This window comes from Ambystoma mexicanum, chromosome 8, assembly GCF_040938575.1.
Source record: "Ambystoma mexicanum isolate Mex_15411 chromosome 8, UKY_AmexF1_1, whole genome shotgun sequence".
NCBI lineage: Eukaryota > Metazoa > Chordata > Amphibia > Caudata > Ambystomatidae > Ambystoma > Ambystoma mexicanum.
The window spans coordinates 529,580,321-529,652,409 of NC_090929.1; positions in this window are offsets into that span (position 1 = coordinate 529,580,321).

A 72,089-nucleotide genomic window follows, 5' to 3' on the forward strand; every position below is an offset into this window, starting at 1 on the left:
CTCGGCTTGCCTCAGTACACTTCTGTTCAACTGCATCTCTCTGTCACTCCTCCTGTCTATCATATATTACCTCTATGCTTTTATGTTGAGTGTTGCCTTTTGCCAATGCTATTCAACTTTTGTGGCTCTTAACTTGCTGTCAGCTGTTTCCGGCTATCTTGCTTTCTCTGTGCCTTTCCAGACTTGTGCTGTCTCTGCCTTTCTTAGTTCACACTATCAAGGATTTATTGTGTTTCAGCTCAACCATCCAGTTGTGCCAGCCTTCTTGGTTATTTTCTTTTTGTTTTATTTTTAGATCGATGCACATGAACAGAAACGCATTCTGCTCGTGTCATAAACAACTTACAACAGATATAGAGAGTGCGCTTCAGAACTAGTTAACCAATCTCGCAATGCCGTGTTATTAAGGCAAATGCCAAGGACCTTCTAGTCGCCAGGAAGTTTCATTTGGACATGTAGAAGCTTAAAACATTTGAGCGTCTTCCAGCACGCTACTATTTATGAATTGGCTGATAACAAGGGGGACATAGAAACCCGGTTTTCCATACTTATTTAAGAATTTGTAACTGGCAAAGCAGAATGTCTCACAGTCAAGGTTAGGAATATTTTAACCCAGCATTTAGCCTATATAACGTTCAACTTAAAAACAACAAGCTGAACCATTAGTTTAAGAAAAGTGGTCCTTTCATGAAAATAAACATCTATATTTTCCGTATTCACATATATATATATTTTTCCAAACAGCTTGGGATTCAACCCGTCACTTGACACATAAGACAGAGATAGAGACGTGGACAAGTAACATTGGGTAAGCTCCCATACCTCAATACCAAACGTACCAAGTATCTCTAAGATGATAAGGGAAACAACAAGAAATTAATTTATGAGATTAATGTTTACAATGTTGAGATGTTTTAACTAATGCAATTTTGCATTTTTCTTCATTTTATTATTTTCTTTTCATGTTTTTTCTACCAATCCCTACCACTCCTACCCATTGTCCCTCCTTTATTGGCCAATATTTCTTTTATGTTCATTTTTTGAGTGGGGGTTTACTTTAATTACTGTGTGAAACTATATAAAATGCGCATGGGTGTTCATTGATTATCTTGCACATGTTAACGCGTGCTACAACTGTATTCACCATGAAATGTAAATGGCTCAACATGTTCTTTATGATTTTGTCAATTTGTAAAACAATTAGCCCTGCTGTGAAAAAGACGAGTAAGTGTCGAAACACGTGTTATCACATAGGGCACTTGCAAACAAGTACAAATCTGAAATATAAATGCACTTTGGAAAACTGAGGAAAGGGGTCACGAGTCTTTCTTTCTTTCTCAGAAAAGCGTGGGCGCATGGGTTACTTGATAAAGTAACTGTAAAGTTTCTCTTTTTGATTAAACGGAGTTGAGGAACCAAGTACTCCGTAGTTACTATTCCATGCGACCAGTAATAAGGAAATCCATACACCAAAAGAATACAAAAAAATATATTTAAAGGGCGCTGAGGTCCCCACAAAGGAATACCCACCCTAAAAAGGTTCCTCACCCTTTGCAAGTTTGGTTATTTTCTACTCAAGTTCAAGCTCTACCTGTCATGGTACAGAACCTGGGGTTGTGTGGGAGGAGGTCAGATGTAGGTCTTAGACATGGCCCAGTAACAAGCAGCATGAAGACACACACACACAAAACTTTCCAGCCTTAATACAGCCTTTTATGCCCATAGTGCAGGATAAGGAGCCTTCAGACTACCTTTCCAAGCAGACACCGGGCCAAGAACTACTAAAACCTTGCCACGTTGGGTGGGGCACACGTGCGCATGCGCGCGCAAGCAGAAGAACGGGGCTTGTGCTCAGACGTCCGACAGAAGGAGACGTCTTTCCAGGATCTCCTAGCAAGGTGAGCAGCATGAGGGGCCACGCCCCAGCCGACCTTCCTTCAGGCCCCTCACACATGCAAGCTAAGTAGCGCCAGTGCTGGGGAGCTTGGCCAGGCGTTGGGGAAAATGTGCACAGTACAGCTAAGCCACGCTGAGGACCAAATGCCAAGAAGCTTTCCAAGTTGTCAGGGGCACACGCAGGGGCCGTCGCCAATATCCTCGAGTCCACCCTGCTCCATAGAAGCCAAGTTATTAGCACAGTAGCGTTCCTAGCCAAAAACTAATACAGCGCAAGGGCACACATCGACGCACAAACTCGAGTGCAGTGCATATCATTAGCATATGCAAATTTCCACATGCGCTACCTATAGAAATCTGCGGCTGGCAGAACGAGACTTGTACTGAAGTCGCACCTCGCCACAAGTGTCTAGCAGCTCACCCAAGGACCATTCTATCCTGTGTTATACTTAACACATGGTCTTCCATTTAATTTACCGCAGGGCAACGTGCGGCTGCCTTACCACATTAACAGTGTATGAACCATCACAGGGGCAAGCAGAAGTATATGAACAAAGCAGCAGACAAGAGTGCTTTTTTTGGGGAGGAGTCACTAAGTCTGAGGGGGCTGAACCCTATTTACATGCAAGGTAGAACAAGGAAACCAAGGGGTAGGGGGATCCTGAAGCCAGGTTTACTAGAAGGAAGAAGGAAATCGACCCCAGACACAGTTCTTCTGAAGGTCATGGTGATTAGTAAATGAGGGAGGGCCTTTTGTTGTCGGATAGTACGCTTGGGCTACAGTGTTTGGGCACTCTCTGACATTCTCATTGTGGGGTAGTATGTACATGATGGGTTCTGCTGGTCAATGGCTGTTCCTGTGTTGGGTTTACTTTTCAGGTGTCTGGGTATTGTTGTGGTTTGACTTACTGGGGTGTACACATGGGCAATGATCACATGTGATGTGTACAGGACACTGAGGTTCTCTAGATTTCACATATGTATTGAGTGCATGTCCCTACTGACACACACACTTACACAATGCCCCACCACACATGACACACATACAACCACCCTTCCATGCCCACACGTGCACACAGATTGCCTTCTCTGGCATGCTTTGTCTCTGCAGCGCATGATCACTTACCGTTTGGGCATCGTGTACATACATCAATAGGTAATTTGTGTTGCTTGTCCTTTTTATTTGATGCTCAAGGTGTATCCCCAACACAATTGCAGCTCACTGTGCTGTGTTCTGAGCAGTGTGTTGCAGGAGACACACAGCACACAGGTTAGGGATTTGCGGATTTGGCTTGGCCAATGTGCATGCCAACAGGCATTCTGTCTTTTGTTGATGGTACCACTGGTGGCATGCATTTCTGTATGACTTGGTATGTGTGGGAGGTTGTTGGTCAGTCATTTAATCTGATTCCATTTCAAGTGTGATTGTCGCAGGCCTCTTTCCATTTATCATGTGTCACTTCGTATCTCATTGGTCATGAGTTGTGCTTTTGGTTTGCTCTTTTGCTGTTGCATGCCATGTAATGGTGTGGCAGACAAGGGTAATGTGGGTTGGGAGGGTTTGGGTGACATACCAATGATTGTCATGGCCTGTTTTGCACGGGGGTGGTGTGATATACAACTTGCATGTGCTCCTTTTGGTCACAGAGGATTGGTTATGTTTAAGTAGCTAGGGAATCACACAATGTAGAACTTCCATGGCAACATTCTCAGGGTGGTAAGGTTGTGACAGTTCACTGTCTCTTTGTCATCATCGATTGTCACCTGGTATGTGCCAGGCCTGTGTGCACTCCGCAGGGGTGGGAGTTTAGATGAAAAATGTGGCCACAAGCTGGGTCCGGGCTGCCTCGCCACTTGCCCTTTCCCCTCCCATGGGCAGCACCTGTGCCTGTGGTTGGGAATGGGGGGGCACCACCATGTCCACCGGAACGCCCTGCCGTGTTGCAACATTGTGCAGGACACATGCTGCCACAATGATCCTGCACACTACTGGGGGTGCATGTAGTAGCTGCCCGCCAGAGCGGTCAAGGGAGCGGAAGCGTGACTGAGCTCTCCGAATGTGCACTCCACTATGCCCCTGGTTGCAATATGGGCTGTGTTGTATCTTACCTGGGGTGCTCTGGTGGGGTTCCGTATTGGCATCATCATGTGGTTGCTCAGAGGGTAGGCACTGTCCCCTGGGCCGGTGAGGACGGTTGTCATTAGTTGGGTATGTGTATTTGTCTATCTGTGACATGCAGGCATATGCACACTCATTTGTACTTACCAATGAGCCATGTGTTGCCATGCTTCCCAGCTTCCAGGTCCCGGCTCAGTTCGGACATTCTGTATATGAAACTGTCATGGGTAGACCCAGGATAGTTTGCATAGACAGAGGTGATGATTCCATGGGCATCGCATACAGACTGTGCGTTGATGGAATGCCAGTGCTTGCGGTTTCGATAGATGTACTCTGTGGCCCTAGGTGGACGTAGGGCCACATGGGTGCAATCTATGGCACTGAGCACTTTGGCGAGGTGTGCCACCCTGTAAAAGTCCTGGACCATGATCTCACTTTCTGTGGGTGTTCTGGGCATGTGTATGTGCCTGTGGACTGAGGGGCGCACAGTCATGATTGTCAACACCTGGTGTAGGCAGCGTGACTGCGTGGCCTGTGGGAGACCCCCAACTATGGCAGTTGTCCGCTGAATGACCCAGTGGGCAAAAAATGCAAGACATTGAGCACCTTTTCCAAGGGATTGATTGCTTGGGAGCACAAGGTGGGTGATGTGAGATCATCCTCTCACTCAGTGACCAGGTCTAGGATGATACAAGGTGGAAATCTATACCTGCCATAGACCTGGTCATCAGGCATCCCAAAACGGCTGGTCCTGGCAATAAAATGCGGGGCCTGGCTATTCTCCTCCTCCTGCTGTGTCCCACGATCAGTGCTGCGAGAAATGTGACATTCATCGTAGCTGTGTATATGTGTTTCTTGTTTGCGCGCACTTTTATACTGTGCGGGGATGCTCATGCCTGCCTTCTTGTGACAGACGTGTTTAAGCATGTGCGTGTCTTTTGGCGTGCGCGGGTTTCCCGTATTCGATTCCATGAATACGTGTTGTTCGCGCGGATGTTGGCGTTCAGTGTATTTCCCAGCAGTACTTCCCCAGTTACGCCTTTATTTTCATTTGTTGTTCACCATTCCACAAATTTCGGCACACATTTGTTCCATGAATCGGCCCCAATAACAATACTTTTAAGTTGCTGTTCTTTATTTTAATATAACAAGTTAGCGTATAACTCACAACTGTTCCAAATCTAATCATAAGCACAACACAACCAATATTTAACACACACATGAAAACAAGGTGTACTATTTCAGACTACGAGTTGCATACAATTTGAGCGCTGTAAATAAGGTATAGTTCAGAATGGGATGGAGAACCACATGGAGAAAACGAAGAACAATCATAGCAATCATTCAGCTTGAACACTGGAGAGATGTAATTGTAATGAAGTGTGCAAGATTACTGTTCAAAAACCGAGCACAGTGCACACAGACAACGTTTACCCCACCGTCAAGTAATTATTATGCATACATCACTCTATCCTACTCATTTTTAATCCCAATAAAAATGTTATGTAAACTTCAATTTACATAATTTCTGGAAATTCCATGGTTACAATGTCTCCACAGGCAACTGCTCTGTACGACGTATCACACACTTTCACACTAACTTGGCGGTACATGTCCAGTCTGAATATAGTTAAAGTTATCTTTTCTTTTTTTCTATTTCCCACAATGTATGTCCTTTGAGCAATTGATGCGTAGCGTTGAACATCAAATTACAATAAGCACTTGCCCTATTCAAAGGCAGAGACGTTTAGGTTTTGATTTCGGGAAAGAATGCGGGAAAAAAAGGCATTGAGCCGGGACACTGTTAGGGTATTATTATGTGTTTTGCAAGATAACTAGTACAGTTAGATAGACCTTAGCATTAGCTACATGGAGAGATGACCCTACCTTACACACAGTTCAATGAATAGATGGATGAGCAAAAAAAACACAATTGTATAATTACGCCCTCTATGTAACACTGTTATGTACAGTGTCTTACTAATCAACAGTGCATGTTTAGACACTGTGTGTGACAGACTGTGTGTGTCAGAGGGCTGAGCATACCTGTTTGGCAGGGCCATCTTAAGCACTTTTGGGGCCGTGTGCACGGACATCTTTGGGGCCCACCTCCACCAAACCAAAGGCATTACTTTAAAACTTTAAAAAAGATTATAAGTGGGACATGGTTTTCAAATAGTGTTTCTATTAGATATCAAAAGCAGAAGTTTAAAAATGTAATGAGTAGAACAGACTGTAACATATGCTTGCCCGAGTCTTGCACCATCTGGTCCAGTCCATTCTGTCTCCCACCCGTTCCACTCAAATGGCCTACATAAGAACAAAGATCAAGTAATGGGCTAAACGATGCCAATGGCATGCAAGGAGGCAAATCTTACAGAAGACAGTACAGATATGTACGAGATATGGATGCATTCTGTGTTTGGGTTGTGTCCACTTGGCAGATTATTCGGTAGCTTACTGTATTATGATATATTGGTTGCAGGCAGTTATTTGAGCCTTGGCTGCAGAGACCATGCATCAAAGAGTTTGTCCATTGGCTGGAAGTACTGCAATACCGTTTGAACTGAAGTGGTTAGGGGCTCTTGTGGCTGTGTTATGTTTGTGGTTTATGGTAAGTGGGTAGATGTTTTCATGCATGGCTGTATTTTGCTTTGGTGGATGTGGACCGGGTCTAGAGTATTGAGTGCATGGCTGCAGCCTGTAGACTGTAGGCTATGCACTCAAGAGTGCAGGCCCTGGGTACAAGCACCACAGTATAATATACCTATGCATTTAATATTGTGATAATGGTATATGGATTGCAATGTGTACAGATTGCAATTTGGAGATTTTAAAGAAGTATGACACTGATAATGTTATACTTACTGTTTGTATTATTGAGGGCCTATGCAGTTTATGTGCATGGTGTGTTGAAATGTAGGGGTAATCGTTGTTTCATTCTCTATGATAAAAGAATACATAACATGTTGGTACTTCGTGATATTGTAGTTTATTGCAGTGCAGACATTTGTCTACTTTGTGGACCCTCATAATTAGTACTTCATAAGTACCATGCTTTAAACTAGGGTACTGTGCAATGTGCGCAGTTCCTGTGTTTCTTCGCATAATCATGTGGTCTGTGGGAGAAAAAAATCCATGCCGGAATAAAAAAACCTCCACGTTCATTTGTTGTTATGTTGCACAGTCCATTTCAGTGACGTGTGCACTAGTTACAGCAAAGTTTAAGGTGCTCTGTTGCAGTAGGAGGAATGTAAATGGTGTATGATTTGTCTTTTGGAAGTGGTGGTACTATGGTTGCAGTTAGATACCTGTTGACGTCAGTGGTCGAAGTGTATCATAAGAAGTAGTGGAACTATGTTCCTTGCTGGCCTGACCCGCTCCCCACAAACCCCAATGTTGTGCCCCCTCCTACGCACAATACAAAGCCCCAAGCAAATGTGCCTACTGTTTAGGGGAATGTTTAGGGCAGTGCACTGAAGTGCAAGTTTCAACTGCACCCGAAACTATTATTTTAAAACAAAACCATTCCGGAATGGTTTCTTTTTAAAATAAAAGTATAGGAACAGTAAAACTTAATTTAAAAAAGTAGAGGAGCACCGCTCCCAACCGCTCCCGCCCACTTCGACCACTGGTTGGCGTATTGAAACTGTTTATCCGTTTCCTCTTTTTAGCAGTATTTCTTTATGTGTTTGGTTGTTGTTTGTGTTTTGTAAGTAGTGTGGCATCGCACAGTAATATTGCAGGATTGTGGGGGGAGTTAGATACCTGTTGGCGTATTCTAACTGTTGATAGTTTGGAAGTTGTTGAGGGTAAGTTTTATAGCACTGTGGTTGCTGAAGGTTGAGTTTGGCAGTTTGAATGCTGTAAGTAATATTGATGTATTATGGTTGCAGTTAGATACCAGTTGGCATATTCTAACTGTTTACTGATGATCATTTTTGCAGGTTATGTTTTAAAGAACGTGCGTTCTTGTTGGTACATTTACATTTTTCAATATTGTGAAGTGACTTTGCAGCACTATGGGTGTACTTAATAATATTTGCGTATTTCTTGCATTGGTTTGGCCATTGTTAGACAGCTGTTGCTTTATTCTACTAGTTGGTAGTTTCAGAGGTTACTGAGGACAGTTTGTAAAACCTCATACTCAGTACTCTTTTTAAGTACTATGTAGGAAACATTATTAGTGTGTCTTTTCTACACTGATTGTTTTTGTGACTGTAATCATTGGATTATTGGGGAAAACATTGTATAGCAGCGAAACGGGTGTATTTGTTGGAAAATTGTTGTATGCTAAGTTGTTCTAGTCCCACAGAGTAGAAGGTAAATATTTGTTTGCAATGATATATGTACTGTTGGGTGTTGGGAAGTAGATTATTCCAATTTTGTAGATCAGTAAGTACATTTTGGTTTCAACAATATTAAGTAGGCATTAGCAAGATTTACTGGTAATCTCTGCTTTAGAGTAATGGAAGGGTCATTGCATTCAAACCATCCAGATTGCTTTTTAATGTATGCAGAATAGTGACCTGCACTGGTTGTGGCGCCTCTGTGATGGAATATGGTAACTGTTGTGAAGGCTTTCTTGCCAAATGATACTTGCTCCCGTGTGAAGCTAGTAAGCTTGCACTTGATTTGCGTTCCATCTGCATTGTATCTTAAAAATGTTACTATTATGTATTGGCTATGTGATTGTATGTGTAATTTGGAATGATTATCAGAATTGCAAGTAGTACATAATATGGTATGGTTTGCATTTTGTTTGAGTTGCTGAAATGGAATGGATTCACAGTTAGGTATAGATACATAGACAAAGCACTTGTTAGGGACTTCTTCCTGCATCACATGGTTGCAGAGAGTGCATATGTTTTTTCACATGTATAAAATATGGAAGATTTAATTTATAGGTATGCTGTTGCTTTCCAGTACTTGTAGTAAGTACATTAGAAAAACATTACACATTCCTGTGGATCTTCATGTGTGTTTATAGTGAATCTCACCATTTCAGCACAGTAGTCCAATTCCTGCCTTATTCCTGAGACACTGTAAGTGTTCTCAGGATTGTTTGTTGTATTTCTGTGAAGGAGTAGTATTTGTAAACAGAACTGGTCCGAGCCGTTTCAGTAAATGTTTTCAACAATTGAGGGCAATTGGAATTGAACATTGATTACTACATTTTCATAGAAATTTACACCATTTGTATTGAAAAATTTGAAGAGACCAGATAGTTCTGTGTCTGAGTCATTTGATGGAAGTCCACATGGTTTGTTTGAAGAAGTAGTTCTCTTTGTTTGTGCAGTTGGGTATGTATTTTCCTTTTCAGTACATTTTTCTTTGGGTTTGGTAATTGATGGTGTATTAGCTGATTTCATTTTCTTTGGTGCTACTGTTGGGAGATCATGTATAAGTTTTGATTGCATTAGTTCTGTTTTACAAAGTGTGTGTTTTTGAGGAACAAGGTTCATTTTGAGATGGGGTGTGTAGAGTGTACGTAGTCTATTGCACTCTACGATGCAAGGAATGTCAGTGTTGACTTTACTTGCATCAAAATTGACCAGAAATAGTCCTTCAAGTGTACGTAGGTGTGACAGTGCTACGTGACTCATGTTTTCTTTAAGAACTGTGCTGCCAATATCAATCAATGCTTGATTTAAGGTTAGACCTTGCAATTTATGAATATTGACTGTGTATGCTAGAGATAGAGAAAACTGTTCTTTGCGTACATACATGTCTTTGAAAAGAAGGAATTGGGCTGTTGAGCATCCTATCCTTTTTAACGTCTGTAGTTTGTCAAATTGGATGTTGACAAACTGAATGTTGCTGTCACATGGGTACGTCTGGAAGGCAACAACTGTACCAAGTGCTCAATTAACTAAAACTTGCTCCACGTCACACTTATGCAGTTTAAACACACTGTTAATATTTTCTCCAAACCAGCTGTGTTTGAGATAGAGTATTCTAAGCTTTTTAGTCGTGTTATGGCGTGTTCACACATAGGTATTGTCATACTGTGTACATCCAGTTTGTCTGTAGAGTAAATTTGCACTATTAGTTGCATTTCTTTTTTCAGGATTGTTGCACTGAATTGTGCACAGTGTGCTAGAGTTGGCATTAAGGACATAAAGTTGACATTTTTGTTTGCTAATTGTTCCATGACATCAGTAGCATGTGTGTTATGCCCGTATAGATCATGGATGTGGCTGGTATTAAGGATAGACCGAGCTTCTTTAGATAGTACACCGATCCAAATGCTTTTCAAAATATCGGCATGGGTGAGGTCTGCAGACTGACACATGTTTTCAGTTAGTTCTCTGTAAAGGACATGTTGCCAGCGACTTACATTCCCTAAGCTGCCAAGTGTTCTACAGCACAGTTTGTGTCCTAAGGTTTTAAAAATATGTTCACCTTTCACTGGTGTTAATTGAAGGAGATCTCCAAAAACAATAACATGTTTTCCTCCAAAGTGTTCTTCGTAGTCTGTTTTGAGGACCTCTTGCAATCTAAGGTTAATCAAAACCAACAGTAGGTTGGAGACCATGCTCACCTCATGTATTAGGAACATTTTCATTTGTTTCAAAACTCTGTGTTGCTCCATAGCAGCTTCTGTTGAAAGTTTGTAGTAGTCTAACTTGTTTTGGTGTTCTACTGGAAGGAGTAGCAATCAGTGTAAAGTGACTCCACGTATGTTGTAGGCAGCTAAACCTGTGGAGGCGGTTAGAACAGCTGAAAGCTTGTTGTTTGTTAATTGTTGGAGGAATTTACTGATGATTTTTATTAAGAATGTTTTGCCTGGACCAGCTTGACCAGCTGCATCGTTTTGTGCTGCATACCATGTTCAATTTCTTTACTTACTTCTAGGAAAATGGTACACTGTGCATTGTTTAGTTGTGATTTCAGTAGAGCAAAGTCTTATGCAGTTTGCTCATACTGACACATGGGGCCTCATTACGACCATGGCACTCCCGTAATGAAGGGTGCTGGTAGGGGACCGGCACCCTTCATTACAGGAGCGCCGATTACGAGGTTGCCTTTGCGGGACCCGGAACAGACATCTGGTAAAACCAGATGTCATTTCCGGGTCCCGCGAGGGGAAGAGGGAGCTAATAACGGCCCATTTGTAATGTGCCCGTTATTACCTCCCTCCCCAATCCCATTTGAGCTTATGGGGGCTAAAATGGGATTGGGGAATGGTTCCTTCAAGGAGGAATTACCGGGTCCTCCAATGTTGGAATGACCCGGTAATTCCCCATTGAAGGAACCCAGTATTGGAGCCCGGTTTGGAGGCAGCCATGGTGCTAACAGCACCATGGCTGTCTCCAACTTTGTAATGAGGCCCATGGTGTTCTCTACTTTTGTCATGGATAATTCTGCCGCATTTGCTATGAGTGGCTGTCCCAGTGGTTCTTGTCTTCCTGTCAGAGAAGGTTGACTTCTCTCAGGAGTGTCTATATTAAGTTGTGCTTGAAGTTCTTCTTCTTGTTGGTGTTCATTGTCCAACATGTTTTTGTACTGCGTAAAGTTTATATCTGTTACGGTGCTTTCACTTGCATTGAAAACCTCTTCATAGGAGGCATGGTGTCTAATAAATCTTCTTTTCTCCATGGTTTAAAAAGTTGCTGTAGGGCCATGTAGTACAGTTCTTTGTGTTGTGTTTTTAATGACAGCTTCATATGATTAATCAGGCTGCATTTGGAAAGTTTAACCAGGCTGCCCTCACAACTTTCAACTATGTATTTACCTTTCTTTCTCATCTGGTTTGATGTTTTTGTATGAGAAGTGGTAGGCTATGTGGTATAGGCACAAGGTTTCTAAAGCAGTATCCTGTTTGGGTAGTATGTGTTCAATACGTTGTTTTTCAAAATGTCCTTGCTGCTGGGATCGGTTCTGGCTATTGTTTCTATGTCTTGGTACGATTTGAGAACTCTTTTTCTGGATGCAGCAGGACCAAGGCTTAGCCAGACTATGTTTTCAGATTTCCTAATAAGGTGGTGCCGGTTAAATGTTCTGCGGATTCGTAGCAGCCACATTCTCTATGGCAGAAAATTCTTATGCCAAAGCTGTACAATTTCTGTGACAGTGTTTGTCTGATGGTATGTCATTCCAGGGGTCTTTCTGCTCCTTTCTCTCTGCTTTGGTCAAGTAGGCTGTGACATATCGTGCAACTGCAGTGGAATTGTCTGCAAGGTACTGCACATCTATATTTGCATTCCACAGGAGGGCAATGATTGCATTGTAATCATTGATGAGTGTTGATGCTTCGGTTCTTTTTATACATTATGTGTTCTTAGCAGATTTACCTTTCACACTGTGTCTAACCGAAGACATGAAGCTGGTTACCTGTCCTGTTGCTGAAACTGGTCTAGGGAAACCAAAGCGACATTTGGTGTAGTATTTGTCTTTGTTTTTATATTTGCACCGACAATACTTGCCACAAAATGTGTGCATGTAGGTTGCTAGGTGTACTTTCTGAATGGATTTTGCAAGTGAAATATTTGTGAATGAACTGCAAAACAAATGCATCATTGTCCTGACCACATTTAGGAGCATGTTTAATCCACAAAAGCATGTGGATGTGAGGTGCTCCTCTGGCTTGATATCATTTTCTCCAAAAGAAGTGTTCCACTTCTCTGAGGGGAGGAAGTGTTTTATTACAAATGAAGTGCAGCATGGCAATAGAGTGATGATGGAAGTACCTTGAAACATTTACAGGATCAAGAGAGCAGAGTTCTCTTTGTGTTTTCATGTCTATACCTGCTTTGATTTTGTTTGCTATGCGTGGGAAAGTGTGCAAGTCTTCCCATGCATACTATGCACAACTTAAAGTGACAAACCATGTGGGCGGATCAAGGTTGCGTAGCATACACCGTACATCTATGTGCCATCGGAACCAGTATTCTTTTATACCATGCATATTTGTCAAGAGATTTGTAATACTTGATTGTAAAACTTTGTCTTTCTCATGCACCTTTTGAAGTATCTGCGTAGCAGACATGTTTTGAAAATTGTAACCTGTTTTTAATGTGTGTGCAACTCCATAACATTGAGTTGCTAGTTCACTTTCAAAGAGGAGGTGGAAAATGTATTCCACGTTTTTTCTGAATCTGGGGTCTTCAGAATACATTCGTAAAGAGCGGCATTCTGATGCTGTCATTTGTGTTCATCTTTCATTGTACCTTCCACCTTTTCCAGTTGGAGAAAGTAGAGGAAAGGCTTGTGCTTTTACACTTTCCCCATATACTGATTGGTGATCCTTTGGCTTGCCGCATTTGATATGTTTCCAGTGCATCATCTATGATGTCTTTGGAGTGCAGTTGGTGAATTGTATAGTGGTCTAAAATATTGGAGTTTGCAGTAGGATCTAGAAGTTCAAATTGGCCAGTTGCTGAGGAGTCCTGAATTATTTTGGTTGTTTCTCTCAAGTTTTCTTCAATGCTTATTTCTTTGTCGTATTCATTGTTGTCTTTAAGATATTGCAGAGCTTCTCTAACTTTGTTTAAGTCCACTAGTTGCTGCCAAATTGTTTTGTCTTTTGTAGGTACACCATTCACCAGGATAATCAAAAATTGTTCTGTTGGCTGTTGCACTCCTAGAGTGTCTACATTTTCTTTGAGATCTAGTGGCAAATAAACTACTTTGGCACAAATGCATTTCAGTAATTCAGTGGGAGGAAACTTTGCTGTTTTTGGTTGTAGTCATAATATTGCTTGCAATGGGTGTACTGTTTGGATTATAATGGTCTCATACAAATTAAGCTGTTGGAGTGGTTTTGGCAGTGGGAATATTCCCAAATGATTACTGATAGCCCGTGAAGGCACTTGGTCATTGTTACATTTTGCAGTGCATTATGTGCACAGTATTGAGGAGTTAGTAATTTCATATTTTTTTTCTGCTATAACGTAGAAAGCTAATTGGAACCATTGGTATTCCTCATTGTCTTCTATTTTGTACATTACATCTATAGTTTTCATGCTCTTTGTATAAAAAGTTCTGTGACAACACACACATACTTGGTTCGGTACTTCAGCAGATGTGCTTTTAAACTTTGCTATTTCTTTTTTGTATGTGTGTAATAGAAAGTTGACATCTGCAAGGTTGTCGCTACTGTTTTCTAAAGTTACTCGATAAGTGCTGTTCAGTTCCAAAATATTTGCCTTGGATGTGGCCTATTTGTTCGAGTAGTTGTTTGGCTGTACCATGTAGGACAATGTCATTTAAACGCTCCAGTGCTAAAACAGGACTTTTTGCATAGTACAGTTTTTTAACAAGATTTCTTACCGCAGAATTGTGTGTTGCTAACGTTGTGATGTGGTGGAAGGTCCAGAAATGTAGGCTAATGAATGTCCTCATAGTCCTGTGTATTTGCACACTGGACAGGAGTCCATAGTTTGTAGTATTTTAATTTGTGCTTTGTCGTTGGCTTTCACATAGTGATTGAGGAACTGCTGCAAAGATTTCATAGACATTTGGTGTACATTACAAATGCATGTGCATGGCCATTTGTTGATGGGGCGTATTGGTTCGGTGGAATGGATAGCTGATGCTAAGTTTGATGGGGATATTTTTGAAAGCAGTGTTTCTTCTTCCATTCTGGTCTTAGCTAACTTTTCATACCCTTGTCCACTGCTATGTATGGCAATTTGGTTTGTTTTCTCTTGTTTGCATGATTCTTCATTGAAATATGGCTCTGTGCTGGTGGTGTGACTTCACTCACCTGTACATATGTTTCTTAAGGTATCTATGCTGATATTGTGTTTGTTGCGAAGTACTGTTTGTAGTTTACTAATTAATTTTGTTAGTGGTTTCATTGTGTTTAAAATGATTATAACAAATTTCCTTTTGAGGAGCATGGCACTGTCTACAAGAGCTTCCAGGATGAGTTTCCTGTGGTATGTTTTAAGGGTTGAGTTTGATTTTTTCCCTATATTTAAAAGGTCCTGAAGTATTCTGTGGTGCACCATTTTTAGTAAAATGTATATTTTGGAATGCTTACTTGTGGCTACATTATCATTTGTATGTGCTCTGTTAGCACTAGTGATAGTTGCAATCTTTTTTTATTTTTACATTTTGAAAGAGGAGTTAAAGTTGGTTTCCTGTTAGGTGCTTCCAATGTTTTAGCTGTTTTGCTTGAACTTTCTGTACACATTCTGCTAGAGGCAGATGGCTATTTTGTATGCTTTTAGGTTGATCTGCTCTATTTCTGCGTTGTTTTATATGGAGTTGTTTTTTGTAGGCATTCTGTAGTATCAGTTGGAGAAAAATGGAAAGTGCGGGTATGGAGGTTGTGCAATGTATATGTGTGCACTGTGCATGAGTGTTTGAATATGAGTGTAGGCATAGATATGGAGGTGTGCGATTGTGTAATGGGCTGTTACTTTAGTTTGGGAAGGCTGTATTGGTATCTGTGTGTTACTATAATGGCGGTCAGATGACGTTAGGGAGTGGGCACCTGTTGAGGTGCAATGAGTAAGAGTGAAGCAAATATTCTTGGCTTGATGGATTTGTGCATCTTATAATGCAAGAACACTGCACTGTCTGAGTAAGAGACAGAACACTACGATAGTATTGCAGTTACTTTGTTGGATGTTGAGAGTAGATTTCTTATAGGTTGTATTTTCCACTTGAGACACCACTGGCTTTGAGGTGAGAGGTATTAACTGCAACTGCGGAAGAAGGAAGTAAGAACATATGTTTGTTAATGGCATAGTGATTGCATTTGGAGAATACAAAGAGTTGGTGTGTGTGTGAAATTGGATAGCTTTGTATATGAATGGGGACTTGGGAGCATCAGCATTTTTGGTAAGGGGGACAGTGGTTTGTTTATAAGTGTGCCATTTGAGATGCACTTTAGCAAGTTTGTGTGTTGCTGAAGGACTATTTAGTTTGGAAATGGATTAGTGCAAGTTGTAGTAGGGTGAGAAAAAGGTTTGGAAAGATGTACAGATTGGAAAGGAGAATGTTTTCCTGTGTGGAGTTCCATTAACATTTCTGCAGATAGATGCTTTCTACATGAGTGGAGCAATCATTTCAGTTGTTTGATTTATTTATCCACATTTATAAATGGCAATGTTCTTAATGCACACATACTTTTTTTTGCTTTTTTAGTAATGTTGCATTCTGTGAACTGTGCAAGATAAGTGGCAGGCACCCTGTTGAGATGCATGCAATCTATGTGCATTCTATGGTTTGGTAAAATAAATTCAGTTTTCCTTTTCTGTGTGCATTTTAGGAATTTTATAGGAGGTGTGTTAGTGGGGGAAGTGGTTGTAAAAATTACAGAAGGAAAGAATAGAGTAACAGTTGCACATTACAATGGGTGATATGGGTAAATGAAAACTTTAAAAGCGCATAGCATCGTAAGTGCCACTTGATGATAGGTGATGGGACAAATGACAGTATGCTTTTTGAGTAGGTTATTAATGGGAAAGTGGCAGGTACACTGTTCACAGGCATTTATAACAGAGTTGCAAATGTACTGTACAAAAAATATTCATACCTGTAGTTTGTGTTGATGGATGGAGATGTGGATTAATCTGGAAGCAGACATCTTGAATAGTTTTATAGCACTTTTTGCTGGAGGTGCTTTGCAATCACAGTAGACCTGTCCTCTGAGTGTTTAACAGTGAATCTGAGAGTTGAACAGAGATGATAGAGTTAGATGTAGAGGTCTTGGTAGTGATTGGTGGATGGTTGTGTGACTGCTTACCAGTAGCCAATGAGATAGTGCTGTAAAGTGTAAAGTGGAAAGGGAAGAAGGGCTGCCCCAGTCTTACGAGATCCCTGGACACTGCAGTAGTACGGGGATCACACAGGCTGCATCCGGGGCTTGTTAGCATGATTGGCATGGAAATGGGAGTGTACAGGGGATTATCAATCAGGTTTTTAGGGTGGGCTTAACAGGAATGGATTCTAATACTTTGTTTCATTGCTGTGTTGGTTGTGTAGTGAAGATGGCTGGAGTTAGTGTATGGATAGTGGGAGATTAATGTGTATGTGATTTGGAGAACTATGCAAAGGCAAGAGGGTTTTCTGCAGATCTTAATTTCCAGGTGTGGAGCCTTTATGGTGCAGTGTGTCTGGACGCAATTTGCAGGCACTGCTTGCTGTTTGTAGAAACATGGCTACTTGTGGTGCACTGTGGAGGTGAGCATTTGGGCTACATCAGTGCCCCAAGTTTGGTTCCTATACTGAAGCTGTTCTTGGAAGACCTAATTATGCTATTCCCTAATTCAAAGGTGTTTTTTTCTCAAATAATACAAAGAGCACAATGGAACAATCCCAATGTCTTCAATCCCCAGCAACATGTTGCAAGGTGCCTTGTTAATAGTGGCATGAATGTGGTTTTGGGAAGGGCTGATATGTCTGTTTTCTCCAATGAGAACATTGATTCCCTTAGTGTGAACTATTTTACTGGAGATGGCTGTCTCGTTGTGGGAATACATGTTTTTTTTGGCGAATCTAAGGGATGCTTTGCAGAGTGTGATGTAAGGCAGTAAGGAGGAAAAGAAGAGAAAAAAACAGGCAATAATAGAAAACCAAAGGAGTTTATTCAGTAGCAACTAAAAAAAAAGAAAAACAAACTTTTCAGAGTGACCACAATAGAACAAATCTCCTACCCTGGGCACAATTTCTCTCCCCACCCCCTAGCATTGGCCGATTTATCCGCGAACTCGATGGTAGGTCGCAGATAGCACCTTCCACATTCAGGACTTTTGAGGATGGCAGGTGTGGAAATGGGACTGTGGAGGTCTGGGGATTAGTCAATAAGGTTTCCTGGGTGTGGTGTGCAATGAGAGACTGTGGCAGAAGGTCTGTTTGCTGAGAGGAGCGCAGATGGCTGTGGATATGGCTTTGTCATTCAGGTGGCAGAATGTATGTATTTTGGGGAACTCCTGGATACATTGGTTGGAAGTGCATGCAGAGCAATGTGGAGTGACTGAACATCTTGGATTCCATCATGTGGATGTCCACTGGAATGGAGTGCATGGAATGAAGTGGCTGAATTTGGTTCCTCTTTGTGCCACTTTGGTGATGCCCCATCATCTAGATAATATTATCATTCATTGTGGAGGGAACGGTTTAGGACAAGTTACTGGAATCTTTCTGCAGATTGCGATGAAGGTGGCATTTGGGCAAGTCATGGATATGTTTCCAAACTCCAGAGTAATTCTTTATCGCATTGCCCAGAGACAGATCCACTTCATTTGGTCCGCAAATATAGAAAGTGAGACACAATCTCAAGAAGGCTGTTTGTGCCTTTTTGAGAGATGTTGGCATGTCCTCCTTCCACAATGAAAATATTACGTTCCGTAGCACGAACATTTTTCAGAGAGATGGAGTCTATCTTACTGATGATGGCAATCATCTTTTTCTGGGAAATATCTAAAATGCATTGCATTCCTTTTTGAAAGTATAGGGTGCATTTGTTCCAGTAGGTGTTGGCCACTTCAACCCTTCCAAAAACAAACACCCCAAAAAGGTTCTTTTCAGAGCCACCACTTTCTCCTGGAAAAGAGGGCAATGTTTTTGATGGTGCCACCCCTTATTTTTTTTAGATGTCCGCAGACTACCACACTGTCCATGGACCTTACGGGCTGCGCAGGGGCCCTCATCATTTCATTGGCAATTCTATTTTTGGATTGTGAAAGGTGGCTTTGAAAAAAGCCTTTTTATTTTGTTGTTTTGCATTTTTTTTGTTTTTTTACACACTATACACAAGGAAAGGAAGGGAAGTGAGGGTAGGGAAGTGGCACCAACCAGAGGGATAAGAAAGGGAGATGGAGAGAGGAAGATCTTGCAAGGCCCTCAATTATGTAGGTGAAAGTTTTCTCATGCTCCCGGACCGTAGCCTTGAAAGCAGTGCAAAATTCCTCCCCCCTGCAGAGTACAAGGTCGCAGTACATGCACAATACAGTGACCCTTGAAAGGTAAGGGTCTGCTTCCGTGCGTATGGCCTGCGTTGCTGGTTCAGGTATCCGCTGCCCCACAGGAGTGTCCCTTGTGGTGGCAGGAGCAGATATGGAGGATGCTGCAGAGGGAGGGGACAACCCTCTGAACTGCTGCCTTGTGGTTTGACCTCAGGTGTCGCTGCATGGAGGTTGTGCCGTAGCTGTAAAAACCTGGTTTGCTGCGGCTGAGCACCATGTCACACTTAGTGTATTGCACCTTGTTTGCATGAGCTTTGTGCAAGTCTCCAATGGTGGTAAATAGCCTCCACACCCAAGACTCACACTGGCTGCAGGCATTGGGGACTTCCTCTACCTCATTCTCGTTCTCTTCTTGTTGTCATGGGTGTTAGTCGTTGGAGTGCACGGTGGTGGCGTGGGTTATAGTTGCTTTGCTTACCATAACTGCCGAATTTCCGGGGGTTTTTGGTTTTACTTGTAAGCATAATATGGATAGGTTATTATTAGTGCAAAGTAATTATAATGTCTCTTTAAAAAGTTCTTGCACTGAATTTGATTGTTTTTTTCTTAGGGCAACCGAACCATAACATCCCTTTAACAAAATGTTTTCACTGAATTTGATATGTTTTTACTAGCACAACTTAACCACAATGTCCCTTTAACAATGTTTTTTCAGTGAATATATATATATATATATATATATATATATATATATATATATATATATATATATATATATATATATATATATATATATATATATTTGTGAAAGAGTTTACATTTTTTTTCTTAATTTAAGCATACCTGTGCTATGTCGTGTTAGATCTAGATCTTGCTGAATCTGGAAATAAAAATCTTGGTCAGTTTCAGAGTAGTTTTTGATGCTGATGCCTTTGATTAACAGGCAATATTTACTCTCAGAGTTCAAGTGTACATCTGAAGTGTTGAACTGAGACGACAAGGTTAGCTGTAGAGGTTTTGGATGTGATTGGTAGATGGATGTGTGACTCTTTGAAATCAGGCAATGAGGGAGGGTTGATAACAGGAAAGTGGAAAGGGTAGAAGGGCTACCCGGTGGTACGAGGTCCACAGACACCTCAGATGGCATGTGCCACATCTGGGTTTTTTGAGGATGCCTGGCATGGAAAGGGGACTGTGGGGATCAGACTATTAGGTTTGCTGGGTGTGGTGTACAGGAAGAGAGGGTAGTAGTAGTTGTGTTTGCAGGAGTTGTGAGAGCACTGAAAATGTCTATGGCTATTTGTTTGAAAAGGAAGAGTGTGTGGATTTTGGGGCACTCTTCAATTCAGTAATTGAATGTGCATGCTGAAAATCATTGCATATTTGGAAGTATTGGATTGGCAGAAGTATACTTTGTGTGGCATGCAATTTATGGGTTAAACTGGGCAGGCTTGTTTTCATTCTGTGAGAGTTTGGCTCCCTTTAAATTTCCACATTTTGTAATTGTTCCTTGTGGAGGGGACAGTTTTGGGTTTGGGACTCCAGTGTCTTTGCAGTTTCCCCTGAAGGATTCCTTTAAAAGCCTAATGTAACTGTCTCCTGCTGCCAAGATTATTTGTTCTGAAATAAATCAGAGGCATACATGGAGATGTTAAACAAATCGTTTTAGTCCATAAATAGAAGAATCAAGGCAGCTTGTCAATAAAGCTGTATCTGCCTTTTTTATATGCTGCAGGAATATATTTTTTTGGAAATGACATTATAAGATCTGATGGTGTGAATTTTTTGTGTGAAGATGGAGTCCATTTAAGAGATGTCGGAAAAGCAATTTTTCTTTACAATGTTAGGAATGCATTGAAAAAGTTCCTGTATGAGCATTGTAAGGGAATATGTAGAGTGTAAAGTAATACTGTACATAAAAGGGAAAAAAAGAATGAAAAAAATGTTTGTTAACAACCCCCCAAAAAAAGGGTCTTTTCAGAGCCACCACTAAACAATAAATAACTGAAATTGTGTTTAATTCACCTCCGGCCCGTTTGAGTGGCTGTGACGTCTGCAGAAACAGCAGTAGACTGTGGATGGCACATGCCATATCTGGGTCTTTTAAGGATGCATGGTATGAAAAGGGGCCTGCAGAAACCACAGACAGTTGTGGTGTCCGCGGACATCAGGGGATTAGCCAATCACATTTCCTGGGCGGGGTGTACAGGAAGGGAGGATAGCAGGAGTTTGGTTAGTAGGAGTTGTGAGAGGATTGAAAATGCCAATGGCAATGTCTTTCAGAAGACAGAGTGCGTGGATTTTGGGGGACTCTTGGTTGAAGGTTTATGCTGAGAACTGTGGATTGGCTGAAAATATTTGATTCTCTGAAATGAAAGTGTTGTGGTATGGAGTGCGAAGCATCAAGTGGGTGGACATGCTCCCATTTTGTGCAAATAGGGTTGAATTAAAACATCCAGACATGCTTATTGTTCATTTTTGGGTGAGCAGTTTGGGTATGTGACTCGAATTTCTTTGCAGTTTGCAATGAAAGCGACATTGGGAAAGTTAATGGAAATGTCCCCTAATATGAAGAAATGTCCCAGAGACAGATGTGGATGCGCTCAAGTTTATTTGGTCCACAAATGGAAAAAGTGAGGCGCAGTGTCAATAAAGCTGTGTGTGCTTTTCAGAAAGATGTTGGTATGACATTGTTTCATAATGAGAACATTACATTTGATATTGCCAACATTTTTCATCTAACTGATGTGGGTAATTAGATTTTTGTGGGAAACAATCAAAATGCTTTGAAGCAGATTTTGTGAAAGTGAGAATAAATAATTATATTCAGTAAAATGTATTTTAGTTCAGTTTATAAAATACATTTTTTTAAGAAATATAAAAGCCAAAAACACAAAAAAAGGTTATTTTAAGATCCACTATCAATGAATGCAAAGCAATTAATATGATTTCAACTGTCCCACCCCCCGCCTGGAATTTTTTAAATGTCTGCAGACTACCACACTGTCCGTGGACTGTGCAGGCTGCATAGGGACCTGTGATGTTTTTTCTCACTTCGATTGTTTTACTTTGAAAGATGACTCCTACATGAACCTTTTGTGTGTGTATTTTCGATTTAGTTTTTTTGGGGGGTTTCAATTTTTTTCTGGAGTGGCAAGGTACGGTGGGGGAGGGAAGAGAGGGAAGGGGCACCAACCACAGAGGCAGAGGGGCAGGTGGACAGAGGAAGCTGTTGGGCGGGCATTACATTTAAGGCGGGGGGCAGTGTTTCTCATGCTCTGTGACCGCAGCCTCGAAAGCACTCAAAACTGCCCCCCCTACAGATCGGTGCTTCACAGTACAAACAGCACTGTGACCCTCGAAAGGTAAGGGTCAACATTGTTCTGTATTGCCTTTCGAAGCCGCCAGTGAGATCCTATTCCCCAAAAGGAGTATCCTTTGTGGTAATAGTAGCAGTTGAAGATTATGGGGTGGAGGATGTCATCCTACTCTTACCTGAGAAAGGTATCACTGTTCTCAGAACAGTTGGGTAGTTAGATATGGTGTGGCACCTCATGGAAGTTGTCCCTTAGGAATACAAGCCAGGTTTCCAGTGACTCAGTGCATTGAACCTTGATTGACCGAGCCTATGGGACATTTCCAACATTCGTAAACAATTGCCAAACACAGGATTCACTCAGGGTACTGGAGATAGGGACTTCTTCCATCTCATCCTCTTCTTCCTCTTGATCCTCATCCATATGTCCACGCCTGTTCCCCTGTCCAGCCCTCCCAGATGGTGATGGGAGAGGCAGGCGTGGTTGTGGAGCAGAAGTGGCCATAGCAGATGCCATGTTGGTCCCACAAAACATATCTCCAAAGCAGCCAAGCAGGACCTCAGGATGTGCCAGCAGGTGCTCTCTCCTGGATAACCAGATTAAGAATGAGGAAAAGGAATGGGTGGGTCCCTTTAGAGGAACCAACAGTGGACAGTCGTGCTGTCTGTGGACTAATGAGTCGCAAATACGCCTTTCAAAGTTGTATAAACTTGCCATATCACCAAAAAGGGGTCTGGGAGCTGTGCAAGGGTAACCTTTCAGCTTGAGATACCCTAAATTGGCAGAAAATGCAGTTTTAAACTGTCTGCAGTCACAGACACCATTCACAGACACCCCCATCATGCCGCACGGATGCAGTCACATGATGACATCCGCGGACAGACACCAGGCGGGAATCACAAGGCACATGTGCTGGATGTCCATAGAACAGGCACGGTGTCCGCAGACTAAATAAAAAAGCATCATGCAAAACCGGACATGCCCGGACATTGTGCCTGTCTGGGGGCACCTTCATTTTGAGTGCAGACACTCCGCACAGTCATAGTGTCCTTGGACTTACAATGGGAGTTAAAAAAAAGTAAGTATCACACAACTATATACAAAATATTTATCATATGAAAAATATATTTATTCAAGAAAGAGATAGGGAATATTTGTGCAATAATCATGTGGGGAGGAAAACTAAGAAAAACAGAAATTATTATTTTATTAAGGTGTGTATAAATGACATTATTTGTTTAGATTACATATGTATTGTATACCATTAGAGATGTTATTGTCACTCATTTCTTCTTTTGAGAAGTTCTCCTCTAACCACTCAAGTGAATTTGACATCTCTCTGAGAAAAAAAGTGCTTCTGACTTATAACGCATGTTTATATAATGAAACAAATATTACAGAAATAAATACAATACACTTACTATTTAGTGAGAATGTGTTCACCAGTAAGCACCTGGTGTTTCTCAATCTCTAAGCAGAGTTCTACTCAGGAGATTATATGAAGTGTATAGTTATGGGGCCTCATTACACGATAGGCGGTAAGGGTTTACCGGTACCAGTATTTTACCGGTACCGGTAAATCCTTACCGCCTTACTACGAGGTCCCTTTGCGGGTTGGGGAATTTAACGCCTGCTTTTTGCAGGTATTAAAAACCAACCCGCAAAGGGACCAGTGGAGCTAATTACGGTACCGCAATTTGCGGTACCGTAATTAGCGCCTTCCCCATTCCCATAGAGCCCTATGGGGCAAAAATGGGAATGGGGAAGGGAAATGGTGGAAGGGGGAATTACCGCCCCGCCAACCTTGGAATGGGGCAGTAATTCCCCTTTCCACCAAGGCGGTGCCGTTATTTTACTGGCATGAACCATGGCGCTAATAGCGCCATGGTTCACCGCCTTCCGTGTAATGAGGCCCATGGTTTGTGATTTGTGCATTCCTTTGTATTGTGTGCTAAATGAAAAAAATAATTAGTATGTTTTAAAGTGTTTATACAAAAAGGTATATTTGCATGTCGTAAACATTAGTTATTATTTCATGTACATCTTTTTGCTGGTTGATCGGTACAACTTTTTTGGGTCTACCCTATGGTTTTGGGCTTTGTGAATGCTCTCTGACATCTGCGGACTACTGCACTGTCTGCAGACTCAATATGTGCCACATTGGGGGGGTACCATATATGGAAATTGCAGCAGATTAAGGGTGCACTAGTAACAACCTATGGAATTCACTGAAAGAACTTTGTTAAAGGGACTTCATGGTTAAGTTGCACTAAAAAGAACTATGAAATTCAGTGACAAAACTTTGTTAAAGGGACATCATTGTTACAAGTAAAAGTGAAAAACACTTGAAATTCACCAGTTATGGTGCTCTAAGCAACCATAACTCACGCCACCTCCGTGCACTGCTAAGACTAACACCCAGGACATCAAAGATGACATCACAAATACAATTGATGACATCACCAATGACATCACATATGAACTTTATTTTGATTAAAATTTTCTAAATGGGGTTGTGTTTATAATGTTTGTAACAAGATATCAGGGGTGATCGGGCGACCTATCATGAACTACTTAATATATTAAAGAATGTACCCATCTGAACAAAACAAGATATTGGAGTGTTGCTGTTAATACAGGAACCTAAACAAACATACACCCAAACATACACAGAGGCAATAGCTGCTGCATGCACCATAGAAGTATATTATTTTTAATCTGGTAATTTTTGATAGTAAAATAATGAATAGTACCTTATCAGAGTTTTGAGTAATAATAAACATGGAATAAATAGCTAATCGCTGAAAGCTAACTATTGATGACTTACTACATACTTGTGTTAGTACAAAAATACATATAAAGACCTACAATGCATCCAAATCTGAGGCACATACATGGAAACTTCAGTAAGGAGGAACGAAACAACACCACCCAAAAATAACAGTTACATTAGAATGTATAATCAAGAAATGAAATGATTTGTGTGATTGAGGATTTGGTTATTCCCCCATGTGTGTGTACCATGAACTGAGGTCAAATCCTAAGGAAAGTGCCTTAACAACATACAACAACGTTAACATATACATATGGAACACCTTTTGATTTTTAAGAGTGTCTCTATCAGTGAACAAAACAACATGGCCTAGATATGTCAGTGCACAAAGAGAATTTGCCCATATATATGATGTTATCAGTGATGTCATCAATGACATTTGTGATGTCATCAATGATGTCCTGGGTGTTAGTCTTAGCAGTGCACGGAGGTGGCATGAGTTATGGTTTCTTAGCATACTATAACTGGTGAATTTCAAGATTTTTTCGGTTTTACTTGTAACCATAACGTCCCTTTAATAATGTTTTTCACTGAATTTCATAGGTTTTAGTTAGTGCAACTTAACAAGGTTTTTACAGTAAATTACATGGCCTGCGGAAGCGCCCGTGTAGTTATGGTTAAGCTACTCAACTCAAAGGAAGAGCATATTTTGGGTGGCTTATAACTTTGCTCCCCCTGGACGAATCCTCACCAAACTCTCCAAAAAAGTAAATGGCACACTCTGAATTTCCTTGGCAAGCTTGGTGAGGTTTTGTAAAGGGGGGGTCAAAGTTATAGGGGGGGTCGCAAATTCTTTTTTTTTTCCATAGACGCAATGAAAACATTATTTTTCTCACGGCTAGATCCCAAACTGCTCGAAGGGTTTTCACCAAATTTGCGGCAGGAGCAGTGGTTTGGTCCCAAAAGCGTGATTTTGTACATTTGGTTGAAATCCGTCCAGTAGTTTTTTGTAAAACAGGCAAAATGTAGATCCCAACAATCTGGGTTTGGTCTATGGACGCACATCACTGTTCGCTTTGAGGACAGGATGCTGATTGGTCTGGTGGGCGGCGTGATGTCCGCAGACACCCAACGCGCCCGCTGATTGGCTGGAGGATAGTGTGATGTGCGTCATATTTATCAGAAATGCCCACCATGTTGTATCTGCGGATATCCGTGGACAGCACGGTGCAGAACAAGGCTTGGAAACATGTTTTGGGGCATTTGGTGTTGGGAAGAGGGACTTGGAAGGGTGGGGGAGGGAAAGATGGTTGATATAATGTATTTGTGTGGGTGGAAGAAGATCGTGCGGAGCACGGCAGTCCACAAACACTGGGGTAGTCCATGGACAGGGCCTCGGGCGGACGGCTTATCTGGTGACTGCAGGAAGGCTTCATTAGGGTGGGGGAGTGGAGTGTGGATGATAAGAGGATGTTTGTATAAGCTGCATTATGCTGTGGTGGTTGTTGCCAGCCGCTAGACTCTTGGATGAAGAGTCTGCCCACTGGATGCAAGTACTGTAATAGTATGTGTACAGAAGTGGACAGGGCTCGGGCGGCTGGCTTAGCGTACTATAACTGGTGAATTTCAAGATTTTTTCGGTTTTACTTGTATCTATAACGTCCCTTTAATAATGTTTTTCATTGAATTTCATAGGTTTTAGTTAGTGCAACTTAACCATAAGGTCCCTTTAACAAGGTTTTTACAGTGAATTACATGGCCTGCAGAAGCGGCCGTGTAGTTATGGTTAAGTTACTCAACTCAAAGGAAGAGCATATTTTGGGTGGTTTATAACTTTGTTCCCCCTGGACGAATCCTCACCAAACTCTGCAAAAAAGTACGTGGCACACTCTGAATTTCCTTGGAAAGCTTGGTGAGGTTTTGTAAAGGGGGGCAAAGTTATAGGGGGGTCCCAAATTTCTTTTTTCTTCCATAGACACAATGAAAACATTATTTTTCTCACACCTAGATCCCAAACTGCTGGAAGGGTTTTCACTAAATTTGCGGCAGGAGCGGTGGTTTGATCCCAAAAGCGTGATTTTGTACATTTGGTCGAAATCCGTCCAGTAGTTTTTTGTAAAACAGGCAAAATGTAGATCCCAACAATCTGGGTTTGGTCTATGGACCGACATCACTGTTCGCTCTGAGGACAGGACGCTGATTGGTCCGGAGGGTGGCGTGATGTCCGCAGACACCCAACGCGCCCGCTGATTGGCTGGAGGAAAGTGAGATGTGCGTCATGTTTTTCAGAAATGCCCACCATGTTGTTTCTGCGGATATCCGTGGACAGCACGGTGCAGAACAAGGCTGTGAAACATGTTTTGGGGCATTTGGTGTTGGGAAGAGGGGCTGAGAAGGGTGGGGGAGGGAAAAATGGTTGATATGATGCATTTGTGTAGGTGGAAGAAGATTGTGCGGAGCATGACAGTCCACAGACACTGCGGTAGTCCATGGACAGGGCCTAGGGCGGACGGCTTATCTGGTGACTGCAGGAAGGCTTTATTAGGGTAGGGGAGTGGAATGTTGATGATATGAGGATGTTTGTATAAGCTGAATTATGCTGTGGTGGTTGTGGCCAGCCACTAGACTCTTGGATGCAGAGTCTGCCCACTGGATACAAGTACTGTAACAGTATGTGTACAGAAGTGGACAGGGCCTCGGGCGGCTGGCTTATGTGTGTCAGTTGTGGCCACTGGCCAGATTCTTGGGTGCATGGTTGTATTATGCTGTGGTGGTTGTGGCCAGCCCCCAGACTCTTGGGTGCTATGGTGTGCTGTAAAAGCTACCAAATGGAAACCAGGAGGCTATCCATTATAGTGTGCAATGCTCAAGACAAAAGCACTTGAGGAGCTGAAGAGAGGTGCAGTGTGTGAACATGACTAAAAACATCACCTTGCATAGCAAAAAACACTTTGCCCCATTCATTGAAGAGTTGTAAAGTGTGCCAGAGGGTATATGGCTGGGGGAAATAGGTCAGGGGATCCTTGCCCAGTCCCAGATAACCCACATGTTGGGCCTAATTCACAGAGTGTTTTCTTCTGCGATTGCACCATTATAAAACACTTCTGTGAATCAGGGCCTTTGTGATTTCCTCTGCTTCAGCTTGCTAGCTATAATTCGAATGTGTTTTGAAATAGCATTTACACATTGATTCTAAGTAGTGAATAAACGAGAACTGGAGACAATTACAACATAAGGCCACTTTCTTGAAATGATTTCGTCATCAAAACTGCCATTCACTAATCTTTCGACATTGCCAGACCTTGGTTGCATGAACGCCACACAGTGCAACCTTCCCATGTATTCCCATCGTCTATCACAGAAAGAGATTTACTTATTAAATTACACCTTCGGTGGTGGTGGGGGATCAGCGCAGAGCACCCCCACAATAAGAAACCTTAATTATGGTATCGCACAGCTCGCAAAAAAAAAAAAGTAAAAAAAAACAGCAGGCTTTCAAATATTCGCACGTAGAATAAGAACCACACAGCATGAAATGGCATTTGAAAAAGAATTCCCACTTCACTTAAGCCACGTTGAGACAGACAGCTAATTTATCTCTGTTTTGGTGCTGAATAAACCAGTCCATCAAAAGACGATGTGGCTTAATTAGTTTTCTTCAGTAAACCGCACTGGCACAGCCCAGACCCATATTGAACCTACACTCTCCACTCTCTAAAGACCTTCAATAAACAAAGTCAGAGAGGGTGCAGACATTAATAGACCAGTCGCTAAATTGCCAGGATCTAAAAAATAGAGCTATCAAAACTGCACTCACTATCTGAATATTGGATATCTATTAGACCCTGTAGACATTAGTACATGTATTTCTCCATTTTGTTTTCTGCAAGGTGAGGTAAGTTTGGTTGTCAAACTGAAGAAAAAAAAAAAAACCTGAAATGCAGTTAGTTAAATGTTTATCGGGAACTATGATTTGACATCATTGATCAACAGCACATACTTTTGAACTATGATCATTGGAAGGTCTATCAGGATTTGTAGAGCGTGCAATACTGCGGTCATTACTTGCTTGATTCCAGTCCCCCATGGCGCCTTCTGACCGCTTTGCAGCATATCACAAACTCAGGAGCATCAAACTCTCAGATTATGACATATTTACAGCAATAGAACCAAGGGCAATACACAGATCCAGAAAGTCGCTAGTCTTTGCCTAGTCCAAATCTATCCATTGATGGTAATACAGCAAATGAGAACATCCTTTGAATTACGCAGGGAAAACTCTAATTTGGGATAACAATGCTAAAATAAAATGTTGTCAGATTCGCCATTGGTGATGGATTGCCACCCATTGGCACCTAACCTCGTAAGCATCTGTTAAAATGATGTCCAACGGTTTAGCGGAAATATATGCATTTGCTAACCATGTGCTTGCTGGACTACATTTCCCAATTGCAGTGTCTGACTTGTCCATCCATTGGGCTGTTAAAGTAACAGAATCACTTTGACAGGCTACTCAAGATTTAATGAGAGCTAGTTAATTTTGAAACAGCTGGATATTCTTGAAAAATATTCAGCAAAAAATAGTGTTAAACAGGGGGGGGGGGTCTGGGAAACTCTCTACCAGCACGAACACAGCCCATTGACTTGTTCTTGGGTGGATGGCCCCTGGGAGAGCCTCAACCAAGTCTTTAGCTCACTGTTCTTTTCACAGAGAAGACATTTCCCCACATATCAGTCTTTGTCCTGCCCAGGGGCAGTCCAGAAACGAAATGCTAGGTAATTCTCCTCTGAACAATAGTACCACAGAAACCCCATACACGTGTTTCAGCCTAGTTCAGCCTATGGGTTAGTTCCCTCCTTATGGACTCACTTCTACTGCCTTTGACTATCACTGTTCTTTCTGCTTGTTGCTCCCATGTTGTCATCCTGCTGCGCAGTGCTTCCTAAAACCCTTTGCTAACATCCGATTCCAAGATTGAAAAAGTAAAATCTTGCTGTTTTTGCTTTGCTTTTAAAAGTCAAATCTTGCTGTTTTTGCTTTGCTCTTAAAAGTCAAATGTTGCTGTTTTTGCATTGCTCTTAAAAGCCAAATCTTGATGTTTTTGCTTTGCTCTTAAAAGTCAAATCTTGCTGTTTTTGCTTTGTGCTAAAAAGTCAAATCTTGTTGTTTTTGCTTTGTTCAAAAAAGTCAAATATTGCTGCCCTTTGCGAAATTCTCTGTATTTTGCTTTTATACTGTTTCTTCTCTGTAACTTGCCAGTCCAGTGACCTCACCACTCTCTTTTGTCTCACACCTACCTGCCTTAGCCCCCCCAGTATCTCCATCCTCTCCTTACTTCCACCCCAATAGAGCTTTCTGTTTCTCCTATCTTCTCCAACTGCTTCTCCATTGACTATCCTTCTCTTTTCACTAAGTCTGGTAGGAAGAAGTTCAAAAAGGATATCTTGGCCTCTAATCCTGGTCTTCCTATTGCCGACACCTACGCCAATGCTTCCGCCAGACAGATACCTTACAGACATCCTCTTTGTCGTTCTTTCGCCAGATCTATGGACTCCTCATATGGTCTCTGTGCTCTGCCCTATCTCCTCCTCTCCCATTAGTGGTGGCACTCACTGAGAAGTTCTCGTGGCTTCCTTTGACTCCTCTAAAGTCATCATTAATGTCTACCTAAATGGCACTGTCATGGTCCAAGGCCCTCAGGCCAATCTCCTCCTCTTTGATAGGCGCTTCCCTCGCCTCATCAATTTCCTCTCATCTCCTGCTGTCCCCTCCTCTCCCCCCTTGGCTACCTTGCCCTCTCTCTCCTCCTCCTCCTCTGCCCTTCCTAGGGCTCTTTCTCCTCCGCAGGGCGTACCTCTGATCTGTACCCCTCCCAGGAAGGTCTTTAAGGCTGGCAACCTTCTTCATATTGCTACTCTCAAATCTTGGTCTGTCCTTAAACACTCCTCTGACATCTGCCACCTCCTTGAAGAACTAGACCTTGATGTTCTTGGTCTTACTGAGACATGGTTCACGGCCAGCTCTGTCACAAGCTTTGACACTCTCCTCCCTGATGGCTGCAAGATCCTCTCAGCACCCAGATCCTCCCGGTCCGGTGGGGGGGTAGCCCTGATCTTTCCTGAGTGGATTCCTGCCTCTATCATTCCCACTCAGACCTACTCCTCTTTTGAATGCCTTGTCTGTAGGCTTTCTCTCTCGCCTACCCATTCTCTTACTGTGGTTACCATCTACCGGCCTCCTGGTCAAATCACCTCATTTCTCTCTGAGACGGCAGACCTCTTCTCCTCCCTCCTGGCCTCTACCACTCAACTCCTCCTCCTCGGTGACCTAAATATACATTTAGACACTCCTTGCTCCTCCTCTGTACTCTTCCGTGACCTCTGAGACTCCCTCTCCCTGCCCATCCTCCCCTCTGGCCCGACTCACTCTGCAGGGCACACACTCGATGTCTTGATATCCTCTGACCTCCCCCTCTCCATCCCTCTGACCACTCCTCTCTCCTGGAGCGATCACTCCCTCCTCTCATCTCTTCTCTCCCTCTCTTCCCCTAAGCCAAGGCTACCCCAACGCTGCCACCTACCTTCTCGGACATCCGGCCCATGAAGCACTTTTTCTCCCCCCTCCACCTTTGGCTGTCTCACATCCTGATAGAGCCCTGTCTTTGCTCTACTCTTTAATTTCTGATACGCTTCATGCTCTTGCCCCTGTCATGAGGATCCGTTTGAAGTCCAAAGCCAAGTGCAATTACTGGTATGACTCTGACCTAGCTACACTTAAAAGTAAGTGTAGGGCAGCTGAGAGGAAACAGCTGACAAACTGGCCTGTCGCCTGCTACAAAGGCAATACCGACTCTCTGTCCTCACCAAGAAGAGAGTCCACATTCAAGCTCGTATCTCTGCGGCATCTAACAACTCGGCCGAACTCTTTAAAATCTGCAAGGAGCTGGCCAACCCTGCTTCAGTCTCTACCCCTTCTGTTGCCTCCCAGGCTCTTTGCAATGCCCTTGCCTCACACTTCATTTCAAAAACCCAGGACATCCTGTCCACCCTCTCCACCCACACTCCTCCTCTTCCCTATCCATCTGTGCTTGCTGACGCTCCTTTAGCCACCCTCCCACCATCCTACTCGTCCTTTCCTCTTTTCACCCCTGACGAGGTTGCTAGACAAGTCCGATCTATGAAAGCCTCTTCAAAACAGGTTCATCCCTGTTCCTCTAAAACCATCAAGGACCACATTGACACCCTCGCTCCGGCCCTTGCTGATTTTTGCAACCACTCCTTTGCCCCTGGATCCTTCCCCTCCCCTCTGAAGCACTCCTTTGTGCATCCTCTTCTCAAGAAACCCACAGCTGATCCTTCTTGTCCAGCTAACTATCGTCCAATTTACATTACTCCGTTTCTTGGCAAACTCCTGGAAAAGTTGGCCATCTCTCAGCTTAACCTTCATTCCAATTCTGTTGGCTGTCTCCATGACCACCAGTCTGGCTTCATAGCTGCCAGAAGCATGGAAACTGCTCTCCTAAACATCCGTGAAGATCTTCTCACCAACCTTGACTCTAACATTCCCTCTGTCCTCATTCTCCTCAATCTCTCTTCTGCCTTCGACATGGTCAACCATACCATCTTGCTCAAACATCTCCGTGAAAACCTGGGTATCACTGATCAGGCTCTGGCCTGGCTGACTTCTTTCCTCTCAGATCGACCCTCCCAGGTCCAACTTGGGTCCTTCCTTTCATCTATCTTCCTCTCTACCTGTGGTGTTCCTAGGGGTCTAACATCTCTCCCTGGCTTTTCAACCAATACCTGGCAACTCTCGGCCACTGCATTGCCATTTTCTGCTCAAATTTCCAGTGCTAAGCTGACGACACTCAACTCATTTTCAGGCTGCCCTCTGCCACCTTCTCTCCCTCTCTCATCTCTGATTGCCTAACTGCCATTCAAGATTGGTGTGCCACCAATGATCTTTGTCTGAATGTCTGAGGCTAAGAACCTCGGGTCAGCTTTGACTCCACCCTTTCCTTCTCTGCCAATATCTCTGAGGTCTCTAAAAAGTCAAATTTCCGACTGCACCTCCTCAGAGGTACTTTGCCTTTCCTCTCCTTCCCCCAGAAGCTCATGGTATCTCAAGCTCTGGTTCTCTCTAGCTTAGGCTATTGTAACAGCCTCTTTCTAAATCTACCTGCCTCTACTCTCCGCCCTCTGCAACTAATCCAGAACAGGACTGCGAGACTTGTCCTTGGCCTCAAGCCCTGGTATCGTATCTCTCCAGCTCTGAAATCTCTCCACTGGCTCCCAGTGGATGCAAGGATTAAATTCAAAACCCTCTGCATTGTCCACAAGGCTTTCTGGGGCCTGGGTCCAAAATACCTTCAGCTATCCCTCTGCAAATACCTCCCCTCTCGAGCTCTTCGCTCCTCTACCTCCAACTCACTCAGGGTCAGTCGTTTTTTCTAAGAAACTAGCTGGGGGTAGATCTCTGTCTTCAGCTGGGGCCTCCCTCTGGAACAGCCTCCCTGCCACTCTAAAACTTGAGGAGAACCATCTCCGGTTCCGGAAGCACCTCAAGACCATCCTCTTTTCTTCTGTCTTCGCTCCCCCTCTCCCATGCTGATTTGTTCTCTCTTGGCACCATGCACCTGGCCACCCTCTGCCTTTTGGGCACAGGTACCTTCTCATCCTGCCACCCTCCTGCACTGCCTCCGGGCCACCCCTTGCACTGGGGTCTGTATCTGTACCCATACAGCCCCCCCTTTTTCTTCCTGCACTTATCAGACCTACCCTGTCTGCTGCCTTAAACCTAGTACTTGCAAATTGCTGGCTGCATTACCACTGTTTGTTGCCTTTATTATTTATTTATTGTTATTTATCTGTTTCTCCTCTGCTTCGCACTTTCCACCTCTCCCCCCTTCCATGCACTATTCCCCTCCCCCCTCTCCCATGCACTTGCGCGTTCTCAATGTCACTGGGCCTAGTAAGATCGCTGTTTTGTTCTCCCCTGTTCCCCTCCCTTGCCTTGTCGCGCTCTGAAATACTTGTGTACGAGCGTGATAGAAATACAATATCAATCAATCAATCAATAGTTGGGCATCATCAGTGAGGTGAAGCTGTGCCTTTCTAAGAGCAGTGAGCAAGGGGTCCACATCTGGATTCCCCTGGTAACTTAGGGTGAGACCCAAAGTTACTTGGTATGCAAAACAGAGGAGGGGGTCTGGGAAACTCTCTTCCAGCAAAAATAGTGTTACTCTTGTTGTGCTAAAATGAAGAACTAATACAAGGTAAGCAGGCATGTGATGGTCGATCATACTCTTTTTTTTCTTTTTGTGTCTGCACCACATCACAATCACACGAGCAAGTGCACTTTGGTTCTCATGCTTTGATGGTTGCAGTACATATTCAGCCAAAGGTGTCTAACCCCTGTTATTAGAACTGGACCACACTGGCACCACCCCACCATCCCAGACCAGCTGTTTTGGTAAGGCACTGAGCAACCTGCAAATAAGAAGGATGTTAATTCAGGAGATGGGCCACCATACTGAGTTCCTGATTTTCAATAAGGTGAAGTACATTGGGGGGCGGAGGGAGGTTTGGTGCCCTAGCGGGCTTTAATATAAAAAAGGATTAAAGTCTTAAACATCTCCAATACCTTCAAATATGCTCATGCTCCACTCCATGTTCCCATTCATGCCTAATAATGCAATAATACGGGTGCGGGATACCCATGGCATAAACCTCTCTGCATGCTAACCTTTACCAGGTTTCCCATCTCTCCACCTGAGCATCGCCTCCTGAACATCCAACCCTCCCACTTCCCTCACATGCCAGTTTGATTACCATCAGCTAAACGAGCTGGGCAACAGCAGACTGCCCCTATCAATAGAGTCCCTACTTATCAGTCCATAAAAGTAATTGAGTTAAACTTATTCAATAACAGTACCTCTTCTCAAGTATGAACTGCGTGCTGCGGTGCACCTACCAACACAAATTAAAATCCCACACTCTACCGCAGGTAGCTGGACTAGCATCTGTTTGGGCTTTGGCAGCCCTGTGTCCTCAGAGGACTTTGGGAGCCTCGATTTCCTTCGTGGCAGTATTTTGCTGCCTTAATAGGGTTTTGGGAGCCCTTTTTTCCTTTTTGGCAGTGTTCTGTCTTTGAGAGCCATTTTCCTCATTTCCTCTGCGTCAGTACAGCTTCCCCAGGAGGGAGAAGTCCTTAGTGGACTCTGCCCAGGTCCCGTGCAGGGCAAGCTGAAGCACTCTGGATTTATCCCCGGCTGCATAGGATGTTGTGATGGGGCTGCCGGTAAGTTCAGATCTCGCTGCTCTCCCTGTCTGGCTCTGGGGATACTGGATGCTGCTCAGGCCTCCCGGCCGTGCTGGCGGCTAACACAAGCTGCCAGTGCCATCAGGCTCTTCTTGTTCTTCACCACCCGCCCAGTCTGGCCTCATGGAGGGCGGACTTGCCTGCCGTGGCCATGTCCAACATCTTCACCCAGGCTGCCCACATAACGTGGCCCATGGCTTGTGCCTTTACTTGTCTGCACGGACTGGCCCCTGGGCAGACCATTGCTCTCAGGCCATGCTCCAGTTTGAGTTGTCACCACACACGGCCATGGGCTGGGGCCTTTATCTTCATCCAGTTCACCTCCCACATGTGGCCTGGGGCTAATCTGTATGCCAGGCTGCAGCTCAAGGACAAAACCTTCCCTGGCACTTTCAGGGAACCCATGCGGGCTGCTGAATGCTGTCACCCCCCAGTTAGCGTTTATCTTCTTTTTTCACTTCTTTTTTTCTGTTCTCCTTCTGTGTCGTGTCTTCCTTGTCTATCATCTTCCCTCTTCTATCTCTTCCAACTCACACTTTTCACCTGTCCTTCTCTTTCTTTTTAGAATGTTCATCTGGTGAGTCTATTGTTCAGGCCAGGGGTGACGAGGCCTTTGTCCACAGTCCCAGTGTTCCATGTGCAACCTCCAAGGTGGGAAAAATGGTACAATCAGGGAAGTCCACAGTTAAGCACATATACATTTTACCATAAATCAACACACTTTTAAAACCCTTGTGTGTCTTGTCTTTTCTTGTGTATTTATTTATAAAGAATCCCCCCATCTTTAAAGGCCCCATTTGTGCAGGGGGTTACCGATGTGTTCCCTTTCCCTCACACCCTGAAGTTACAAATTAAAAAAGATCCTTATTCTACCAATGCAAATTTATCATGAGCATCTTTAAAGAATGCTCAAGTCAACTCCAGAAGCACCCACAGATGTCTACTGCACATCTCTTCAAGTTTTGTGAGAAATAAAAGTACAAAGTTTAGGTACCTTTTATAAAGCTGTATTGTAAAATCCAATTTCCAAAGTGTTTCACACTCTCACAACCCATTTTGAAACTCTTCAGCAATTCCAACCTGTTCTGCGTAGTTGTCTTTGCTCTTTCAGAAGAAGCCAAAAGCAGCTGCCACAAATAGTGTGCTTGTGGAAGATCACCACTGACAGATCATCCCACCATCTTTCACAAATGGCAGAAACAACCACTGACCAGCTAGAAACAATGTATCAGTCTCCTGCTGTATTAAGCACTTCCGTCTTCCAGATGTACATTATCAGTCCGCACTGCCAATATCCATGTATCATTGTTCCAGATGACATTAATGCGCTTTAATTAATTGATTGGATATTAAGTACTTCAACACTGTACACCATGTTTAGTATAACATTGTGTGTGTTCCCCATAGATTTTGTGCAGGGATGTTGGTATCCCTAGAGGAAATGCCCTTTCGAGAGTTTTTTTATTTTCTTTTCATTTATTTATTTATTTGCATTTGTTAAGCGCACTTGCAGCCCATAAGGCATCGAGGCGCTGTTACAGAGGATACACAGATTCAAGATTACATACAGGTGCCAGATGCTTCTTAGTTACAGTTTGGCAAGCATATAAGCAGTGGAGAATACAGATTTAATTTACACAAAAAGTCTGGTTTTGATAGCCTTACGAAAGGCTAGGTGGGACTCAATGAGTCTTAGGTGAAGAGGCAAAGCGTTCCAGTGTGTGGCTGCTAAGGTGGGGAAACTGGAGCCATCCGCGCGCACTTTCCGTGAGGTAGGCGTAACAATGGTGTTGGCATAGATGGATCTGAGGGGTCTTGTGGCGGAGCAATGAAAGACCAAAGAAATATCCAGGCTTAGTTCCACAAATGAAATACACCAATCACTGGCTGAAAAGATACAAGTATCTTTTATTACTGTAGAGTTTACAAAGCAAAACAGATAGCTATCTGGCTCCCAACACCTCGCAGTGTGTACCAGCAGACACAGTGAGGAGTGAGTGCTGGACATCTAAACACAGACATATTTATACCATTTTAGCAATATTGTCCATCCTCTCTCCAAGTTAATAATTTGCGGGCTAGAATTTATGCGTAGTTCACATTACAGATGTTACAATATTATACAAAGGATTAAACAAGTGTACATGTCCATGAAAATACAATGGTGTCGTTGGTTCTCGGATCCATGGTAAGCCTTATTCCAAGAGTCGCTACAATACAGTTCAGCTAAAGCATACGATCAAAGTTTACTCTCCATTGTTTCAGTGTTTATACGAGGATGAAGCTTGTGAGCGCAGGCAACACTTAAATGACACTTCGTATGAAGCGCAACGTTTCTTTGCATAAGATAAGCAGTCAGCTCTCAGTCAACCTAAACATTAACGAAACTCAAATGTCGTTCAGCTCGACTGCATGTCAAAAACACAGTCCACCATTTTAGAACATAGAACATGAGTTGAAATCAAAATGAGGGATGAGTCTTAAAAAGGTGGCAAAGTTAATCCAAAATTGGAACTTTGCGAATGTGGTTTTCTGCATAACGCGAATGGGCTTAGGCCAATAGTCATAATAAGAAGGCATTATATAATTACGGTTTAGCAAACCCTCCTTTTTGCGTAAGCCAAGAGCTTTACTCAACCATTTGCTTAACTCAAAACCTCATGTCTCAATGTCCGTACTGTAACACTCACCTGATTCCCACGGAGGCGCGGGTCTTGGCAGGAAGCTGTCTGTGACTCGAAAAGTGATGTGCAGGCCTCGATTGGCTTCTGGGGTCGAACCTCTTCGCACTGTGTGTCGGACTCGAAGAGTGAGGTTTCTGCAGGTGAAAGAATATGGGGGTTAATGGTCTGGGTTGTTGAATGTCCCTCTCTCTCTCTCTCTCTTCCCAGTTTTTTCGTAGAGCCCCCAGGTCAACGTGCTCACCTTATATAGGTGAATGCTGGGCTCTCCATCTGCGTCTGGTGCAGGGTGCCGTTGCCAGTTCCTTCACTGGTGAAACACAGGCCTCTTGAATTCAGAGGATGGTTACCGTCGTTATCTGCACGAGCGGTGAGTTTCTGGACACCTTTTGTCTTTATAGTCTTTACATGCGTGGCACGTTTATATGCAGACTCTGTATAATGCTTTTCCCTTATGTATTGCAAGGCTCTTGAGATGAAAGATGAAGTGAAGCGCCTGGAAGTTCGTAAGTATGGCAAGCGCTCTAACTGTCTCTTTCCTTGCAGCTTAGTTCGTGTTAAAGAGACGCCGGAGTATTCGCAGGCGTTTTATTGCGACGAGCGTGATGGACGTAAGTAAATACTTGCTTAATGTCTTTTCTTTTGCCTTTCAGATGTTGGGTTGCAGCGCCGGAGTCCGCGGAATGCCAGTAAGTTGTTAATGATACTTTGTCTTCACAGGCGGCGATGCAGAACGAAGAAATCCGGAATTCACAGCGTGCTGGTAAGTATGGCAATGCTTTTGTTTTTGCAGGTGGAGATGCGGCGTGAAGAAACCGCCGCAGCCGATGGATCAGGTAAGTAAGCACTGTGTGTAAAGTACGCCTTGCTAACCTGTTGTTTCTGTTCTTTGCAGGTGCTGATGATGTCTGGATACTGAAATGGTAAGTAGGATTCTTGCAGGTCCAGGATCGGAATAAGAAAGGCCGGAGCAGACTCGGTGAGCGTTCTGCTGCAGATGCAGAATAACGCGAAGCACGCTTCATCTATCGGGTGTGGTTTAAATAGCCTTGGAGTGATGAGGCGTCTTCTTCCACGGCCCCGCCTAGGTAAGAAAAGAGTTCCAGTTTCCAGAAGAGTTCCAGTGCTGTATCCAGGGAGTGGAGCTGCCCCACCCAGGTAAGAAAGTAGTTCCTGTTCTCAGATGGCTTCTAAGTGGCTGGTAAGTAAGCAGCATGGTCTGCTGCAGGTAAGTCCACCCAAGCATCTTCAAACCTATTATGAGCCCGGTGCTTCCAGTGCCGGGACCAATGGTTTTGATGAGCCTGGTGCCACCGGCGCCAGGACAAGGTCCAAAAGGTCCCAGTGGGGACCGGCTGGTGCTTAAGATTAGGGTTAGGGGCCTGCTTCCAAGGACGTTGGGCTGGTCCTGGCTCCTTGGAAGCAGTGATCATGACAGTACCCCCCCTCAAGGCCCCTCCTAAGCGTGTCTTCTCCGGGGGTTTTGGCTTGTCGGGGTGATTCAGATGGAATTTCTTGACCAGACGAGGTGCGTGGACATATTCTGAAGGTTCCCAAGACCTTTCCTGGGGGCCGTAACCTTTCCAATCAACCAGATAATATAATTTAGATTTGGAGATCTTGGAGTCTAGGATGTTCTTAACTTCGAATTCAAGTTCTCCATCTACTAAAACCGGTTCTGGGAATTCAGTCAATCGGGTTTCTGGTTGTACTGGTTTTAATAAGGAGACATGGAATACTGGGTGTATTTTCATATGCGTAGGTAACTCCAATTTGACAGCCACCGGATTAATTATGGCAGATATGAGATAGGGTCCAAGGTATCTCGGGATGAAGGTGCGGGATCCCTTTAGAGGCAGGTGCTTAGTGGATAGCCAGACCTGATCTCCTACAGCGTAGTGAGGAGCCTCTTTACGGTGTCGATCTGCTCCTCTTTTGAATTGAGCTTTAGCTCTTTGCAGATGGGCCGAGGCTTCCTTAAAAGCACAGGTGCTTCCAATTCTTGGGGAGGATCCAGGTTAGAGGTTCTAGGATGGTGTCCGTATAGTAGGAAGAAGGGAGTCTTCCCTGTTCCAGAATGAATCGAATTATTGTAAGCGTATTCAGCGATCCAAAGAATATCCTTCCAGGGGTTTTCAGTTTGTTGGAGCATGCAACGTAGATATTGCTCTAGAGTTTGATTTGTCCTTTCGGTTTGTCCGTCAGTTTGGGGATGGTGACTAGTTGAAAGTCTTACATCAATTTGGGCTAGACGACAGCAACTGCGCCAGAAGTGAGAGATGAATTGACTTCCCCTATCGGAGACTAAAACCGAGGGAAAACCGTGTAGCCGAACGATGTTTTCTAAGAATTCTCGGGCCAATACTGAGGCTGATGGTAGACCCTTCAGGGGAATGAAGTGAGCCATCTTGGAGAATAGATCCACGACTACTAAAATGGTAGTATACCCCGAGCATGGAGGTAAGTCCGTGATGAAATCCATGGACAGGGTATGCCATGGACAGGGAGGGATGTCTAGTGGCTGTAATAGGCAGGCTGGTTTCTCCTTCTGACTTTTATTCTGGGCACACACACCACAGGAGATTACAAAGTCTCCAGAAATGTCTTTTAATCTTTTCCATGGTTTTGGTAATGCCAGGGTGACCCTCCATTAGAGAGTCGTGATAACAGGAGATTACTTGTTTTTGTATTTTCTCACAGGGTAAATGCAGTCGTCCTCGGAAATATGGTAGGTCTTGATCCACTGAGAATTCTTTCCCCTTTAATTGCCAATCTTGCAAATCGCCCGGAGTTAGGAGTGATTTAACCATGGTCTTGATGTCTTCAAAAGATTGAGCGCTGACCAAACCCAAAATTCTTTGTTCTGGGATTATGGGTATTGGTTCTGGATTGGTCAAATGTTCATCTACTCCCATCCGGGAGAGAGCATCTGCTTTTCTGTTCTTACTGCCTGGTCGATAAGTAATTATAAAGTCAAATTCTGCTAGAAACAGAGCCCAGCGAAGCTGTCTGTAAGACTGAGCTTTGGCTGTCTTTAGATATTGTAAATTGCGGTGATCAGTCTTTACGGTGACTGTGTGTCTGGCTCCTAGAAGATAATGCCGCCAGGCTTTAAAGGCCGATCTGATGGCCAAAAGTTCCTTGTCTGTAATTGAATAGTTGATCTCGGGAGGCGAAAACTTGCGGGACCAAAAGGCAACAGGATGTAGTTGGTGTGTGACCGGATCTCTTTGTGATAAAACTGCCCCCATAGCAAGACTAGAAGCATCCGTTTCCACGATGTAGGGGAGTTCTGGGCGAGGATGTTTTAAAACAGGTGCAGAAATGAATTTAGCTTTTAAGTCCGGAAAAGCTTGCTCTGCTTCAGAAGACAACTCAAAACGTTTGTTCTTTTTCAACAGAGCGGTGATGGGCTGGACTATCCGAGAAAATTCAGGAATGAATCTGCGGTAAAAGTTATCGAACCCTAACATGCTTTGAACTCCTTTTACAGAGGTTGGTGATGGCCACTTGATGATTGCATCAACTTTCTTTGAATCCATATGGACTCCGTTAGGTGACAATATGAATCCCAGGAACTCGACTTCCGTTACGTTGAAAACGCATTTCTCAAGCTTAGCAAAAAGATTATGTTGATGCAATCTCTCGAGAACCTTTTTAACGTGTCTCTGATGTTCCTCTTCAGATGATGAATAGACGAGGATGTCATCAATGTAGACAACAACACACACGTCTATGAGTTCTCTAAGGACATCGTTCATAAAATACTGGAAAGCAGCAGGCGCATTACACAGTCCAAAGGGCATCACTTGATATTCGAATAGCCCGTACTTGGTGCGGAAGGCCGTTTTCCATTCATCGCCCTCTTTTATCCGTACCAAGTGGTAGGCTCCTCTGAGATCCAACTTTGTGTATATACATGCATCTTTGACTTGATCCAGGAGTTCCGGGATCAAAGGTAACGGGTCTTGGCAGGAAGCTGTCTGTGACTCGAAAAGTGATGTGCAGGCCTCGATTGGCTTCTGGGGTCGAACCTCTTCGCACTGTGTGTCGGACTCGAAGAGTGAGGTTTCTGCAGGTGAAAGAATATGGGGGTTAATGGTCTGGGTTGTTGAATGTCCCTCTCTCTCTCTCCCTCTTCCCAGCTTTTTCGTAGAGCACCCAGGTCAACGTGCTCACCTTATATAGGTGAATGCTGGGCTCTCCATCTGCGTCTGGTGCAGGGTGCCGTTGCCAGTTCCTTCACTGGTGAAACACAGGCCTCTTGAATTCAGAGGATGGTTACCGTCGTTATCTGCACGAGCAGTGAGTTTCTGGACACCTTTTATCTTTATAGTCTTTACATGCGTGGCACGTTTATATGCAGACTCTGTATAATGCTTTTCCCTTATGTATTGCAGGGCTCTTGAGATGAAAGATGAAGTGAAGCGCCTGGAAGTTCGTAAGTATGGCAAGCGCTCTAACTGTCTCTTTCCTTGCAGCTTAGTTTGTGTTAAAGAGACGCCGGAGTATTCGCAGGCGTTTTATTGCAACGAGCGTGATGGACGTAAGTAAATACCTGCTTAATGTCTTTTCTTTTGCCTTTCAGATGTTGGGTTGCAGCGCCGGAGTCCGCGGAATGCCAGTAAGTTGTTAACGATACTTTGTCTTCACAGGCGGCGATGCAGAACGAAGAAATCCGGAATTCACAGCGTGCTGGTAAGTATGGCAATGCTTTTGTTTTTGCAGGTGGAGATGCGGCGTGAAGAAACGGCCGCAGCCGATGGATCAGGTAAGTAAGCACTGCGTGTAAAGTTCGCCTTGCTAACCTGTTGTTTCTGTTCTTTGCAGGTGCTGATGATGTCTGGATACTGAAATGGTAAGTAGGATTCTTGCAGGTCCAGGATCGGAATAAGAAGGGCCAGAGCAGACTCGGTGAGCGTTCTGCTGCAGATGCAGAATAACACGAAGCACGCTTCATCTATCGGGTGTGGTTTAAATAGCCTTGGGGTGATGAGGCGTCTTCTTCCACGGCCCCGCCTAGGTAAGAAAAGAGTTCCAGTTTCCAGAAGAGTTCCAGTGCTGTATCCAGGGAGTGGAGCTGCCCCACCCAGGTAAGAAAGTAGTTCCTGTTCTCAGATGGCTTCTAAGTGGCTGGTAAGTAAGCAGCATGGTCTGCTGCAGGTAAGTCCACCCAAGCATCTTCACACCTATTATGAGCCCGGCGCTTCCAGTGCCGGGACCAATAGTTTTGATGAGCCTGGTGCCACCGGCGCCAGGACAAGGTCCAAAAGGTCCCAGTGGGGACCGGCTGGTGCTTAGGATTAGGGTTAGGGGCCTGCTTCCAAGGACGTTGGGCTGGTCCTGGCTCCTTGGAAGCAGTGAACATCCTGAATCACATTATTCAGAAATATCAATCACCATTAGATCCTTGATAGTGATATCCTTCAGTTCAAAAACATTAGTAATTTTCTCGGGTGCATGTATTTCTGGTCCTAATGTATCTACAGTTTGCGCACAATATCCCCCTAACATCAAACATATGGCAGGAAGACATTGTATGCAACAACAACAGAACAATAGAATACCAAGGATTACCACTAAGACTGAAAAGAGCTTCCATCCCCAAGACCGTAGAAAGTCCCAGAACCAAGCACTAAGATCCCAATTTCCCTCGGGAACATGTACTTCCGTACTTAAGGTGTGCATATTTTGTATTGCCTTGAAAATGGTAGGGGAAGAGTCAGGCACAAAAATACAACAAGCAAATCCCACCAATTTACATACTCCACCACGCTCAGCTAGGATGACGTCTAACACCATCCTGTTCTGTAGAGCCACTAATCTAATTGCTTTTTGTTATAACATCATATTGTATAGTATATCGGTGGTTCTGTTGATGGTTCTCTCCAATACTCTTGCCAGTCGCCTAATATCCTCGGAGTTCTTGATCTGTTTCCAAAATGGCACAAAGGATTTTGCTTCATCACCCATGACCTGCGAAGGAGTATCACCATTCACGTCCTGCCTTGGACAAGCTCTAGAGACCTCAGAGGTGCTGGCTACAAATATCCCTGGTAGCAAGATACCCAAATAACAAGTACCCTGCCAATCTCTAGGTAGCCAAGGATAAGCTTCATCACCACAGACAAAATAAACTGGATCATCTACATAAAAAGGTCTGTCCTCACTAGTCAGATTCACAATATTGCTACAACCCTCAAAAGTACCCATTGACTGAGAACCATCCCTTTGTATGCAGAAGGAAACAGAGTTGGGGCAATGATTGATAGTGTAAGTGCACTTTCAAAAAGGAGACGTAGTGGCTCAGTGGTTAAAGCTTGGGTTTGCCAATTGAAGTGTGCTGGTCCATGACAATACTCAAACTGATAGGTTGACCTGGATGTTGAAGGAAATAGGTAATGTGTAACTATTTTTACAGCTCTAAAAATATAGTTTCATCTTTATTTCCATTACAAATGGCTCAGAGGGGGCGTGGCTACGATAGCCATGTGAGGAGTTGAGCTCTGGGAGAGCTCCCGCGATCCGGCATTCAAGCCTGATCAGAAGTGCACAAATGCATGCTTTGATGTCCTGAAAACCTGTGTGCCTGTCAATGAAGGTGGCACACGGGTACCCTGCAAGTTTGGAGCCTGGCTGAGGAAGGAGACGGCCCTGCAAGCATTGCTGCACCCACGTATCCTGGGTCTGGGACCCTAAAATGGCAGCCACGAGAAGCTAACAGGGGTGCCAGCCAGTGGGGTGAAGAAGGTGGTGGCTGCGTGCGAGAGGGTCGGATGCTGGCTACGGCGCACTGCGGGTCCTGTGACACTCGCTGGAGAACCCCTGCATTGTGCCCGGAGGCCAGAGGGGGTCCGCTGCACAGACCTCCGAATTGTAATGCTCCCGAGGCTGGTCCAGCAAGACACAGCCACCCCTGAAGCTATAGCGGGTGTGGGATTGGCCGCGCCTGGTGGGGGGACCCAACAGTGGACCCGGCTCGCACTGGTGTTCCCAGGAGGCAGTAAAAGCGGCCAGCGATGGACAAAGCTTGGCGTGCTGGAATTTTGGAGCACCCTGAAGAGCTTGGAAACTGGGTCGGCCCACACACTCTCTTGAGAGCAGGAGCCTAGTACCCTGCAGTCTGGAGCCAGAGCCAGGAAAAGGACGGCACTGCGGGTATTGCCGCATCTAAGTACAGTGGGTCGGAGACCCCAAAATGGCAGCTGCGTGAAGCCAACAAAGGCGCTGGCCACTGAAGTGAAGCCGGTGGTGGCACTGTGGGGGAGGGAGTTGGATGCGGACATTGGCGCACTGGGGGCCTGTAACGCCCGCTGGAGCACTTGTGTGTGGGGCACGAAGACCAGAAGTTGGAAGTAAGCGATTGTATCCTCGCTCCATGGTGTCCCCGAGGCCGGATGCAGTGAAGCGCGGCTGCCCCTGAAGCCGAGGTGGGAGAGGGACTGGCCGCGCATGGTGGGGGATCCGGCGGCTCCCCTGACTCGCGTCGACGATCCAGAAGTAGCGAAAGCGGCCCGAGGGGGACGCAAAAGTGCATGAGTCACCTGAGAGCCCTGTGCGCCTGAACTCGAGATCGCCCCGAGAAGAAAGCCAACTGGCACGGGCGAAACACCCCTTGATGGGCGGGAGCTGTTACGGACACAGCGGACAGGCATGCCCGTGGCAAAGTAACTCATCTGGGGAGAAAGAGCGCAGAGCAGTACGCAGGACCTACACAGCCCAGATGGGCACAGGCCCCATTCAGGTGAAACACACAGCTCCACTGAGACTGGCCCTGCAGTCGAGCCCTGGCCTGTGCTAGTATACATGGGCATAAGTAAGGCGTCAGGGAGCTGGCGTGGTGCCCCACTTGGTTTTGGACTCCACCCCCCAGTGCTCTATAAGCCCTGGGGGCTGCACCCGAGGACGTACACCAGCTGGTTTTGAGGCTCCGAGCTAGAGCAGATTGAATAAACCCGCATAGCTACGTGGGAGGACACAGCCCACTCCAGGAACACAATCAGCAGCTTGAAGACACCCCTGACATGGCTGTGAGGGGCCCTGACACTAATGACAGCCTAACCTTGCTAGGGCCGGGGACCACAAGTTGTAGGGCCAGCCCACACAGCCCGGACACACCATGATGACTGCTAAACTCCCCAGAACAAAGGGCAAGCAACTCACGCTTGACGAATACGCCAGGACACCTCCGGGTGCAGAAGGGGCTAGAAGCAAAGAGAACCCCCCCGCGGGGAGCACGGACACTATGGGTAAAGACCAGGAGATCCTTGCTGCAATTGCTGACCTGAAAGAGGCTTCGGAAACCAAACTGGGACTGGCCATGAACGAGTTGAAAGCGGCACTAGAGCTTAAAGTTGGGCAGTACAGGAGGAGGTGAATCTTCTCCAGCAAGATGTCAGGTCATTGGCAGAACGCACGAGTGACCTAGAAAAAGAAGTTGCTCCGAACACAGCGGACTGCGCAGCCCATAAATCTGAACTTCATTCCTTAGTACAACGCGTGGGCAACCTGGAAAGCAGGGCGGCGGAGGCGGAAGGACGCGCCCAAAGAAACAACATACGTATTGTTGGATTGCCGGAAGTAGCTGAAGGATCCAACCCCACGGAGTTCATTGAATCAATGTTACTGCAGAAGATAACCAGAGGAGTGTTGACTCAGGGGTTTGCTGTGGAAAGAGCGCACAGAGCCCTGATGAGGAAGCCGTCGCCGGTAACCACCCCCCAGGCCGGTGATAGCCAAGATCCTGAACTACCGGAACCGGGAGAAAATTCTTGAACACTTTCAAATACAAAGGGGGTCGGCAAACATAACCGCATACCCGGATTACACTTTGCAGGTGCAGAGCCGACGAAAGAACTTTGGAGCTGTGAAAAGAAGATTGCGCGAAACAGGTCACAGGTATATGCTGCTCTACGCGGCAAAACTGAAGGTGTTCCACAAAAGCAGAACCTTATTCTTTGAGACCCCAGTAGATGCCATGGGATGGTTGGACGCACAGAGCTGCCCCCAAGAATCGAGTATCCAGTCAGGAGAAGGCAAAGATAAGTAACATGGGACTGTGGCACCCAGGGTGTCACAACCTAAGACAATGGGACTTGAATATAGTATGGGACATAGCTTGTTGGAGGATGCAACTAGGGCTATACAATTATGCATGATCCAGTAGCACTAGAAACTTTGATATTGCTCGGGGGCCATACAGAGCCAGCCCTCATATCCCCACAATGTGTAGTTTAGTTAGGTCAATGGTAGTCTGGTGAAACCCTTCCGGGTTCCTGACCTCGACACCCGAGGCAGGACCAAACATGGGGGGGCCTGAGATCCAGGGATGGAGCTGGGCACTTGTTGGTGTTGGATAGGCTGGAGGGAGGGAAGGGGGGTGTGCAGTGGTTTAGAGTTGGGAAGGAGGGGAGTTTGTTGCTAGTGGGAGGGAAACAAGCCAAATCTTTTGTCAAATCAGGCGGGAGGGGAAACGGGGAGAGGAGGCGGGACACCTCATAGATGGCATTGGGTAGCCTTAGAGTAGTGACCTGGAACGTGAGGGGCCTCAACAGCTATTTGAAGCGTAATAAGGTAATGATGTACCTCAGAAGGATGAGGTTTGACATTGCATTATTGCAGGAAACCCACCTTTCTAGGGAGAAACGGGAGGTGATCAAAAAAAAGTGGAGAGGGAGTACCACGGGAGCCACATACTCAGCTTACTCGAGGGGAGTTATCACGTGGGTGGCACCGCATGTACCATTTCAGCTGATGCAGTCTACAATGGACCCAGACGACAGAATGATAGTAGTGCGCGGGATGTTGGAAAACAGGGAAGTGAGCATTGTAAACCTATACGCCCCTAACCAAGATACAGCGGCTTACTTTAGGACCCTACATGGCAAAATAAGCCCCCTATTGGGCGGCGCGATCCTGTGGGGAGGGGATTTTAATTGCTCACTAAATTCTAAAATAGATCAGACAGTAAACCAGACAAGCCCACTCCAGCCGCAAAGGCGTTACAGGCCCTGTTAAGAGACTTAGGACTAGTAGATGCCTGGAGGCAGGTACACCCAGCAGATACGCAGTAATCACATTATGCAGCCCTACATAACCTGCATACTAGGCTGGATTATATGTTCATGGCTGCTGAGCTGGTAGGAGAAGTGACGAGCGCAGAATATAAGGCCAGCGTGCTCTCGGACCACTCCCCTTGGTCATGGAGTGGCGACACCAGCCCCGCAGAGCGCAAATCCCGACGTGGAAGCTCAGAGCTGAGGCCCTGCAGGCCTCGGGATTCCGGGAGGACCTGAGGCAGGCGATCACCGAGTATTTCGATACTAACAACGGAAGAGTTCAATTGGTGGGAACCTTATGGGAGGCTTTCAAAGTAGTAGTGCAGGGCGTAGCCATCTCGAACTCCAGAGGGCTCCAAAGGGGCATAGAATGAGAGTTGCAAGAAACAGAGAGGGAGTTGGAAGACATTATGCGTAAGGGGAGCACCTCACAGCAGGATGAGATAAGGATGAAGGCGCAACAACAGGCCAGTAGAGAGCACTGGGATAGATTATGTAAGTTCAGCTATAAGAAGTATGTTGAAAGGCAGCACGTGGGAGGTGACAAGCCGGGCAGATTGCTGGCGTGGTTATATAAAAAGGATACATCACAACCAGTGATCAGGGAAATCAAAGTAGAAGATGGCCAGACCTGGGATACCCAGGAGGGAGTAAACAAAAAGTTTCTTAGATACTATAAACGTCTTTATGGGGACGCAGGAGAAGAAATGGATCAAGAAATTCAGCAAACATTAGAAGACATAGGCTTGCCAAAATTAGATGGCCAGGAGCGAGCAGACCTGGATGCCCCAATCACCCTGGAAGAACTAGAGACAGTGATTCAGCATCTGCCCACATGCAAAGCTCCGGGGGCGGACGCGCTTCCCAGCGAATTCTATAAAACATACAAACAAGAGTTGCTCTCCCCGATGCTGGCCATGCTTAATGAGGCGTTTTAGCACGGTAGGTTGCCAGGGTCTATACGGGAGGCGGTGATCATCCCGCTCTTAAAACCAGGTAAGCCAAGCACAGACTGCGGGTCATACAGACCCCTGTCGATGCTTAATCAGGACAGTAAAATCCTTCCAGCAGTGCTGGCAAACAGGCTTAAGTGAGTCATTGGTAAAGTGATATACCCCGACCAAACAGGCTATGTTCCTGGCAGGAACATAACCGAGAATCATAGGAGACTCCACCACATTATCGACCATACAGATAACGATCCCGGCGAACTGGCAATTGTCTCGCTGGATGCAATCAAGGCCTTTGACTCAGTGAGATGGACTTGGTTGCTGGTGGCCCAGAGAATACGGGATGGGGCCGGGGTATCTGAGGTGGGTCAAAATGCTACACAATTCCCCAATCACAAGAGTCAAAATGGGTGCTACAATCTCAGATAAATGGCAACTCAGCAGAGGCACTAGACAGGGTTGCCCCTGGTCGCCCATGCTGTATATCCTTGCGTTGGAGCCATTGCCAATCTGCCTCAGGCAACAATATGGGGAGATAGGGATCCAGACTGTGGGAGGCTCGCATCTCATATCGCTGTATGCCGATGACATGCTTTTATACCTGCGCTTCCCAGAGGAAAACCTACAATATGTGCTGGAGGTGATGGAACGTTATGCTACCCTCTCGGGCATAGAAGTAAACCCCAAGAAATCTAGCATGTTCCCCCTGGGGAGGTACAGATGTGCATTGCCGAGGAGCCTACCGGTTTTGCCAATACCCTGGCGAACCGAGACGTTTCGGTACCTAGGTATCGACATATACCATACGACAGAAGAGGAATACAAACACAACACGGAAAAGGCTGTTGAAGGTATCACAAATAGCATGGGATTCTGGACCAGACTACCCCTGGCCATGATGGGTAGAGCGGCACTGATTAAGATGGTAGTCCTGCCCAGACTGCTACACTTCTTTGTAAATATCCCGTACGTGATCCCCAGGGGCTTCTTTGCCAAACTCCATAGCTTGTGTAGGGGATTCATATGGCACAACTCTAGGAACAGGGTGGCCTTCTGGAAACTGCAAAACTCGTGTGACGGGGGGGCATAAACCTGCCAAATTTTGAGTTATACTACTTGGCGGGACAGCTGCAATATGTGGTCAGGTGGTTGTCTGATGAAGAAATGGCTGAAACCAGACTGTTGGGTAAAGACCCAGCTCCCTTCTTCCTCAGAGAGACAGTGTGGTTGCCTCACCCAAGGGTGCTAGGAATGGTGAGACTGTTGGTGCTTGGCTGGGAAGTGTGGCGTAGGGCATGGCAAATTGTGGGGACCCCGGCCCCATTCTCCCTGCAGGTGCCGTTAGTGGCGCTATGCGGGTAGGTCTCCCAAATGACAACAGGGATCCGTAGATACTGGGAACCAATGTGCCTGGCTACCCTTGGGGATACATGGCAGGAGGGGGCGGCATTAGACTTTCAGAGGATGATGGAGGACACTGGGGTGCATGTAGGCCAACACATCACGTATTCTAGAATTATCAAATGGGTACGAGAAAGGTGGCCGGAGGCAGTGCTTGCGGAACAACTCGATGCAACCATTGAGAAGATGTATGACATCTCGGAGGGTGGAATTGAGATATCTCGCCTATATGAGCTATTGGGGACTAAGGTGGGGAAGGAGCTGCTTCAACTGAGACAAGACTGGGAAGAGGTGGTGGAAGAACCCATGTCGGATGGGCAATGGGACAGAGCCTAAAGGTATCATAAGAAGGTGTCCCAAAATGCGAGGCTTCAGCAGATTCAATTATATGTCACTCATAGAGCGTATATGACCCCCAGTAAAATCGCCAGGCTTGGTGGCCAGGTGATACAGAAATTCCCTAGGTGCGGGGAGGAGGAAGCTGGGATGCTACACATGTTTTGGACTTGCCCGTAGGTGGGAAGGTTTTGGATGGAGCTGAAGACACGCTTAGTGGGAAAAGGAATCATGCTGGATGTTGAGTCAGCTTGGGTTTTACCAGACCACACAATTTGAGACACATCAGCAAGATGAAAGATCTGGCCTACATCCTGGCCAAACAGAGAATTGCAATGAGCTGGAAAGCAGCCCAACGGCCTGAAATTGAGATGTGGTGGGTGGACCTTATGAAGTGGGCAGAGGCTGAAATGGCAGCCTGGTACGAAGCAGTCAGCAGAGGTGGGGAGGAGGAGGTAGGTCCCCTAATAGCATGGAGACAATTGGTGGCCTCGATGGTGGGACCCTCCCTGGTCGACCATAGTGATGATGATACGAAGGAGATAACGGCGATAGACGCGCCTGATGATAAGCACGATGATGACATATAAGTAGGGGCTCCAGTTAAAGGGGCAGGTGGGGGGAGGACCGAAATGAGTATTATGCAATGTAATGTTGTGAAGTTTAAACACAGAAGTCCTCATTGTGTGTAATGTTTGGAGTGTTGTTTATAAAATAATAAAAAACTTTTTTTTTTTTAAATGGCTCAGAGAGAACAGCATCTCTGTTTATCCTAATTGGCATTGCTAGTTCCCAGATGCATCATCATTCATTACATCTTTGTCACCCATATCATAATGTAAAAAGATATGTTCTCTATGGGAGAGCCAGTTGCTCAGAGGTTAGCTCATGGGTTAACCAAGCGCACATTTCCAGTTGCAAGTCTCGTTACTGGCTTGAAAATAATCAAACTGATTGGTTGAGTTGTGCATTAAGGGAAATAGGTCACATGTTTCATTATTAATAGTTCTTTACTGTTATAAAAGTAGTTGTATCTTTATGTCCATTATAAATGGCTCAGGGAGAGTGGACAGCAACTTTCTTTATCCCAACCAACTAGTGCCCAGATGTATCTTCATCCATAGCATCTTTGACTGCCATGTCATATTGATAAAGCTATGCTTTCGAAAAGTTGAATGGGTGGCTCAAAGGTTAGCAGGTGGGTTGGCCGCTGCTCTAACTGGATGTTCACTTGAATGTTGGGAGGAAATACTTACGATATTGTATTTTTTTTTACTGTTAGAAAAATGTTGTTTTGTCTTAACATCCAGTACAAATCTCAGAGAATACCAGCACATTTCTGTACCCCAATCAACATTCCCACATGCATCTGAATCCATTACACTTTTAACCGCCATGCCATAATACAACAAGCTATGCTTTCTGAAGGGTGACCCAGTGCCTCAGACGTTAGAACTTGGTTTACCACTGGGAAGGTTGCACATTCAAGCCCCCAAATTGGCATGGAAATATGCAAACCAGTAGGTTTACCTGCGTGTTGATAGTATGTAGGTGAATTCTGTTTGTTTGTAATGTTTTTTACTGTTTTATACATATGTATTTTATCATTATGACCATAACAAATCATTCAGAGAGAGACCAGTACCTTTATTTGTCTCAACCTTCATTGCTAATTCCCATAAGATTCATCTGGTACACCCTGATTGACAGAACAGTGCAAACTGTGTTTTTCAGTGCAGAGTGATTTTGCCCTGCAAAAATACACTTTGCACTGTTTTGTAAATCAGGGTGTTTGTTGGCAGTGCAGTCACTTTGCACCTTTACAAGGGCACATTGCACTGGGCTAAACATTCCATAAATCAGGCATAAATCACATGAAGTCTGATCGCTGACTGATCACTCAAGCGCGATTTAACTTTCTACAGTTAAGAAATTATACTGTGGGCTGAAAATACTTCCCAGGTGCGTTGAGTTGTCTATTGTGTGGGGATGCTGTAGAAGACCTTTTGCATCTAATAATGTTGCATCTGCCTGTTTTATGGCCCCTAAGTGTGAGATAGAACTGCTTAGAATCTCCCTGGCTAATGGCTGTGTGCAATGTATTGGCATTAAAACACAATTATTTGCACTCATGCCTCTCATTAACTACAGCAACAAGGGCACCCTTATCAAACTTTTTTTATGTGCAATCGTCAATAACGAACATGGAGGAAAAAAGGCTAGTCCATTCAGCAGTAAGGAATATTGGCTATTAAAAGATAGTCAGGGATTTGCATACCAATTTTCCATGGCTAATCAAGCCTTAATAATAAAATGGGTTAAACATGCGTTAGCATTTGACCAGAAACACAGCCCCTGAAAAAACTGGGCAAGACTCCAGTCGTCCACGGAAAACTCCCAGTTTATTGTGCACATCAAAATTAGGGGCTGAACCTGGGAGTCCCTGTAATCATTTAAGAACATTATTTTCCTGGGTCTGCGGCTCTTCCGGGTTCATATAATCCCAGAGTGACGCCCCATACATAGAAGGTGCCTTAGTATGGGTCTCATAAACATTTAGTATCACTCCTCTAAGAAATCCGGACTGACTTGAAATTGCCTCCTCTAGAACTATGGGTTAGTTCCCTCCTTGAACTCACTCCTACCATCTTTGACTATCACTGTTCTTTCTGTGTGTTACTCCCATGTTGTCATCCTGATGCGCAGTGGTTCCTAAAACTCTTTGCTAACATCTGATTCCAAGATTGAAAAGTAAAATCTTGCTGTTTTTGCTTTGTGCTAAAAAGTCAAATCTTGCTGCTTTTGCTTTGTGCTAAAAAGTCAAATCTTGCTGCTTTTGCTTTGTGCTAAAAAGTCAAATCTTGCTGTATTTGCTTGTGCTAAAAAGTAAAATCTTGCTGTTTTTGCTTTGTGCTAAAAAGTGAAATCTTGCTGCCTATTGCAAAATTCTCTGTATTTTGCTTGTATACTGTTGCTTACCTGTAACTTGCCAGCCCACACCTCACCTCACCACTCTCTTTTGTCCCACACCTACCTGCCTTAGCCGCCCCCCCAGTATCTCCATCCTCTCCTCACTTCCACCCCAATGGCGCTTTCTGTTTCCCCTATCTTTTTCAACTGCTTCTCCATTGACTATCCTTCCCTTCTCACTAAGTCTTGTAGGAAGAAGTTCAAAAAGGATATCTTGGCTTCTAAACCTGGTCTTCCTGTCACCAACACCTACTCCAATGCTTCCGCCAGACAGACCCTCACCAACATCCTCTGTGTCGTTCCTTCGCCAGATCTATGGACTCCTCATATGGTCTCTGTGCTCTGCCCTATCTCCTCCTCTCCCATTAATGGTGGAACTCGCTGGGAAGTTCTCATGGCTTCCTTCGACTCCTCTAAAGTCATCATTAATGTCTACCTAAATGGCACTGTCATGGTCCAAGGCCCTCAGGCCAATCTCCTCCTCTTTGATAAGTGCTTCCCTCACCTCATCAATTTCCTCTCATCACCTGCTGTCCCCTCCTCACCCCCCTTGGCTACCTTGCCCTCCCTCTCCTCGTCCTCCTCCCCTGCCCCTCCTAGGGCTCTTTCTCCTCTGCAGGGCATACCTCTGATCTGTACCCCTCCCAGAAAGGTCTTTAAGGCTGGCAACCTTCTTCGTATTGCCACTCCCAACTGTCGCTCTGCTGTCAAACACTCTTCTGACATCTGCCATCTCCTTGAAGAACTAGACCTTGATGTCCTTGATCTCACTGAGACATGGTTCACGGCCAGCTCGGTCACAAGCTTTGACACTCTCCTATCTGATGGCTACAAGATCCTCTCAACACCCAGATACTCCTGGTCTGGAGGGGGGTATCCCTGATCTTTCCTGAGTGGATTCCTGCCTCTATCATTCCCACTCATACCTACTCCTCTTTTGAATGACTTTTCTGTAGGCTTCCTCTCTCGCCTACCAATTCTCTTACTGTGGTTACCATCTACCGGCCTCCTGGTCAAATCACCTCATTTCTCTCTGAGGGGGCGGACCTCTCCTCCTCCCTCCTGGCCTGTATCACTCAACTCCTCCTCCTCGGTGACCTCAATATACATTTAGACTCTCCTTGCTCCTCCTCTGTACTCTTCCGTGACCTCTCCGACTCCCTCTCCCTGTCCATCCTGCCCTCAGGCCCGACTCACTCTGAAGGGCACACACTCAATGTCTTGATCTCCTCTGACCTCCCCTTCTCCATCCCTCTGACCACTCCTCTCTCCTGGAGCGGTCACTCCCTCCTCTCCTCTCATCTCTCCCCCCCCCCCAAGCCAAGCCTATCCCAACAATGTCACCTACCTTCTCGGACATCCGGGCCATGAAGCATTTGTCAGTTGAGGCTTTTGTTGCCCCTTTCTCTCCCCCCCTCCACCTTTGGCTGTCTCACATCCTGACACAGCCCTGTCTCTGCTCTACTCTTCAATTTCTGATACGCTTGATGCTCTACCCCTGTCATGAGGATCCGTTTGAAGTCCAAAGACAAGTGCAATTCCTGGTATGACTCTGACCTAGCTACAATTAAACGTTAGTGTAGGGCGGCTGAAAGGAAATGGAGGACTTCCTCCTGTTCATCCTCTGAAAACTGGCCTGTACCCTGCTACAAAGGCAATACCGACTCCTTGTCCTCACCAAGAAGAGAGGCCCCATTCAAGCTCGTGTCTGTGCAGCATCTAACAACTCGGCCAAACTCTTTAGAATCTGCAAGGAGCTGGCCAGTCCTGCTGCAGTCTCTACCCCTCCTGTTGCCTCCCAGGCTCTTTGCAATGCCCTTGCTTCTCACTTCATTTCAAAAACCCAGGACATCCTGTCCACCCTCTCCACCCACACCCTCCCCTCCCCTATCCATCTGTGCTTGCTGACCCTCCTTTAGCCACCCCCCACCATCCTTCTCGTCCTTTCCTCTTTTCTCCCCTGACGAGGTCGCTAGACAAGTCCAATCCATGAAAGCCTTGTCAAAACAGGTTCATCCCTGTTCCTCTAAAACCATCAAGGACCACATTGACACCCTCACTCCGGCCCTTGCTGATTTTTGTAACCACTCCTTTACCTCGGGACCCTTCCCCTCCCCTCTGAAGCACTCCTTTGTACATCCTCTTCTCAAGAAACCCACAGCTGATCCTTCTTGTCCAGCTAACTATCACCCAATTTCCATTACTCCCTTTGTGGGCAAACTCCTGGACAAGTTGGCCATCTCTCAGCTTAACTTTCATTCCAATTCTTTTGGCTGTCTCCATGACCACCAGTCTAGCTTTAGAGCTACCAGAAGCATGGAAACTGATCTCCTGAACATCCGTGAAAATCTGCTGTCCAACCTTGACTCTAACATTCCCTCTGTCCTCATCCTCCTCGATCTCTCTTCTGCCTTCGACACGGTCAACCATACCATGCTGCTCAACCGTCTCTGTGAAAACCTGGGTATCACTGATCGGGCTCTGCTCTGGCTGACCTCATTCCTCTCAGATCAACCCTCCCAGGTCCAACTTGGGTCCTTCCTTTCATCTGTCTTCCTCTCTACCTTTGGTGTTTCCCAGGGTTCTAACCTCTCGCCCTGGCTTTTCAACCAATACCTGGCAACTCTCGCCCACTGCATTGCCACTTTCTACTCACATTTCCAGTGCTACGCTGACAACACTCAACTCATTTTCAGGCTTCCCTCTGCCACCTCCTCTCCCTCTCTCATCTCTGATTGCCTAACTGCCATTCAAGATTGGTGTGCCGCCAATGATCTTTGTCTGAATTCCAGCAGAACGGAGATCCTCCTCATCGGCACGCCTTTACCATCCTTTCCCCTCACTCTCTGGCCGGCCTCCCTTGGACCTCCTCCTTCTCCCACCTGCAAGGCTAAGAACCTCTGGGTCATCTTTGACTCCACCCTTCCCATCTCTGCCCACATCTCTGAGGTCTCTAAAAAGTCCAATTTCCTACTGCACCTCCTCAGAGGTACTCTGCCTTTCCTCTCCTTCCCCCAGAAGCTCATGGTATCCCAAGCTCTGGTTCTCTCTAGGTTGGACTATTGTAACAGACTCTTTCTAAATCTACCTGCCTCTACTCTCTTCCCTCTGCAACTAATCCAGAACAGGACTGCAAGACTTGTCCTTGGCCTCAGGCCCTGGGATCGTAACTCTCCAGCCCTCAAATCTCTCCATTGGCTCCCTGTGGATGCAAGGATTAAATTCAAAACCCTCTGCATTGTCCACAAGGCTTTAAGTGTGTTTGGGGTTCGGGCAATGTTAACTGTCACCCACTCTTGGATAGTCAACCTTGGAGTCCACCAGGGCGTCATGTGAACCGTTGATGTACAGAGAAAAAAGAACCATTGCCACAACACAGCCCTAGCGATCCCCCAAATTGTCATCTGAAAACCAGTACATTGCTCGTCTTCCCCATGTCCCACACAAGCCTGATTCCCGCAATCGATTGCCTGTAAGGCAGACAAATTCTCACTTGGACAATTCATAGACCCGAGCACGGCCCACAGCTTAGCGCTGTCCATGAATGCAATATAGATTGCTTGGCCCTTAATGAAAACAGAGTGAGCCACAAGAAGATACAAATTCAAAATCTGGTCAGCAGTACCCACCCCATGTCTGAACCCGAACTGTATGTCCGAAAGAATGGACTTCCAGGCTTCAAGACGCCCCAGCAAAGCTCTCCCAAAGATGTTAAAAGAAGTGTCATGCAATAAAATAGGCCTGTATGAGAGTGGACTTGCAGAGTCCTCCCTTTTCAATATTGGGAAGATACTGGCTAACTTCCATGAGGGTGGACATTGTCCAGACTCAAAATGGCATAAACAAATAGGATTAGCAGCAGGGCCCAAAGATAAGTGAGGTCTTAATAAAGATCAGCCGGGATTTCATCCGGTCCTGGTGTACGGTTACACTCCTGTCTTTCCAATTGCTAATGAAACCTCCTTAAGCAAAGAGATCAGAGGTGAAGTGGGCTCCGTAATATCATTACTGTCTCTGTGGCCATAATATAGAATAAAATAATGCTCAACCCAGGACATGGGATCCTGATGCTTGTTTTAGTTCTCTTATAGGCTGCTTGGCCGGTCACACATTCCCTTTCAGAGATACAGCATCTAACAATTCTATAACAATTCTCCCCAGGCTTGCTCATCCCGCTCGGCTTTCAGCTCATCCAACACTGCCCGGTAATTAGCTCTAGCCTGAATAATATCTCTTTTAGACCTAACTGGGGATTTGACAGCATCCAGAGTTGACCTCTTTGCTATTAGACAAGTTTCATTGAACCAGCCTTTGTTGATGTATATTAATTTGTTCTTGAAATTCTGCTGAAAGCAGTCAAAAAGGCCCCCATTTATTCTCTAAAGCCTGCAGCAGTGGACGAGGCACCAGAAGTACTATCCACTGTGATCAATGTCAGGGACGTTGCACAGCCAATACTTTAAGATGCAATTTTAACTCATCAATCCATGCCTATTTATTTCTTCTTTGAGCTACTGCATCGACCTCAGCCGAATCTAAGAAATCTTTTACAACTCCCCCCTGCCTGCCTTCTCAGGAACCCTGTGGGCCTTAAGATAATTGGATAATGATCACTGCAAGGATCCCCCATCACTTCTAACACCTGAATCCAGTCCTAAAATTGGAGCGAGAGACAGAAGTAGTCGATGGTGGAGGGTCCTTAGTGATTCCTAAATGTTGGAAGAGCAGAGATGTCTGTGAAAACACATCCATTAACTGTATGCATGCCCCACTCTACAAGCCAGGACGAGAATTGAAGACCTTTATCACAAACCCAAGGGTCCTGCATCCGAGGTTGAGGAATTTTGAGGGCCAAGTCCTCTTGATCGTCCAATAGGTCCGGTAGGGACCCCATCATCCATGTTCACATTAAAATCACCCCCCGACAAGAATGCAATATTAAGCTGCACATTAGGAATTAACTGTTCCTCCATGAAAGCTCTGAAATTGGATAACCTATTCAAATCAGCCTTATATGTGCTATCAAAATATAAGACTGCCACAGTGTCACCATTGCACGTGGACAGGATGAGCATTAGTAAATAATCCATCTTGGTGTCAATAGAAGCTTTTATCAATATAGCTTAACCTGCAAAGCATCTACCTCTAGTGTTTTTGCATTCAGGATGACAAAAGACAAATAGCCATACAAAAGAGGTGCCTCCAGAGTCAACGCTTAATGAAGGAGAATCACTTTGTAATTTCTTAAAACATTCATTACATCCGAATTTAGAAATGTCACCTTGATGTCAGCTATATTCCATTAAGGAAAACAAACAACCAAAGGAATGTCCAAAGATTGTGTCATGGAACTCTCTGTTGGAGTCCCCCCTCCATACCTAAGGAGGTTGGAAGAGGGAATGAGGGGTCAGCAAGTCAATCTATTTCCTCGATCATGGACAACATTTCAAATTGATTGAAAACCAGTACCGCCACCCTCTCAGCTTGGTTATTGACTCCACCAAACCCGCTTTGCAAAGAGGCTTACCTTAGGATTCAAACAGGGGCAGTTGTTAGGATTGGTCAAAAACATGCTATCACTGCCCAACCCCTCCAAAATCCCCTTACTAGAAATGGGGGATGGTGACCCCAGCCTAGTATGTCCCCTGAAAGGGGGATTAAAAAAACCCAAAGGGACAGGTCTACTATGGAGTTTTCCACCATTTGATTTAAGGCCTGTGGATACATTTGGATTAATCAGATAATAATTAAGTAGGGATTTATTTGCAAAGGGGAGCACAATACAATCTCCCATTACCCTATTTTCATACTGGCCAACCCACCCAACCCTTCTAGCCATCAGGACATCATGGGGGTTAATGCTCGGGGCTATTAATTTTGTGTTAACCCAGTGACTAGCTTTGTTGATCGTGGAAACTTTGAATTCCTTGCTCCCTTTGGGTAGGCTTGGAACATCCAAAATGATCCCAACAAGGGGGGGCTGCAGCAGGAGGCAGATTCAAAATGTCTATGACCATTCCTCCAGCTGGGGGCGGTGAAGGCACTGAATTTGCTGATCCATCCCGAGCAATGACTTTCCCCTAATGGCATATGTTAGCCTCTACACAGATGGACTGTTTAACGCTGGCAGAGCTGCCAGCAATTATGGCAGCAGTAACATCCATGGTCCAGGTTTCCTGAGAGCTATTCCATACTGTGGGATGTTTTTATCCACGCATCCAAGCCCTACCTCAAAACTGTGCAGTACTGACATGGAAAACATCATGATGGCCAGAGCTTCCCAGAAAATGCCCAGGGAAATGCATGAAGAATAGGCTGCCACTCATTTTTGCCGATGTTATGGGCACAGAAGGACACTGCCTAAAACCACCATTGGACTACCCACACAGTAGTCTGAAACCATTGGGAGTGGCAATGCTGATTGCCAAAAGCAAACCCATAACTGTTGGGAATTCATTTTCTTAAATCCCAAAAAGGGGTGCAGTACCAGTACTCACCACTATCCAAAAGCCGGCGTTTTAAAACAACACCAGATTTTACTTTTTGTAGAAAACTGAATAAATGAACCCGAAACATGCCAAAGAAAGACTTACTGAGAGGTGGATCCAATGTAAAGTTATATTCTGAAGTGACTTGAAGGTTTATAACAAGACTGGCTGAGCTGTGGATTTCAGCAGTTTAAGTAAATTTGGACTGAAAGACACTAAAAATCTAAATGTTTAAATTGACTGAGTGACCTACTTTTGAGTGTCACATAGGTTTCAATTGTTTAAATGTCATAGTTTTGAACTTAGAATCAGCATTCTAGCTGCATATGTAAAAATGTTCAGTTTTATTTGAATGCAGAAGACTGGGGAACAGAAATGACATGTAGCTAAAAACTGGCTTAAAGAGATTCCAATTTTGCCTGGCAACTACCCCCCATCAGGAGTGAAACTTGAGTCACAGCTGTGTTCACAGGCCTATCTGCCTTTTGCTGGCCACACTAAGGATATGCCATCTCTCTGATAATTGAATTAAGGGGAGCCCCCACAGAATACAGGAGCTCTGAACAATGCAACCCCGTTCACCCAGGCAGATGGTTTATTGCAGATGTCGTAAATGTAGCTTCCTCCTGGAAGGACTGGGGAGGGGCACTGCCTGTGAGAGCAAGCTGGCTTGGCAGAACTGGAAAAACCAGAAATTCAACCTTGTGCTGGGGGGAAACCACACCCCTTTGGGGCCAGAACATAACTCTAAAAAGATGGATCATTCATAGAGCGGACATGTGAAAATTTTATAAATGATACCATAATTCTTGTGATTTTTCTGCCCACATTTTAAGAGGTTTTTAGAACCGGTGGCATGTTCAGGGGGGTTTTAGCGGAAAAGAGGATATTACTCAAAATGTGTGCATGTGAAAAATCTGACACTTCATCAACTAATGTCCATACTCCTTGTGCACATGTGTGTAAATTTGGGTTAATGCCCGATATTGCAAAATCAGTTAAAAAGTGCAAATATTGCCATTTCTGAATGCAAGCCCCCAGGAAGAGCAGATTTGGACAGGGTATACCTCCTGTGATATGTGATGGGTGCATGTAATTTTAAACAAATGTGTACCTGTGCAAATATGTTTTTTGAGCAAATATAGATTGTGTGTAAAGTTGACAGGGGTGGGTTCTCTGTACCATAAACAGACCTCATCATGATGACACTTCATTTCATTCCCCCAATCAAGTGGAAGCGGATGAAGTGGCCAATGACAAGGGGAGAGGGGTAGGGCCTAGGAAGCTAGCCTCTCCACCCATTTTCAAAACACATAAAAGCAGACAGACAGGACAGAAAGGGGCTTTCAATTCCATTTGCTGCAACGCGCTCTGTCGGTCCATACCACATCCAGAGATCCAGACTTCAAATCCATCAATCTCTAGAGAAAGCTGTGCAGAAAGATCCAGACTTCAAATCCATCAGTCTCCAGAATCCAGAGAGAGAGAGAGCTGAACCGGAGTCCAGTTCAAAACCTGACCAGATCCGTGGCGAGGCATATTTCTAAATATATTGTGAGTACATAGTAGAACTGTGCAGAACCAATCTCTTAGTTAAAGTAATATAATTCAATCTATTTTAATCTAACCAGAACTGTCTCCTAGAAGTTGTACCTGTCATTTGCAAAGCTGTCACCTGTCATTTTCTAGTTGCAAGCTGCACTTGTCTTTTTGAACTTTAAAATTTCTGAAAGCTGGGGATCGTGGCTTTTCTAGGAACCTAGAACCGCATTCCTACCCCCTATAGTTTTGCCGCAATCGTGAAAACGCACTCGCGAATTTTACCGCGATTTGCCAATTTCTCCACGTGTAAAAATCTGCTGCTGCTTGCCTTCCGTTGCAAAAATTCGTTTGCAACCTGACAACCATTATAGATCCTTGCTAAAGTGATCCTGAACCTATTCAAAGCATATACCACTCACCCTAAACCTCTAGAGGGAATTAAAAGCATTTTAGCATATTTTTCACTTCATTGCCAGCACATATAAAAGCATTTTGGGCCTGTGTTTAAAACTCTGATCTGTAATCTAAGCTTGCTGGGGTGAACTGAATTACATTTGATTGCATTTCTGAGAACTGTGTGCTTCCTTCCATTTCCTTGAATTGCATAAAAGGGGGGGGGGTGAATTGTCCAAGAAAGTGATTACATTGTCTTTTGCTGAAATCCTATCAAGTTATTTTCTGTACTGCATTTCATTCCACATTGCATCCATTTGAAACCATAAAAGTATTGTTGCTATCTTATCCATTTCATGTCAACTCCTTAGTGATTATCAAGAAGTGTGCTAGTGCCATATTTTCCGTTGTTAATCTTTATCATATCAGATTAAGTGTAATATTCAATTATTAATTTATTATAAAGTGTGATATATATATCTATTGTTTAAATTATCAAATAAACCTTTTAACTTGCAAAACAGAACTACTTCTTGGCTCAGTGGGGTCAGGAGGATTCCAAGAGAGGGGTGTTATATAGGGGTAGTCATCCAGAACGCATGAACTGGACATAAATATATATCAATAAGGGTTTTCATTCAGTATTCTAGACTAGGCGTTGACTTGGCTGTAGTGCTGAATTGAATCCTCTTACAAATTGGGGGCTCGTGCCGGACGTTTGGGTTAGATCTACCATTTGTGCAGAGTAATACAGCGTGCCAGCTGACCAGATACACATATCCGGTCGGATCACCACGCTGTGTTACGCTGTAAAGCACTCCTCAAAGGAACGCTCTTAGGAAAAGGTCTGTTTTGCAAAAATAAAATACAAACTTCTGTAAGTCAGGACAGAGACCAATCTCTAGAATGACGACCTTAGTAGACATGAAAATAGCCAGAGAGCACCTCTTACATAAACTATTTGTGAGAGGTGAATGGACTGAACAGGGCCAGGATGCCTGGTTGCAGGCCATCACGCGACAGGTCACTGAAACAGGGTCAGACCTATGGAGAGATCAGGGTCCATTACAGGTGGCCCTGAGTGAACTATATATGGATCCTAAAGCCAAAGATGAACACAATAAGATTGCCAGGATAGCAGCATACCTGTACCTATATATGGGAGACATGCAGGATAAATGCACTGAAAGCCAAGATCTGGCAAATAGGCAACAGGTGGCAGTAGAGAAGGCCCGATCTGATCTGGCCTCTTCTGAGCAGAGGCTGCAGAGGAGCCAGGAGTCAGAAAATGATAGTAGGCAATATATCATTAAAATAAAAGAGGATATGGGCATCCTACAACAGGAAAAGACAGACCAGGATACCAGATTTCTGGCCCTGCAGAAGGAGCACCAAGACAGTTTGGACTCCTTACTGCAGAACCAGAAAAAGTTGGAGCAACAGATCAATTTCAACAGGGCATGCGCGGAGCAGGTAGTCACCCTGCAAAGCCAGCTAGATAGAGAGCAAGAGGAGAGCAATAAACTGATTCTGAAAGACCTGGATACCCAGGCAGAGTTTGATGAGGAGTGCCAAAAAGCTGGTGCCTTTCAACGACAGAGGGACGACCTGGCAGCACAGATGCAGGCTCTCAGTCAGGAAAGAGACACTTTAGGCCAGGAAGTCTGCCACTTAAAAAAGGAAATTGAAGAAAATCACCTGGCCCTCCAGGGGCTGGGTGACCTCCAAAAAGAAAACCAGAACTTGGTAGAGCACACCAGAAGGGTGGAAGATGCTCTGGCGAGAAAGGAGCAGGCCAGTAGGGATGGGACTCAGGAGGTAAACCTCCTGCAGCAAAGACTGGCCCAGTTCTCCAGGACCAACCAGGAAGCACAGAGGCAAAACGAGGCCCTCTGTCAACACAATGATAGGCTCCAACAACAGGTAGCGATGCAGGAGAGACTGATAGAGTCTAGTAAGGCCTTGACTGAGGAACTGAAAGCACAAATGCAGGCTCTTGCATTGCAACAGGGAGCAGGGGCGGGAAAGAGATGAGGTCCGCTGGGAAAGAGAGACTCCTGACCATAACCTCAGGAGCCCTAACACCAGGGGCCTTCATCTCTCCCAGTCCCTGGACTCTACCACCCCCATGTCCCCTGGCGCACATGAGCACAGGGCCACAGGGATGGCAGATTACTATCCAGCTAAAAGTATGGGGCTCATAGGCCAGTACCACTCAGGAATGGAGGGGTGGGCATCCGGGTATGGGCACCCAAGTACAGTACAGTTCAGTGGGGAACCCCAGGAGAGTAGGCCCCTTAAGGGCATCCTGAAAACCTCTGCCCAGTTAGGTCAGTGGGGGGGGGTACCCAGCAAATCCTGGCAGCAAGGAGGGATCTGAGGACTCCTCTGAGCACCACAGGAAACAGGAGACCAGGTCCCCATATTCTGCCAGCCATTCCCAGGCTCGCAGAATCCGGGAAAACCTGGAAGAACAGACAGGAACCTCTGGGAGCAGTGCCTCTGAGTCAGAGGATGAATGGACCAGGGTTAGCCGAACCAAAAGGGCCAATAAGACAAAAAAGGCCTTGCTTAAGGACCCCTTAAAGCAGATTAAGGCGATCAGGAGCGTCATCACGCCTTACCATAAAAACGCTAAGTATTCTGTTTGGGAGCACTTAGAGTTGTTTGAGCAAATGATGGAGACTTTCCATTTGAAGGACAGCCAAAGCTGTATTCAATATGTAAAGTGGACCTTCTCCCCGGAATACTCCAGTTTCTTTGCGGGGCTGGAGGACCAAAATCATTTAAGATGTTCCACCTATAAGGCGGCCATCTTGAAACATTTTTCTGTTCACAGAAATCCTCAAGAGGCTCGCAAGGCAGCCTACAATTTGCAATGTGGGGAGGATCAGGCCCCACAAGAATTTGTGCAAGAACTGAAACGTGCTTTTGCGCAGACCACCAGAAGGGTGCGCACAGACAGTAGAGAATTCATTAATACATTTTTTCATGCCTTGCCCAAATACATAATGACCCAGCTTGTGAGAGATTTTCATGAGAAAAGATCTTTAGAATGGGTCATTGAACAAGCCACCCGCATCTACGAGGTGCAGAAACCGGTGGAAAACAAAAACCAGCCCAAAAACCCCAAAACTAACAGCACCCCTGCTGCTGCCAAGGTGGCAGAGGTAAAGGTCACCCCTGTTTTAGAGTTGGAGATGGGGGGGCCTAAAAACCTACCTGCACCTAATAATGCTAGGCCCAGAAGGTCCTCGGGCCAGTCACAAATAGGGAGTCAAGGAGGTAGTCCCACAAATGGGGTCCCTCGCTCTCCTGATTATGTAAGTCCCCGTTACAAGGGAAATCGACCCATCCTGGGTTATGTGTGGACTCCTCCAGCCCAAGGGGGGGGGGATCCAGCCAAGCACCTAACCCAGGGAACTTCCCTCCTAACTTCCCACCGGAGGGCAGAAACTCACCAAACCCTGGGCAGAACTTCTTCCCCAGGTATCCACCCAATTTCCAGCCCCAAAATCCTCCACCCTTCTTTCCCCAATTCCCTGAGCCCAGACAACCTAATCCGGGAGAGGGGAGGCCAAGGGTGGAGGGGTACCCAAATCTTCCCAACCAGGGGTACTACCAAAGAAGGGATAGCTACCCTTCCCGGGATCAGCCCAGGGGAGAAAACAGGGCCCCGTATCAGCCTGAGCGGGTTTCCCAGTTAGAGCGCCAGGTTCAAAACATGGCGCGGGATCTGGGTCACATACTGAGGGCGCAGCAGAACCCTCAGAACGGCATGCCGGCACAGAACGCACCCAACTCTGGACCTGGTGCCCCAGAACAATGACGGGGGCAGCACCCCGATAACTCACCGGTTCCCAGGGAGGAGGCACAAGGGGAAGGGGGGTGTAAAGCCTTGGAGGAAGCTTCCTTCCTCACTTGTAAACAGCCCCTGGAAACCCAGGAACCGGAAACAAAATCTCTTGCCCCTGAAAGTCTGCCTCCTAAGGAGCAGAGGGGGGGTAGGAGAAACAAAAGACCCAAACAGACTCAGTTTGAGGAGGAGGTACAGATATTCCAATTTGAGGGAGAGGGATCCTCAGAGGATCCTGGGAAAAGGATCTTCTCCTTCAGAGAGGGGGGAACTCCTCCCAAAGAAAAATGGGTCCCTAGGGATGCAAATCCAGACTGGGGAGATGTGGAGACTGAGCTACCGCCGCCCACCATCTCATCCCAGAACCAACAGCAAGAAAATCCCCTGGTTCAAACCCATCCTGGTGACTGCCTCCAAAAAGGGCGGGCGGCCCAGAACCGGAACCAGGGGAACCCACAATGGCTCTGATCTCCAGTTGCCAAATTTTTCTTTCAGATTCCCAAGGCTCTCCACAGAATTCTGCCCAAATTTCTTCTTTTGCAATGTCCAAAACCAGAAAGTTAGCCCACCAGTTGTCCAAAAATGTGCATTATCTGTGCCCCCTTGAGGAGAAGGAGGGAAGATATTATGCCCCGGTACAAGTACATGGACAGGGTACAATTTCGGCACTGGTGAACACTGGATCTCAAGCTACCCTTCTGTCCAGAAGGGCCTTTGACGAACTGAATGCAGGAAGGGGAGAATTACCAAATTCCTCTCACCTCACTTCCTGGACAACTCCAGAACTTTGACGGGAAGGAAATTCCCATCGAGGGGACGGCAGACTTGGACATTAAAATTGGGCGACACAAGTTGAAACACCCGGTCATAGTTGTGACCCCAGAGGACACCCCTTGTTTACTAGGGAATGACATCCTGAGAAGGTTGTCACCCCTAATAGATTGTGTAAACAAGGTCCTCTGGACCCAGACTAGCCGACCAATAAAATTTAAACAGAGTGTCAACCATGTTAGTTTAAACGGCACCTGCCACATGGTTGAACAAAAATCTGACCAAGTAGAATTTCACTTCCAGAATAGCCAAATTCCAGACGTGACAGTAATAGCAGTAGGACAACAGACTGGTGATGGAGGGTCCTCTCTATTTCTGAAAATCAACCTTCCTTCCAGTTTAAAGTGGTACTCCACGCTGGAAGGAAACACTCTGAAATTCTTTTCTAATCCACAATCAGATATTACCACTCCTATAGTCCAGGAAGATGTGAAATCAGCTCAGAGCCTGGCTGATATTCAGCAAATTGGAGAGCAGTTGTTCATCCCTATTCAGTTAAATGATGGGAAGGACTCTGTTCTCGCTCGAGTGTGCATGAACAATGGTAAGAGCTTCATCAGCGAAGCCATGTTTCGCCAACTCCCAAAAGATGCAGCCATTCCCACATTCAAACTGATAGACAAATGGGAAATGGACCTGGAAGCACCTAATTCCAAACATCTCCGGCCAAGCAGGTGTATGCTCAAAATCTCCATTGGCAACAAGAGCATAGTCCACAATTGTTGGGTCGTGCGAGACGTCCCTGCCGCCTTTTACTTAGGCAGTGACATTCTCAATCGCTTTGCCATTAGTTTGGACCTAATAAACTTCAAAGCTTGGTCCCAATTAGCGGATAATCCCATGGGCTTTGATGATCCAGAAAAAGAATTTAGGTCAGCTCAATTGCTACCTTATGCAGTTGAAATTCAGATCAAAGAGGAAGTTACCATCCCAGAAAGGACCCGACAATTCTCCCTGGAAGTGAAAGTTAAAAGAGGACAATATTTGCAAAACCCTGATGCTTACATACATCTAAATGCTTCTCTCCAACAGCAAGGGTTAGGGGTAAACCCAACACCATTAGTCAACATAGAACATGACACCATTCCAATGGAGGTGGATAACAGTGACTTAAAGAGTATTACTCTAGCCGCAGGCACCATTATTGGAATGACAGTTGATGACCGACATTTTTCCATAGATTTAGGTAATGAACTGTTAGGGCCAATCCCCAAGGACTGCTTTGACAGTGACAGTGACGACAATACAACACCAGACAGGATTTTTACCCGGCATGGGGGGAACTTCCTGGTGTACACTTCTTGCCCTTATGGTAAGGAAGATGTGACTTGTGACTTCAGGAGGGATGAGGTGATTTTCCAAGTCCATGAGGGCTGCCTTTCCCACCTGAAGCCTCCAGTCCAAATCAGCACTCTGACCAGGGACTTCTCCACCCAGCTGGAGGAGGCCGCTGAGATAGCCAAACCAGAAGTCTTTCCAGGCTTCAGGCAGATGGTGGAAGAGAGAGTCAACCTAGCTGATGCCTGTGTGACTCTGGAACAAAAGCAAAAGTTGAAACAAGTTTTCGTGGATTTCCAAGATCTCTTTGCGGTCGACTCATATGACTGTGGTCGCACCGACATCCACACAACAACAATCCCCACGGACCCGGGCATGACTCCTGTGTTTGTGAAGCAATATCGCTTGCCTCTCGCATCAATGGAGTCCCTTACTGAAATAATTAAGAACCTTGAGTCCCGGGGAATAATCCGTCCAGTCCACAGCACCTTCAATAATCCGGTGCTGGGAATATTGAAGCCAAACGGCCAGTGGAGACTCTGCGCCGACCTCAGGGAGCTCAACAAACGGGTCCATACTTCCCGATGGCCTCTTCCCTACATTGACCAAGGGCTGGCCCAGATCCAGGGGTCACAGGTATTCACTGCAATAGACCTGACCAATGTATACTGGACTGTGCCTGTCAGTAGGGAGGACCAATACAAGCTGGCTTTTACCTTTGGGGGCCAGCAGTACACATGGACCCGGACTCCCTTTGGATACCTTAACTCCGGTAATGAGTTCAATATTTTCCTACATAAGGCCATGCCCGACCTGGGTGCGAGGGGTAACCTGGCTTATGTAGATGATGTCCTCATCAAAAGTTGATCTGTGGAGGAACACATAGCGGAGATCCGTTATGTTCTGACGCAGTTGAGGGCCGCCGGAGCAAAACTTTCCTTTCAGAAAGCACAGTGGTGTAGAACCCGTGTTAATTTCTTGGGGCATGAGATTACTCCCCAGGGTCTCTGTCCCCAGGAAAAGAAAGTGGAAGCACTTCAGAAACTGAAAGACCCCACAACTCTGCGGGAACTAAGGAGCCTCCTTGGACTGACTAATTACAGCAGAAAGTTCATTGAGGGCTACGCAGAGATCACCAGACCCCTGATTCATCTCCTGAAGGGGGGGGTCAAGTGGGAATGGGGTCCAGAACAATCCGAGGCAGTAAGACAACTCAAAAGAAGCCTCTCACAAGCGCCTTGCCTAGCTTACCCTGTCAGAAACAAGGAGTTTTTCCTGGAGACGGGGTTCTCTAATACGTGCTTGACGGCAGTATTATACCAAAAGCATGACAAGGTCAATAAAGTAATCTCTTATGCGAGCAAATCCTCTGTGGAGGAAATATTCAACGATTGTGAGAAGGCACTCCTGGCAACGGTGTGGGCATTGAAGAATTACCGCACGTTTATCCAGGGGGAACACATCATAGTGGAGACTCCACAACAGCCTCTGCAATATCTCCAAAGTGACAGAATCCGAGCCGGGAATGTGAGTAATTCCCGAATTACTTCCTGGATTCTGTCAATGGAAGGCTTTCCTGTGGAGGTCAGATATGGCCAAAACAAGAAGAGTCCCCTCGCGCAAGGTCTGGCTGACTTGCATGATTGTGCCAGAGAAAACTGTCTCGAGGACGAAAGTCTAAAAATCAAGGACAACACGGAGGCATACCTTAATTCCCCACACAAAGTCTTTGAAGAGGACAAGTGTGAGGGAATGCCCACTGTATATGTGGATGGATGCTCTTACCATGTTGACAACGACGGGGAGAAAGAACTGGTGGCCGGCGTAGGGAATGCATGGGTGAATGAGTCCCCAGAACCCTCCGCTGGATACAAAATTGGTCCCCGAAGTAGTCAGGTGGCAGAATTGATGGCTGTGCATCAGGTCATCCTCAATGCTGTCCAGCATCAACTCCACGAACTGGTCATAATCACAGATTCGGATTATGTACGGAACGGGTTCGTGGAGCACCTGGTTAATTGGAAAACCAGAGGCATGTTGTGTGCTAACAACAAACCCTTGAAACATGGGAAGTTGATCCAAAACATTGATGATCTGGTCACCTCGAATGAGATGACCATCTATTGGAAAAAGATCAAGGGTCATTCCAAAGTAGAGGGACCAGACAAAACTGGAAACGACTTAGCTGATCAGCTGGCCAAAACCGGGGCCATCCAAGGGGATCTAACTGAGATTGAGTCCCTGTTGGGGGAAATCCAGGTCACTGCTATCACTAGGTCCCAGACAAATGCTCACAATGACCTCTCAATTGCACAATGGAGCAAGGAGACCCCTGATGCTGATTTGATTACCGCTCAGAAGGGGGATCCAATTATTGGTAAGTTTTACCAACACGTTGAGGACCCTGAGAACTTTCCCCTGACAGATACCGATTACATTGGGAAAGAGGACTTAAGAGTGTTGATGAAATGTCCAAAAATGTTCCGAATCGAAGACGGTTTGCTGGTAAGGAAATCCAAAGCTGGCCACGATCAGTGGGTGGTTCCTACCTCATTCCGAAGCCTGATGTTAAGTCACGCCCATGATGCGGCCACCGCCGGTCATAGGGGGTTTCACACAACATTGGAAATCTTAAGAGAGGTTGCATACTGGCCACACCTGGGGCAGGACCTTGACCAATACTTGAAGGGGTGTCTTGTGTGTGCACAATTTCAGCCATCATCCCTCACGCACCGTGCGCCTCTCCAAAAGCGGGGGATGACACTGCCATGGTCAGATTTACAAATCGACTTGGTAGGCCCCGTGATTCGCTCTGCTAGGGGGAATAAGTACATGTTGACTGTGACATGCTTGTTTACCAAGTGGGTGGAATGTCTCCCAGCCCCAAATTGCAAGGCAGAAACCGCAGCTGCCTTGATGATTAAGCACATCTTTTCTCGTTTTGGTCTACCTCAAAGGATTGAGTCAGACAGGGGTAGCCACTTCACCAGTGAAGTAATGACAAAGATGTGGGAGATACTGGGGGTCAAAAGGAAGTTGCATATTGCTTACAGGCCAGCTTCTTCTGGGGCAGTAGAGATATAACCGAACCATTGTGAGCATATTAAAGAAGTTTGTGGCAGATTCTGGGCCAAGTTGGGATATCCGATTACCTCTGGTCCTAATGGCCATCAGATCTACCCCTTCATCTGCAACCAAAATGTCACCATTTGAGTTGATGACTGGACGCAAGATGGTGCTTCCTCAGCATTTGCTCTACAGGACCCAAGAGTAGACACTGATAAATGCCTCCACAACTCATGAGTATGTGGAGAATTTAAGGATACACCTCCAACATGCTTTTGCTTACGCTCAGCGGAATCTAGAAAGATCGGCTGATAGCATGAAGACCCACTATGACCTGAAGACTTCCAGGAAGGAATATCAGGTGGGGGACCGGGTCTATCTATACAACTTCCAAAGGAACCAGGCCAAGCAGCGAAAATGTTTGCCTACATGGAAGGGACCCTTTGAGATCATCGACAAGATCTCCCCTGTGGCCTACAAAATCCACATCCCCAAAGGTCATTTGGCAGAGGGGGAAGACAAGTGGGTCCACATAAACCAGTTGAAATGTTGCCATCCCAGGCACACTCTACAACAACTGGAGGAATCCTCTGGAATCCTAGCGGGTACTGTCTCAGACTAATTCAGTTCCAACCATAAAACATACTACATCTAGTCTCTAAAATATTGTGATTTGCATGAAACTGTCTCTTAGTTATACTGTTTTTTTTTCAAAATAAGAATGTAATGTTTCGTTATGATGAAATGTATATGCTGCCCCACTATCTCAACAGTTGTGGAAAAACGTCTATGAGTAGGTATTGCCGCTCTTCCTTTGTCGTCCTAGGAGAAAGAAAACCGGGAGACGGGCCAAGGAGGACGATCCGGAGACCGGGAGCAGAGACGCAACGGGCCCGGGGTACCGCCCAATCTTCCCATCAGGACGGGCGAGGAGAACTGATCGATCCGA